At 34.1% G+C, this 72,089-nt stretch overlaps 1 pseudogene; it reads right to left on the reverse strand.

Annotated features, from left to right (window-relative positions):
- Positions 1-39,110: 39,110 nt before the first annotated feature.
- LOC112941132 (protein trichome birefringence-like 19) lies at positions 39,111-45,311 on the reverse strand (annotated as a pseudogene).
- Positions 45,312-72,089: the final 26,778 nt, after the last annotated feature.

The following is a 72,089-nucleotide window of genomic DNA, read 5'->3' on the forward strand; positions in this document are numbered from 1 at the left end:
TTCACCGGCCAAAGTGAAACCGAATACTATCTAGCATTCCTACATTGAACCCGCTGGCTAGTACCTATGCTGGCAACATAGTTCAAAGACTAGGAGATTTTGGAGACTCTTATCCACCTTGGTTGTAGTCTCATCTCATGAGGGTTACATGTTCTTGAACAAGCTCATTGCTAATCTATTAATGTTTTGCTCAATTTCTTATAATTTACATCTTTTAGAGTTGACTCAGGCATTATGGAATCTCACTTCCAGTATGATTTATACTTAACTCAATGGATGACTGGTCATCCCTTTTTTGTACTTGATGAATATGAAATTAAATTTTACATTATTATCATGGTGCGAGTGATACTTGTCTCACAGTTTCTAGCACCCTCTTATGTGAGTTTCTTAGACGTAATTGTTTAAGTTTAAGGGAGACTTGCATCACTTCCTTTAACACTCTATATTAGGTCAATTTCATAACTCATAGCTTTTAGTTATTTCATTACACCTCTTATCTTGTTTAACTTTCATTAATACTCTTGTACCATTCTTTATGGAACTTATAAGATCTTATTCAAAATACTATTATGTTGACAAGTTTGCGTGGATAGGGTATGTTAGGACTTGTCCCAATCATTGGCATACCTTAGGCTATGAGTTTATTGAGTTACATCTTGTCAAGTCAATCTTTAACATGTATTTGGCCTTCTAAGAAATATCATAATTTATATTGGTCATGTAAGATTGGTATGATTTAGTCATTAGCCAACTTTATATCATATTTTTGAAATAATATTGCTAGTTAATTTATTGGTATAAACCCAACTTTCACTAAACAATTGTCATGATGTTATCACTAGCCATTTTAATTAACTTGATGTATATACTATAATAATCTCATCATTTAAAGCAGACAATTTTTAATCATAAAAACAATTTAGTGCTTAATTTGGCAAAGCTATAAAGTTGATTTGGCATTGAAGATTCATTAATGAGGCCTGATTCATATCTTATTTCTTTTTGGAAACATTTCATTCCAAAAACATACAAACATATTACTGTTAACACAAAGAGTAATACGAAAACTTCATTCTTTTCAATAATAAATTGAATTTCATAAATGACTTATAACAATTTCATCTTCTAGAACACAATTAGGCATTAATTATACTGATCTAACCTATAGGTCTCATTCGAAATCATTAAATCATAGAAACCTACATACAATGATAAGTTAGCACCACATACCAAGAACATGCTCGAGATTTTGTATTATACATACTATTAAATTGGAAATAGGTAGAACTAGGGAAATGAACATTCAAAACTTTCATTGGGAACAACCCTAGTTTCAGATTTCTTGAATTCAAAACATTTGAAAAGCCTCTTGGGGAAAGGAATCGTAGAGAGAAAACTCATACCTTACTGTAGATTTTAATCTACAAAGATCACCTTATACTTTGCACGAAAAACATGAAGAATCACCTTGAAATCGCACCTTTGTGATTTCAGTCATTTTTTTTACTGTTTTTCAGTCGTAAGTTTTCTAGTGATTAAATGTGAGTAAAAGTATAGGAACTGAATTTGGCTAATTCAACTTAGACTAATTAACTTAATTGAATAAATCAATTAGATAATTACCAAAATGCCCCTCCTAAATTGACTAAAAATAGAAGAACATTTGACTTAACAAAATCTAAAATTTTCCTAAGGGTTTCGGCTTTGACCTTGAATTTAATTAATTAATTAAGTTGCTAATTTAATTAATTAGGTGACCTACGGTAATAACTAAAGTACCCATAAGTCACTACAACCATAACAAATCTCTATGGACCATCCTAGGTTAGGTAATAGGATATTTCTTTAGTTAGTTACCCGGCTAGTGTCACCCGGTTAGGTCTTAGGATCTTTGGCACACTAGTTAGTTAATTTTGGTTAGTCCTAGGTTAGTAACTAGTTAGGTAAGTTATTTAGATCCTAGGTCTTTTTAGGAAGCTAGGACCCACATGCTTTACCCGTGCATGCGCTGACCCCTAACCACCCTAACCAAATTTGGTTGGGGTTGGTTGCTTGTCTCTTGGCCGGAAAGCACATGTTCTTGCACATGTGTTGTTGCGAATTTCTTGTCCAAGCACCCTCACTATGTCCTTGGGCACTGCTTAATCTACATGATAATTTTAAATTATCATGTGTGATGGTACCTTGGCTTGACACTTGGATCACTCGCACCTAATGTGTAGGCTATGAAATCACAACAAATTAGCTTAGGGTCTTCATTGCAGGTACAATTCCTAAAAAATCTTGGATTGGAGCAAGTGAACATCAAGGTGTATCTTAATACATAGATATTGGCTAACACCCATAAGCCAATATTCTCCAACATGCCCAATATTACTAACTATTGGGCATTTGGATGCCTATATACCCTAATACATATTCGTAAAACCAAATAGACTCTTAACTAGACAAGTACATTTTTTTTGGAATGTTACAACGATCAAGGATTTGAACCGGAACCTCCTCATATGAAAGGTTCTCTTTGACTCCAAGACTTTCAATAGGAAGAATTGACTCTGGGTCATCAATGCACTTCTTTAGCATATATACATGGAAAACAGGATGAATTGAAGATAAGTCTCTAGGTTATCTATACACGTATGAGACCTTTCAAACCCTTTGCTTAATTTCATAAGGACCCACATAACGAGGACTTAACTTCCCTTTCTTGCCAAATCTTACCACCCCTTTCATGGGTGAGATTTTCAAATACACTTTATAACCTTTTTCGAATGCTAATGCACTTCTCTTATTGTAGGCATAAGACTTTTTCTTACTATAGGATGTTTGAAAACGATTGCTTATTAGGTGAAACTTCTCCAAGATCTTATAGATCAATTTGGGACCAAGAAGTGACGATTCGCCAACCTCAAACAATCCAATATGAGACCTACACCTCCTACCTTACAAAGCTTCAAAAGGAGCAATGGATTTTGAGGAATAACGATTGTCATAAGAGAACTCACCCAAAGGCAAGTGCTCATCCCATCTACCCTTGAAGTCAATGATACAAGCTCTAAGCATATCCTCAAGAGATTGGATAGTACGCCATGATTGACCATCCGTTTGGGGAGTAAAAGTGGTGCTCAACTTAACTTGCATACCAAACCCTTTTTGAAATGATCTCTAAAACCTAGTTGTAAATTGTGTTCCCCTATCCGATATGACGCATAACGGAATACCATGAAGACTGACAATCACATCTATATAGATCTTTGCATGATCTTCCGCCGAGTAAGCGAACTTAACGGGAATAAAAAGGACAGAAATTAGTCAATCTATCCACCACAACTCATATAGAAGTATTTTGCCTTCGAGTCTGAGTTAAACCAACTAAAAAATAAATATTAATGTCTTCCCACTTCCAAGCGGGATCTTGGATTTCTTGAAGTAAACCACCCAATTTCGGTGCTTGGCTTTCACTTGTTGGCAATTTCGAACACTTTGCAACAAATACGCTAAATCCTATTTCAAGCCATCCCAAAAAAACACTGATCTAAGGTAATGATACATCTTAGTAGAACCAGAATGAATCAATAACGGGAACCATGAGCTTTCTCTAGGATTTGATTTCTCAAATAATCCACATTGGGTACACATAACCTTCTTTGGCACCTCAAAACACCATCCTCCCCTTGTAAGAATAACTCATTAAGATTACCAAGGACCGATTCCTTCAACTCTATCAATATTGGATCATGTTGTTGCTTAAACTTCACATCTACCACCAAGGATGATTCACAGTTGTTATGAACCACAATACCACCATTTGGAGAATCTTCGAATCGAACAACCAAACGAGCCAACCTATCAACATACTTCACTAGTTATTCCTTGAATTTATCTACATAAGACACACTACCCATATTCATACGACTTAGTGCGTCTGCAACCACATTAGCTTTACTATGGTGATAGAGCACACTCATGTCATAATATTTCAACAACTCTAATAACCTTCATTTTTTGAGAATGAACTCCTTCAGGGTAAATACATATTGAAGACTTTTATGGTCGATATACACATCAATGTGAACCCCATACAAATAATGCCTCCATATTTTTAAAGAAAAACAACCATCGCTAACTCAAGATTATGAGTCGTGTAATTCTCCTTATGAATCTTAAGTTACCTAGAGGCATAGGATATGACTTCCCCATGTTGCATAAGAAAACACCCCAAACCCCACTCATGATGCATCACAATATACCACAAAACCCTTAGTACCCTCCGGTAAGGTCAACACCGGAATGGAGAAAAGCTAATCTTTTTCCATTTGGAAGCTTCTTTCACATGTTTCCGACCACTCGAGCTTCACATTCTTTTGGGTCAAGGTAGTCAATGGAGAATCAATAAACGTAAACCCATCAACAAACCTTCTATAATAACCCTCAAGACCCAAGAAACTCCTAATATAGGTTGGAGCCAATGGTCTAGGAAAATTCTTGACCGCTTTGGTCTTTCTTGGATCTACCTCTACCCCTTCACTATAGATGATATAAACAATAAAAGCAACCAAAGTCAACCAAAACTCACAAAAATTTGATGTTCTTTAAGGACTTGCAAACCCCTCTCAAGTTGTCCACATGCTTGCTCTCATTCGTCGAATATACCAAGATGTCATCAATGAATACAATGACAAATGAATCCAGGTAACTTCAAAACACCCTATTCATAAGGTCCATAAATGGATCCGGGGCATTATTCAACCCAAATGACATCACCCTGAACTCATAGTGACTATATATTGTTAAAAAAATAATTTGGGGAATATCCTCATTTCTCACCGTAAGTTGGTGTTATCCCGACCTCAAATTGATCTTACAAAAGTATCTTTCCCCTTGGAGATGATGAAACAAGTTATCAATCCGAGGGAGAGGATACCTATGCTTCATGGTCACTTTGTTAAATTACCGGTAATCGACACACATTCTAAGGGACCCATCCTTCTGCTTTACAAATAAAAGCGGAGCGCCCACTGGGAAAAAACTAGGTTGTATGAAACCCTTGTCTAGTAAATCCTTGAGTTAAGCATTTAACTCTTTCAATCGGTCGGAGCCATCCAATAAGGAATAATTTAAATGGGATTAGTATCCGGTAGCAATTCAATACAAAAATCATATTCCCGTTTGGGAGGGATTACGGGAAGATCATTTGGAAATACCTCCGAAAATTCACTTATTACGGGGATCGACACAATGGGAGGAATCTCGAAGTCTAGATCTTTAACTCTTACAATATTGTATAAACACCCATTAGAGTTCATTTTGCAATCTTTCAAACAAGAAATGGTTTGACCTCTAGGAATATAATTTCAATCCTTCCACTCTATAACGGGTTCATTTGGAAAGTTAAACTTCACCACCCCTGTTCTACAATCTATAGTAGCAAAGGAAGCATGCAACCGATCCATACCTAATATAACATCAAAATTGACCATATCAAGTTCAGTAGGTCAACATAAATAATTCTATTGGGAAACATTATAGGAAAATCTCTATATACCCTCTTTGCAACAACCGACTCACCCATCGGGTAGACATAATAAAAGGTTCATTCAAGATATAGAGCAAACTATAAAACTCACTAGCTACCAAAGGAGTAACAAAAGATAGGGTAGCACCAGTTTCAAGTAAATTATATACATTAATAGAGAAGACTTGTAAAATGCCGGTCACCACGTCAGGAGAACTCTCTTGTTTGCCCCTAAAACGGAGAGCATAAAAGTAATTCTTCTTTGGATGATCAACATTTGAACCACTTTCTTGTTCACTCCGTTTGTCTTGCCCCTTCAAATTAGGGCAATCTATCACCTTGTGACCCCTTTTACCACAACCAATGCAATATCCCGTTCCCACTAGGCTTCTCACTAGGTGATTTTAGACCCTTTCCTTTTAGGGATTTAGGTTTAGGCACCTTATCATCAAGAGCCTCATGGAACTTAGAAGAAACTTGATTCGAGAACCTCTTCTTGAATTTAGGCTTGTCTTGGATATTAAGTGTTCCCTTTGAAGAACCACCATCAAAAGACCTTGCCCTATTGGTTTATCTAAACCCTTGTCTATTACACTTGTTGAGAATGAACCAAGAGACGAGAAATGTTCATATTATCATGTAGCAGAGCCGAACGACATTTTTCTTTCAATCATCCGACACTCTCGTCACAAAATGGCTCATTTTATTCTTTGGGTCGAAAATGAAAAAAGGAGCATACTTGGACACCTTAGTAAATTTCAAAGAGTAGTCAAGTAAATTCATACCTCCTTGACGAAGGTTGATGAATTCTTCCACCTTAGTTTCTCTCTTTTCCCTAGGAAATAACCTATCAAGAAAAGCCTTCTTTAAAATCTTCCATGTCACCAGACCATCCCTCAATGGCCTATTGTCTCTTCATTGGACGTACCATGTTTGGGTCACATCTTTGAGTTGGTAAGTGTTTAACTTGACCTTCTCACTTGTAGTCAACCCCAAAGCATAGAGGATCTTGTAGGTTTCATCAATGAATTATTGGGGGTCTTCTTCAACTTTGGACCAATAGTAAGTAGGAGGATTTATCCTTGTAAAATCCCTCGAACTAGAGGATATGGTGCTAACTTGTTGGTTTCCTTGGGGTACCACCTCCCGGTTAGCTTGGACCATTACAGAATGAGCTTGAGTAGTAATGGCTTGGGCCATTTGGAGAAAGGACTCCCTTATGTCAACAACCACCATGATTGAAGGATTGTCCGGAACTTGATCATTTATTAGCTACTTCCTCAAGAGGAGGAACTCGATTTTCACAGGGAGGAACTCCAGCATTAGAAATTTCTTCATCAAGTCTTCATGTAGAGCTTCTTCGAGTATATATACCTATAACCACAGTACAAGGTTTAGGTGAAAGAACACATAAAGTACACTCTAGAAGCACGACATTGGATTTTCAAGAAAATAAGAATTTCCTAAGAATCATATAGTTTCTTATTCATAAGTGTGCCACGCTTCACAATTATGAATATTTTTATGCATAGACGTGGTTTAATAAGAAATCATCCTAAATATATTCAAACTCATACTCTAATACCAAGTTTTTCACATACGGCGAGCACTGATGTACCATGGTTTCACAGTACTTTTAATGATTTTTCCTTAAGTTTAGTGTGTGTCCAAAAGACTTATTGTATTGATTTTTATGTTAGTTTCTCCTTATTTGCAGGAAATCTATCCAAAGATGAACGCGAATGTTTTTGAGAAAGAAATGCAGAAGAGACCACTTACGAAACTTATGACGGTCCGTCGAGTTTGTGACGGTCCGTCGAGTTTGTGACGGTCCGTAGGTGGCATCATAGTGAGGAGAGAAGCTGCAGAAGGAAGATGGGAAAGTATGACCTAGTGTGGGATTACGAAGTACATGACGGATCGTCATAGACACCAAAGTCTATCTTACTGGTTCGTCGTAATTATCAGAGAGTAGACCCAGTACCTAAATTCCAAGAAGTTAAAGTATTATCAAACGGACACCCTCGATGGACCATTGTACTTATAATGGTTCGTCATACCTGTTCGTTGAGGGTAATGAAGAAAGAAGTAGAAGAATTTGTGAAGTATGGGATGACGGAGGACATGACGGCCCATCATGACCACTATGGTCCGTCACGAGGTCTGTCGACTCAGACGCGTTTGGACAAGTTTTTAGTAATTAGAATCCTTTATATTAGGTTTTTGTTTTTATTATAAATAGTTTGGAAAACCTCATTTTGGGGGTTAGACTAGTAGACTTTTTGAGTTAGATTTTGCAATAATTTTTATTTCTCTTGTTCAAGTATTGAAAAATTAATTTAAGTAATTGATACACTGTTTCTGGAATTGATTGTTGGTGTTTTTATTGATAAATCAAGTGAATTTATGGATTTTATTCTTTCTCATTAAAGTAAGTACACGAATTCTTGTATTAAATATATGAATAGTGTGATTATTACCATCGGTAACTAAACTCCATAAATAGGGTTGTGGAACCACGGATGAATAATGAGGTAAAATCTAACTAAAATAGCAATTCTAGAATAGTGTCTTGCATGTATTGATAATTCTTTCGTCTAGAAGTCTTTTTAACGGATGGCCAATGTTAGAACTCGCCTTAATGCTACTTATGACCAAGGAGGTAGATAATAGGAAAATAATTATCAACATAGATTTAGTGTACACTATCTAATAGTCTAGTGTCGATTGGTACGAGATAATAACTTAGTCAAATATCGAATACAATGTTTAATATGAGGTAAAGGTAAGGGTTAGTATAGCAACATACGTAGCCGGACCAAGGTGCAGAGTGAAATTTTCTAGATGTCGGACTGATGATTTAGAGATACATAACTTATAATTTTACATGCAAGATACTAAGAAAGATTTGTTATAGTTAGAATTATCAAGTTCGGAACCTGTGGGGAACACTTAAGCCCTAGTTACTTTTATTAATTAATTAAACTCCAACATTCAAAGTTGTTAAGTGTCTCTTTCAATTTCGTTAGTTATTTTCATTCATTTAGAAATAGAAACCCCCTTTTTATTATTTTTACTTTCCAAGGAAGTAATTGACCGAACAATAGTAATAATAGGTTAAAGTAATGTTTAAACTATTTTCCTCGTGGGAACGATCCCAACCTCACTAGTTTGAATCTGTTAGTTGTTTACTTTAATTGGCGCCACTGTCGGGGAAAGTAGCTTTTATATTAACTTAAACTTATTACTAAAGTTTATTCAATAATTTCTTAATTTTACTTTTCTATTGTTTTTTATTCTGGCAGAACTAACTTCCTTGTATGCCAAATACACGGAGAGGAAGAGAACCATTGTTTCCCTACGACCTCGAATTAGAGTGTACACTATGCAATATGAATTGAAACTTGGTTATTAACGATGATGATCCAAACCAGAACATCCCAGCTCCAGTTGATGCTCATGGTCAGTTATTACCAGATGATCCCGGTGAAAATCAACAAAGGGGACAAAATTGACACAAGAACTAGGTCAATTGCATCATCACTATCCCAACTTACATCAATTCATAACCTAGTGTTAGGGGAATTAGGGTTCGTCATGAATTTATCAAGAATTATATCCAATACCAACAATACATTACCTTATTCAATCCATACATGAATTAGAACAGATAAAACAATTCTAATAATCAATTCATTCTTCAATTCCCATCAATTCATGACCAATATCCAAGATTCCGGGAAATTGGGGAAGGGAACATGATCAACATAAAATTGCATCAATTAACATAAATTATTCAACAATATATACTCAATTAGTCATTGGAACTTATAATTTTTCATTACTTTAATGTTTAGAAGAAAATCCATTAGAATTGGAAAACCCCGTGTGATTGGGTAATTTAGAAATCAACTTTGAAAGGAAATCCTTGGGAAAGAAATCCCAAGACATAAGAACCCATACGTTAATAAAGATAAATCAACGAAATTGAAGTAAAATCCTTGAGAAATTGACCTTTTTCAAGCTTTATTCCTTCTTCAATGGAGAAATTTTGGGAGAGAGAAAGTAGAGGAGGTGAGAGATTTTGGGTTTGTTTTGGGAATTGGGTTTGGAGTGAGTTAACATAGCTTAATACTGATCCTATGTCAATGAATAGTCACCCCCAAAATTACCCAAAACACTCCTCACTTAAATAGGTCTTTCTGTAAAGTCCAAATGTCAAAAATACAATTTTACCGAATTTTGGAAGTGGCTTTGCATCTCGAGGCCAATACACATTTTTATTTTTGAAAAATGAATTGAAGCATTACGATCCATGTGGGTTGCACGTCGCGCAGCAGCCCACTAATTCTTGACTGACGCAGGTTGTTGTGGCAGCCTGCCCACCAATATTGGGGTCCTCCTCAAGGACCCTTCAGGTGGTTCTTAGGACGTCGTTATTGGACATTTAGACCTTCTATAGTACAATATACCAATAAAATGTCTTTTTATAAGTTCTTTACTTTATTTCACCCTCCGTAACCTTCACCAAACTTCGCGAAGTCAACTAGTTCAATTTAAGCTAGTTTTCAGACGTCATGAACGTTCCTTGACGTTTTGATCTAAAACTTTACGGATGACTTATAAACATTATTTTAGTTCTTATTAAAGTATCTAAACCTTTAGACACTCATGTTCGGTTCAAGATTAGGTATAGACTTTTTTGAATGTTACATTGATGACTTGTTCAATCAATTGCAAAAGGTTAGTAACTTTTCATAGATCGACCTTAGTTAGGGCTACCATAAACTTATGGATTGAGAGGTTGACATACCTAAAATGGTTTTATGAACTTGGTATGGGAACTATGATTTCCTTGTGAGTTACATTGGGCTAACTAATTGCCGTGTGGCATTTATGGACCTTATGAATATTCTCTTATGAAAATATCTAGACATGTTCGTCATTATATTTATCGATGATATCTTGGTATATTCTAGTTTTGAAGATGATCACAGGAACCATTTGAGGATTTTATTGCAAACACTCAAAGATCAACAATTGTTTGCCAAGTTAAGTAAGTGCGAGTTTTGGTTGAAATTGGTGGCGCTCATATGTCACATTGTGTCAAGAAAGGGTTTACAAGTTTATCCAAAGAAGACGCATATTGCCAAGAATTGGCCTAGACCATTTTGCAAACCGATATTAAAAGCTTTTTGGGTCTAGCCGACTATTATAGCAGATTTGTATAAGTATTCTCCTCTATTCCTTTTCCTTTAACAACCTTAACCAAAAAGAAAGCTAAGTTTGAGTAGATGGAAGATTGTGAGGAAGTCTTCCTAGAATTGAAAAAAATAATGTTTATCTTCACTCATATGTTGACCTTACTACAGGGAAACGAAGGATTTGTAGTGTGCTGTTGCGTTTCTCGAGTAGGTTTCGGTTGTGTCTCATGCAACATTGTAAGGTGATAGCTTATGCCCCAAGGAAACTCAAGGTCCCTAAATAGAATTATCCGACACATGATCTTTAACTAGAGGTCATAGTATTTGCCATGAATATATGGAGACATTATCTTTATGGGGTGCATGAAAATGTGTTCACCAATCACAAAAGTCTCCAATATGTATTTACTCAATAAGACTTGAATCTTCGATAAATAAGGTTGTTAGATCTTTTAAAAGACTACGATATGAGTGCACTTACCACCCTGGAAAGTCAATGTAGTTGGGGATCGTATGCCCATGGATAGTGTGACTCATGTAGAAGACGAGAAGAATGAGTTAGTGTGTGATGTTCATACGTTTGCCTAGTGGGGAGTAAACTAGTAGATTCTCCAAAGGGTGATTTCATGGTCCAACATAGATCCAATTCCTCCTTAGTAGTTGATGTAAAGTTTAAGAAACACCCTCATCCTATCTTTATGGATTTGAAAGAATCCGTGCTTATGAAATCCATCGATACATTCTTCCCAAGTGGAAATGGGGTAATTAGATATAAATGTAGGTTATATGTTCCGAATGTGGATGACTTCAAAAGACAAATTTCGGAAGAGGCTCATGTTTTGCAAATTCTATTCAGCCGGAAGCCACAAAGATGTACCATGATATATGGTTATCTATTTTTTAAAAAAATTGAAAAGATATATAGTGGATTTTTCTGTGAATTGTGCATGTTCTCAACAAGTCAAGGCTGAACTTCAAAAGGTGGGAGGTTTGTCTCATGATATAGGTATTAGCACTTTGAAGTAATACGATGTTAATATGGACTTTGTTGTGGGTTTGCATCGTACCCGAAATCAACATGATTCTATTTGGTCCATTATTGATAACCCAAATCAACCCACTTTATTTCCGTGAATGCTTCATATTAGCCGAAGAACTATGCCAAGTTATATGTTAAAGAGAGTGAGGATGCATGGGGTTCCCTTGTCCATAATATAGGATAGGGGTACTCAGATCACTTCTAACTTTTGAAAGACTTTCCAAAATAGGCTTGGTTCAAAGGTTAAACCTAGCACTACACTTCCTCCTCGAATCGATTGTCAAGCAGAACGTACTATCCTAACCCTAGAGGATATGTTGAAAGAATGTATCTTTGATTTCAAGTGTAATTGGGATGACCATCTACCGTTGATAGAGTTTTCCTATAATAATAGTTACTACTCCAGTATTGTTATGGTTCTGTTTGAAGAAATTTATGGGATAAGGTAAAGGTCTCCGGTTAGGTCATTTGAAGTAGGTGAATTTGATCTTGTTGGTCCTGATATTTTTTATGAGGCATTTAAAAAATATTGACTTATTAGAGATAGGTGAAAGACGGCCTAAAGTTAGAAAAATTCTTATGCTGACGGGGATCTTGAATTTGAGGTAGGTGATTGGGTCTACTTGAAACTCTAACCCATGAAAAGGGTAATGATGTTTGGTAAAAAGGAGAAAATTAGTCCCCGATATGTGGGCTAGTATGATATATTGAAACCTACTGGTAATGTTGCTTATGAATTGAACTTTCCTAATGTGTAGGCTCCGGCTCACCCAGTGTTCCCTTTCTCAATGCTTAAGAAATGTATAAGTGATATGGTATTTGTATTTCCTTTAAAAGGGTTAGGGGTTGATGAGAATCTTTCTTATGAAGAGGTTCAGATTGAGATATTACATAAGCAAGTGAAGAGGTTGAGGAATAAATAGGTAGCTTCTGTTAAGGTTCTATGGAGGAATCATTTAGTTGAGAGTGATACATGGGAGGCCGAGACCAATATGATGTCCTGTTATCCTCATCTTCTTCCTCCTTCATCTATTCAAACTTGAGTTATGTATTTTTGTTGAGTTTGTAGTAAATTGGGAGTTATGTGTATTTCATGGGTTTTCCATGATTTTATTTATATGGTGTGATTCCATGTGAAGAAACATGTATTACATAACTTGACTTTTCTCATGAATTTTATGACCCTCTTGTTGAATTGCTTAATTGATATGATATTTGCATATTTGACTTAAGATGTGAATATGAACAAGCTAAATTGTGTTTTGAAATTACATTCTGAGTCCAATTGCAACCTGGAACTCGTCATTAATTGGAGAAGGTTGTTCCTCCAATGTACATGATATATGATGTATTGCATGTATATTGAGTTGGTAGATTTAGTTCCTACTTCCTCATATTTCTTTGGTATGCCTTGATTAGGAGTTGCAGTTTCTCTTTAGAATAAGTTCTTATGATGAATCGTGCATTAGAATTTCTTGAACATTTTATATACGTATGCTTGTTGGGTTGTTGGTCTAGAGTTTCTATCTTTGTTTAGTTTCTTGGTCAGTATTCGGTGATGAATGTTCCCAAGGGGAAGATGATTGAATACCCCAAAAATTCAACGACCTAAGGTATATCCTCATCTGATGTATACTGACTTAAAAAGGATGAAAAATATGTTTTTATACCTAATATAATGTAACTAACTTACTAAGAATGTGTTAGTACATAAACGTCAAGAAAAGACCATGACATCAAGAACCTAGTAAATTGTACTAGTGTGGTCTCACGTCTTGTAGTAAGGTTTTGAAGTGTCATATGAGCACTAAATATAGTAAAAAAATTTGGTATAGGTAGAACTACATTTTAAGTGTCCAGATATACGGGGATGACCCCCTAAGGACAACCCTAGGGACGGGTCCTAAAGAAGGACCCAAGCTTGGACCCAAAAAGCTGTCAAAAAGACAGCAGGACCTACGAAGGTCATTGACGAGCTATCAATGGATCCACTCCCCATATACTGGATTCTTGGATCATACCTGCAATTAGGGGTGGCAAAATGGGTTAATAATATGGGTATCCATCCATATTACCCATTTAAAATGGGTTGGATACCCAATGCTTCTAAAATGAGTCAAATATGAGTCCAACTCATATTATCCATTTAAAATATGGTTACCTAAATGGGTTAAATGTGTAAATTCTAAAGAAAGTCTATTCATTTTAACAGGAAAATAGGGTTGAAAATCGAATCTCACGTGAACAAAATTGCCTCGGCTTTTCATCATCTTCCATCAACCAAGTTGTTCAGCTTCGGCGATTTCTCATGTAAGTCTCTCTCCTTCGTCTCTACTTCTGTCTTCTGCTCTCTTTTTTCCTTTCCTAATTTTTGTTGTTGTTGTTGTGGTACTTTGCTTGTCTGTTCTGGTTGAAGTCCATAGAAGTCGTTTCCTATATAACGTGAAATAGATATGGATGATCTAGAGAGACATAGTCTGAAAAGCTAAAGTAATTTTTTGGTCATTTCATATTCTTACCTTGTTGATTTTATTATTTGTATGTGTGGCTCATTTTTTATGATTTATAAAATCAGGTTGATTTATCGATAGAAGGAAATGAAAAGTCTTATGAACAAAGTACTGCAACTTCATTGATACGAACAAAACGTAAAACATTTGTTGTTTGGAATTATTTTATAAGAATTAATCCTAATTCTATTGACCGAATGTATGAAGTTGAATGCACGGTCTTTAAAAAAATTGCAATGGGCCCTACATTAGGAACAACAAACCTAAAGCGTAATTTGGAGAAACATAACCCAGATAAGGCTAAAGAGGGTCAAAATGAGCCAATAGACCAAAAAACTTATCGAGAGAAGATGTCCTTGGCTATATGTAAGCATAATTATGCTTTCAGTTTTTTAGAGCATAAAGGCATCAAGGATATTCATTCATATTTAAATCCAATAGCGAGGCATATATCAAGAAACACAACCAAGGCAGGTATCTTTAATTTGTATGCTAGAGAAATAGAACTTCTGAAAGCTGAACTTGCGTTGATTTCTAGTAGAGTGTGTTTGACATCTGACATGTGGACTTCAGTAGTATCTAATGCTTATATGTGTTCAATAGATCATTATGGACATAAATTGGGTTCTTCATAAAAGGGTTCTGATTTTTCATTATGTTCCTCCTCCACATTCGGGTGTAGTTTTAGGTCATTTATTGATTAATTTTTTTAAAGAGTGGGGAATCAAAAATAAAGCTTTGCCCTTAATCTATATAATGCTACTTGGAATGAAGGTGTGGTTGATGTTTTGAAGAATCATTTATCTTTGATGTCACTTGTTTTTTGGGGAAAGTTTCTTCATGATCGTTGTGGAAATCACGTTCTTAACATAATTGTTAAGGCGGTTTAAGCGATGGTTGATGCAGCCATTAGAAAAATTATAGAAAGTTTTAAGTATATGAAGAATTCAGAAGTAAGACTAGAGAAATTTTCGGAGTGTCTTAGCAACCTTGGTCTACCATGTTCGAAAAAACTACGCCAAGAAGTTCCTATTCAATGGAATTCAACCTATCAAATGATTGAAAGTGCTCTTTTGTATCAGTTGACATATATTTATTATGACTTGGTTGATCCTGGTTTTAGATATGGCCTTTTTAAAGATGAGTGGAAAAAGGTTGAGATTGTAGCTACATTTTTAGGCCATTCTATGATATCACCACTTTATTTTGCGGATGCAAGTGCCCCACAACAAATTTGTATCTTCCTAATATAAGGGGAATTCAAATGCTATTTGTAGAACACAAATGAAATAAATATCCAATGATGATTGGGATTGCCACTTCTAAGTTAAAGTAGTTCAAAAAATATTGGGAGTCATATAACATCATTTTATTTATACCAATGGTTCTTGACCCATGATATAAACTGAATTTTGTTAAGTTTTGTTTTTTATAGATTAATTCTTATACTGCTGATCAAAAAGTGAAAGTTATCGAAGATAATTTAATGATATTATTCGAAGAGTACTTGACACCATCTACCACAACCTCGTTGTCAACTTCATTGAGGAGCATGCTTGTAGTAGTAGAAATGAAATTACTGAAGCATTTGAGGAGTTTGATATGTTTCAAAGTCAGTTAGAGTCAAGTTTTAGTAAAACACAGTTAGATTTATATTTGGAAGAAGCTAATGTTGATCATAAAACAAATCCGAATCTCGATGTACTTTGATTTTGGTAGGATAACAAACTAAGGTACACAGAACTTTTATCAATGGCACGAGATTGTTTGAGTGTTCCTATCACTACAATAGCCTTTGAATCTGCATTTAGCGCGGAGGTCGTTCCATTGGAAAGTTTCAAAGTTCTATTCTTCGTGCAAATGTTGAGGCGAAACTATGTACTAGGGATTGTATTCGTGGACAAGAAGATAAATTTATCTTCTCTAGTTTCATTTGTTTAATTTATATAGTGAATTTGCATATAGAACTATAATGACTTGTCTTTTTCAAAAATTTTGAAGATCTTAATGGATTCGAATCAAATTCTGATGAAGATGAGATTGTTGTTGACCTTCAACCTTATGTTGATAAACTTAGAGGTAAGACTTTAAGAGCAACTCACATTTTTTTATTTTGGCACTAATAAACTTGTTTAGTTTCATCTCTGTGTTGACAATTTGTTTGAAGAGGAAACTATTTTGTGATGGATTAATGATGTGACTACAAAGCGAAATGTACAAGAACTTGTGTTAAAATTTCGTCTTAGTAAGCTATTTGTTTTACCACATTGCCTTGTAATGTGTCAATCGTTGCATGTTTTGAAGATACACTTGTCTGGGAATTTACTTAAACTGCCTAATTCTGTGGGATTTTTTAAACTAAAATTCTTTCATCTTAAGCTTGTCTAGTTATCGGATAAGCATTTGATTAGTTGCATATTGTTGAAATATGATTTTCTACCTTTGAGGTATGACATAATTTGACCTCTAGGCATAGTGTTTCCCCTTTCCACTCTACAAATGATTCATTTGGGAATTGAAATCTAACTACCTTAGTTCTACATTCAATGGAAGCATAATATAAATGCAAATATTCCATGTCTAAAATTACATCAAAATCAAGCATGTGTAGTTCTACCAAATCAACCTAAGTGACTCTATGAGATTATGATATAGGACAAATCATATAGACTCTCTTTTCTAGAACCGTGTCACCAACCGTGGAAGATACCAAAAAAGGTTAATCTAAGACGTGGGAAGTACATAATAAATTCATATCCACCAAATGATTTCAAAAGAAAGAGTTCCATCAGGGTATAACAATGCATAAACATCAACCGAAAATACTTTCAACATACCGTTAACAACATTCTGTGAGCCCTCTTGATCACTTACGGATTGGAGAGCATGGAAGGGATTCTTCTTAGGAGCATCATAATTAAAACCACTTGCTTGTTCTTGCTTCTTCTTGCTTGTTCTCCATCTCTTGAGCTCTTAACAATGGAAAATATATCTTTATATATCACTCTTCTAACAACTAAAGCAATAACCCGTGCCAACTAGATACTTTCCTTTATACTTTTTACCACAATCTTCACAACTAGGTATTTCAACATAAGAGCCACCAAATTTTTGTCATTATGGATTCGAATTAGACACTCTACCTTTGTTTACCCTTAGCGCATTTGAAGAAACTTGGTTTTAAAACCTCTTCTTAAACTTTGGCTTATCTTGGATCTGAAGTTTACCTCTCGAAGAACCTCCATTATTGGACCTTTCTCTCTTCACATCACTAGTCTTCTTTCTAAGCCTAGTCTAAACAATTCTTTGAGCATGCAATATTATACTTTAGAGGTACATATTATCATGAAGCATTATCGCATGACATTCTTCCTCCATGCCATCAGATACACCCATCACAAAGAAACTCATTTCATCTCTAGGATTAGACACCAAAGATGGAGCATACTTGGACAACTAAATGAACATCAATTAGTATTGTTGAACACTCATACCTCCTTGACAAAGTTTGATGAACTATTAAAATTTAGCCTGCTTTTTCTCCCTAGGGAAGAACCTATCAAGGAATGTCTTCCTAGACACCTCCCAATTTATGGGACACGCTTTTATAGACCTATTGTCTCTCCATTAAGTGTACCATGATTGAGCGACGTACTTGAGTTGATCCACTGCTTGTTTGGCCTTCTAAATAGAGGTTACACCCATGGCATGCACAATCTTATATACATCGTCTTGGAAATCTTGGGGATCCTCATTTACCTTAGACCCACAGAACATTGGAAATTTTATCCTTGTGAAGTTCCTCGGTCTCGAGGCCATGATAGTTGCACTCAAATTAACATGGGGATCAACCTCCCGATTATCATGTGCCGTCATAGATTGAGCTTGTGTAGTTATAGTTTGAGCATGAGTATCCATTATTTAAGTGAAACTTAGGAAAGCCTCCGTTATCTCTCCATCCACCAGAATCAGAGGATTGACTCGAACTTCTTCACCCTGAGAGTCATTTGGAGGGACTTGATTGTCTTGGGGAGGAAATCCCTCGTTAGAAATCTCCTCCACCATTCTTCTCATGGCAACCCCTTCTAGTAGTAATTATCGATAACCACAAGAAATGCATTAGAAGATAAGAACTTTATAGAGTTAAGACTCTTAGGAACGACTCTAAGAATAATAGGAGAAGGAAAAGTTCCTAATCATCACATAGACCCTCATTCATAAGTATGGTGCACTTTACACCCTTGAATAAGACTCTACTACACGTGGTTAATGATAAATGATTTCTAATATTATCCCAAAACCATATGCTCTGGTACCAAGTATGTCACAACTCGAAAGCATCCCCAAGTCTTAACACAACGCACTCGACCTCAAAGGGGTCTTATAAAAGCCCTTAGTACATCATCTTATATAAGAAATTGAATGATGCAAAATTTGAAAAAAATTCAACAATGGATGTCAAACTCTTTCATGTAAGAAAAATAAAATGTCTAGAGGTTGTCTCATCAACCATTTAAGTTGAACATAGAAGTCTAAAATAGGGACCATATCCCTTTACGATGAAATGAATTATAATATTAAGTACATAATTAGTGTATTACAAAATTAAAAGAAACATTAGTGGCATTATGTTGTCCTCGAAACTTCAGCACATACCGAAATCTTGAAAAATGCAATCCAAGCCTTCTGTCATCACAATTATAACCTACTAGCCCGAACCTACACTTGGTAGAAAAATGATAAAAATATGGGTTAGTAAATTTAACTTGTACTAAGTATAGAAAATATGAAATTAAAACCATTGAAATATGCACAAAAGGTACCTTTAGTTGAAACTGTACTATTTCAAGTTATAACCTTTAATGAAAATTCAAGTAAGGCATAATCAATCCGTTCCATAAGATAAAGAGATATTTTATAATCATAAGTAACATTATACATAGCCATAGTTCATATCTTACCATGTTTGAGTTCAATCATCATCATCATACCATAAAGACACCCCATGACCCCCTTTTCAAGTTCATTTGTCCAATATACAATGAATTTTGCATATTAATAAAAGTCATCAATAAGACATAAGTATTGTCACATACATAATTAAAATCGTAATAGGTGAAACCAACGTTAACATCATACATAAGTCATCGTACACAAGAGACTCACATAAGAACTAGTCAAAGAACCCACTTGTGTAATGCATAGGCAAAGTCCGATAATCTTACCTACACTAAGTAGTAACCCTCAAAAAGCCCTAGTGCAACATTCCAGAAAATTTCATGTCTAGTGAAGAGCCCAATACGTCTTTAAGAATGCGTATTAGGGATATTTATAGGCATTCCAACGCCCAATAATGAGAAATATTGGGCATAGTATAGAAAATTGGCTACGGGGTATCAGTCAATTTCTATATAATATCCAAACAAGCAAAATATTGGGCATAGTAGAAAATATTGTCTTAAATGGTGTTAGCCAATTTTTCTAAGTATAAATGACCTTGTTTAAGAAATGTATCTGCAATGAAGACCCTAAGCTAATAAAAATGACATCTCAACAAAACATATGATGTGCTAGGCATCAAAGTGTCAAGCCTAGCACCATTCCACGTGACAATTTAAAATGATAATGTAAATTAAGCAGTGCCCAAGGACATTTAGAGGGTCCTTGGGATAATAAGTAAATATTCCAACTAGAACATCAAGAATAATTAGTAAGGAAAGTATTACCAACCCATGTGCAAGCACATGGGCAAAGCATGTGGGAATCGGCTATAGGAGGGGACTAGCCTAACCGAATTCTGTTAGGGTAGTTAAGGGGCAGCATGTGCGGAAGGGTCCCTCCATGTGGGGCCTAACTACCTAACAAACTCTAGGATCTAAGTAATTGTCCTAAATACCTAAATAACCTAGGACCAACTGAAATGTACCCACTAGTACACACGATAACCTAGGACTCAACCGGGTTGACACTAACCTAATACTAGTTTAAGAGACAACCTAGTACCTAACCTAGGATGGTCCAACGAGTAAGTTATGGTCCTTACAACTTATGGGTACTTTAGTAATTCCCCTATATTACCTAATTAATTAATTTAGCAACTTAATTAATTAATTTAAAAGGGATAAAACCGAAACTATCAAGGAAATTTCTAGATTTCGGTTAAGAAAAGAAAGGGACAACCTAGTACCTAACCTAGGATGGTCCTAAAGAGTTGATTATGGTTCCAAGGACTTAAGGGTACTTTAGTAAATATCCTAGATCCCTAAATAAATTAAATTAAGGATTTAATTAATTAATATAAAGTTAAAATGTTTACCAAAACTATAGTCCACACCAAATTCCAGATTTTGGATCAAGTTAACATTCCCCTATGTTTAGTCAACTTAGGAGGGGCGTTTTGGTAATTAATTAATTAGGTTATTAAATTAACTTATTAAACCAAAGATGAATGAGTCAATATCATTTTATATGACTAAGACTCACGTTCAATAACTAAGAGTATCACAAAATGCAAAAAAGCAAACAACAAAGCAAAAATGGAAAAAATGCATAAGACGTTCTTACGCGATTTCAAGGGTACTTCAAGGTTTCGTTAAAGGCGGTTTTCGTAGATTAAGTGCTAAATAAGGTATGGGTTTCTCTCCTGGAATTCCTTATCCAAGATTAATTTCTTACGGATGATTCATGAGATCTTGAAAATTAGGGTTGTTCCCACCGTTCTCATTTGAACTTCCTTTCCCTAGTATCCTTGTACGATTTCAATGTTAAATAGGCTAGAGATCATGCTGTTGGTATGTTATGCTTGCTGATATTAATGTGTAGGGTTCTTGAATTATGAATGGCTAATGAACCTATGAAATTGTAACCGTATGAATGTTAAGGTTTAAAACGTGAATTAAGAATCGAGGATATCCTAATTACGTCCATAAATGTTTAAGTGTTGATGTGTTTATCCGAATGTTGTTTTTCTGTTATTGTGACGTTATGAAGATGTCATATTCATAAAATGTTAATATGATGTTGTCCAAAATGCTTAAAAATGTTATTCTTAAAGTCATGAACTAAGATTGGTTAAAAAAACCTCCATAATTTCATATCTTGAGTGTACTGCTTATCCTATGCCAATAAATTGGCTAACAGTAAATTCTCCCAAAAGGATGCATTGAAATGGATACAAATTTATGTTGAATGATTAACGTATTGGCTAATGGTTCATACATATTAAATATGAACACACGTAAAATTGGATTATGCCAACAAAAAAATGGTTATGTAGTTTAATATGCAAGTGTTTAGGCCAAGACTAATCATATGTCAATCTTGTGTAAGAGTAAAGAAATGACAGCATAAGAACTTCTAAACTAATTAAATGAACCCATATCCAAGAGCATGCCATTCATTGGGACAACTCCCAACATGTTCTACAAGAATGATATATGAACTTATGAAACTCGTTGAATGAAGTGCTCATCGTCCATTATTGATTGATATGAAGCTAATACACTATAGTAAGGAAGTAACGTGAGAAATAACATAACTAATGAGGTCTAAGTTAAAGAAATGACCAGAATAAGGTGTTAAAGGAAGTGATACAAGTCTCACTTACACCAAAGTTACTATGTTAAAAATACTCACGAAAGAAGGTGTTGGAATGTGTGAGACGAGTCTCACTAACACCAAAGGATAATATGTAAGGACAATTCACGTTTCATCAATGTAAAGAAAGGAGTACAAGTCATCAATAGAGTAAGTAATTCTCAATCTAGAAGAAAGCTTCCATAATATTTGATTGAACTCTAAAAGATAAAGAAGATAATAAAAGTGAGCAAATCACCAATAGACTAGTTATGAGAAAGTGCTTGACCATGTAAGTCTCATGAGACGAGGCTACCACCAAGGTGAATAAGTAGTCTCCTTAAGTCCCTAGTCTTCAAACTATATCTAGCCAACATAGGAACTAGCCTGTGGTTTCCACCGAAGAGAGCAAGGTATGTTTTGATTTCACCTTGGCCAGTGAGATCACCTCTTTTTGGTGTGGGGTAGACACTGGATTTGATGCATAGATCACATGATCTATGTCGGTTAAGGATCAAAAAATGTTCTTGGTGTACTATAGCCTTGAGTCACTCATTTTCGGTGTGGAGTGAACACCTAAGATGGATTCTCCTCAGTTGGGAATCACTTTTTGGTTTGGGGAAGACACGGGAATTCATGTGTAGATCACATGATCTAGATTCATTTTAATAGGTGAATGACCTCTTTTCGGTGTGGGGAAGAAACTAGATTTAAAGTTAGCTCGCATGATCTTAGTTCTAAAGATGTCTCTACGAAAGCAAGAAAGAATGATGATGGAACGCATGATCAAAGTGAGCTATGAAGAAGAGCTTAAGACTGTCAATTGTCAATATCAATACCTATGAAGTTTTAGCAAATAATAGGCAAGGACAAATAAGATTGGCTTATAATGACATCTTAGATGATGCCAATAAATGGAAGTAGAAACATGATGAAAACTAAAAACCTCATAACTCCCCTAACATGAAAGTAATGAAACAGATGGAATAGTCAACGGAGATTGGCTTATGAAATGTCAATGGATACATAGAATAACGAATGACTCATTGTAAGGTAGTGAAATCATTCCTTAGTCCTCGAATTACTTAGTTGATTCATTGTGTGTATGGGAATACAATGAATCATTGCACTTGTAAGTAAAATATGGGATCAAAGGAATCATTGAGCTACACAACAACAAGAAGGAAAAGACTGAAAAAAATTCTAAGTGTTGAAAAAGGGGCTCTCGGGTTTAGTATAGCAAAATTTTAAAATTTTTGCTCGAGTTGTTCTAAAATTATGTTGATGATTCTTATGCCTTGTAATCACATAGAAAATGAGTTGTGTTCTTTGAATGCATTAAAATACGTCATATTCATACAACAATTCACAAATAACGAATTAAGAAATTCTAGTAAAGTCACTTTCTAGAAATGACATGTTGTTTAGGAAGAGATTTCCTTGATCATACATAGACTTATGTGTATATGTGCATACACACATGCTTAGTAGAAGTGTGTAATAATCCTATACAATTTACTATTTTTTTAGGTGCATGTCAGAGAGCAGATTGAAGATTTATTGCAGCGGTTTGGACATCAGAGTTCTCCAGAGCATTTGGTAGGTCCTCTTGATTTCGAGGATGCTACAATTTTAGTCTAACCTAGTCGTAGACATAGCTAGTTAATGCTATTCCTAGCGTTTCTTTCATACTTTCATTTCGAAGCTTTGCAATAAGGTTGTGTTTGGAAAACTTATTTATGATATATTCATTTTCTATTTTTATTGATTCTTTATGATAGATGGTTGTTCTTTTTTTTAGCTTAGTATATGATGTAACTATGTAATAACTATATGAAGTCTATGTATACTACATAAATTTAAAAAGTTTTGAATTTTTCCGCAAAAATTAACCATATCAATGTGATAAATGCTAGAAGAGGATTGTTGCGACCTTAGAGAGGTCAACGACGCCGGTTGCGATTTGGATTCCAGAATTCAGGTCGTAACAAAGTTTGTATCAGAGCATGAGGTTAAATAACCTAGGAACTAAATCTCATAACGACCACGTTACATAATTTCTAGCTAATGGTTGTGAAGCTCGCCACAATCATGAATTAGAGACTATGAAATGAAAGGATATCTTCCCTTCTTCTACTCTTTATCGTGCTATATGGAATTGCGACATCTTCTTTCATTAAAGAATCTAACTCTATTATTGTATCTACGTGTATAAAATGAATATGAGGAGAAATGAAGATAGGAGAGTTGGTAAGGCAGCTGCTGAAGGAAACCAAGTTCCTCCTCAAGCCCCAGCTGCTGCAGATCAAGTGCCTGTCAACCCAGCTGGATTGGCAGATAGTGAACTGAGGGAGGAGTTGCTGAAAATTGCACAGGATATCACCACTATGGCCCAGACCATCACAGCTCATACCGTAAGAGAGGGTGCTCCAACATCACTTTGTATGATGAAGAAGATGAATAATTTTAGGGGTCTTAAATCAATTAATAGTTGGTATAATTTAGTGTAAACCAACATCACTTTGTATTAAATAATAATTTCAAACCCCAAAGTACCCCTTAATTATCTCCTAAAAGTGGTTTCCAGTCATCACCCATGAACCCCTCACTGACAAGTCGTGGTTGGACCCACGGCCTATGCTGGTGAAACATGGGTGGAGATCTGAGACTTGGTTCTGTAGGCTCTATCCATGGCCCCTCATCCACGAGGAGTAGGGGACCTAATAGGCGTGAGTGACCCCTCGTGGGTCAATGCCAAGGTATATTTTTGGTGCATTCCTCAAAGACCCGTTGCTTTTCCTTAGGGTTTGAGCATTGACGTTCTAACATGAAAAATTTTATTTTAAGGAATGGGTAGGTACAATTCTAGTCTCTAATCGTAATGGCATGTCTAGTTAAGCTTACTAGTTTCTAGAGGGTTCACACTAGAGGCGATTACCCATGATTATAAGAAGGAAAGAGGCAATTTTCCATGTCCTTTCCATTATAAGTAAGATTAGTGATGGTTACCCATGTTTTCACTATGTATAAATTGAGATTACTTGAAGAAGTACTCCTTATATGTTGAAATGATCTATTATATAATTTTTTATGTTCTAAGACTCATGTTGTCTGATTCTTATGTTATGATTATGCAAGTTATTATATTTTTTACATTTTTTTACTAACATACACTATTACACTTATTTTTTATCCAAATGAGGTTCTCGTGTTTCTGACTTTCATCCTCTTGGTTAAGATCTATAGTAGCATAAGATTTGAGGATTGGTGAGTCCTCATTCATTCGGGTATTTAGCCACTACTTTTCGAATGATCATCTCGGTTGTGTTTTGAACAATTTTGTATGGTGTGTCCCAATAATTGGTTGTATTATATGGTTTTTCAGACAATTGTATCAAAATTTAACTTCGTTTTATAAAATTTTGTTATCTTGAAATTATGTTTTAAAACCTTATATATTTCAATTATGTTGACAATGAAACCTAATTGTCTTATATGAGGCCTCTAGAGGTCTTGTATGCAAATTTATTTTAAAATTCCAAACTCTCCAACTGATGCCACTAACACTAAATGTACCTACAAGAGATGATAGATTGATAAAAATAACGTATGAAAATTTTTTTTCCATTTGTGGACTAATGATAACTCTTTCATTATGAAAGCTTTGAAAAGGGTGAAAACTCAACTAATACTCTCTTGACCACTTCAGAAACATAGAAAATGAAAAAGAAGAAAGAAAGAAAGAACAAGAATAACAAGAATAAGAAAACAAAAAGAGGTAGAATAACAATAAGAATAAGAAGAAGGCAAAGGAGAATGAGAATCATAATATGAGAACATGAAAAAGCAAAAGAAGAAGAAGAAGAAGAAGAAGAAGAAGAAGAAGAAGAAGAAGTAGAAGACAAAGAAACCTAGGAGTAGGAGGAAGAAGAAGAATGTTGAAGAAGAAGAACGAGAAAAAGAAAGCAGCAAATCAAAGAAAAATAATCATACTTGCATTTCGATTGCAATAAGAAGGCCGAATAAACTTGTTTCATGTAAATTTTGTAAATGAGACTAAAAATACGGTAAGTACAGTTTAAGAGCTAACATTTTGCATAATTTGTCCTTTTTTTATTTATGTGTGGCCCAAATAAAAATAGCCCATAAATACTTTTTATTAAAATAAATCTCATCTGTAAGATCAGTCACTTGATGGACGAACCATATTAAAACTAAAAAACTATAAAATGGTCCTTTCTCCGTCAATTAGGGTTGTTAAATACTTTCATTCACTTTTTGATCACTGACGACAACTATGGCAAGGAGGTAATTAGTTTTTTTAAAATCCTCTTTCGCTTAGTTCTTCTCATCAGGTATACCATCTATTAAGATCTTTATGATGGATTAGTATGTTTAGGATCCTATTTTGTATGTTTAATATATGTGATAGTATGAACATTTGTGGTTGATATTTATGTTTACAAAAAAATATCTAGGGTATTAAAGGATGACTAGAGAAGATCCTTACGATATCTTTATGCCAAAAAATGTGTTATGAATTTTTACATTGTTTGGGATATTTATTGACAAAAAAAAATAATCAACTAAATCCCTACAGAAACTCTTAAAAGAAAATTTATTATTTTAATGAATTTATGATAGTTGCACCATCAATCAATTATTATATAATGTTAATTTGGAAAAGATGTAGCCAATAATATCATACTCTAGCACAATTAATTAATGACATATGATCTAACTTACTTACCCTCTTAGCACATTACTCAATGTGTTATTTTTTTTTTAAAAAGTAAGTTGATAAATAAAATATTATTTATATAGTTGTAGTTAATAATTTTTTCTTAATTAATTTAGTTCCAATTTAAGTTTTTAGCAAATCAAAGCTTTTCCAACACAATTGGTATTAAATTGAAGTTATTAATTTATTTCCTTCAAACATTTATTAGAGTGGCTTAACTAAGTGTTGATGCATCTACACATGTTTAGAATTAATTATGGTAAAATAGTATCATGTATTTTAGATATAATTTATTTATTAGTAAAATTAATTTTTGTAATTATGCGATATTATTCAAAAAAAAAATTTACTTATTACTATTAAATATTTTTTGACAAAAATGAAGCATTTTTTTATGAATAATGATTTTGTTTTTCATATTCACAAACGCAAGAATTACAAACAAAATGATAATGAATATGATTCACTTTCTTCCTTTGTCATGTCTCTGAAGGCTAAACTATGGCTGGAAGAGCTTGATCAGAACCACGAGATAATGTCATTAAGGTATAAAAGAAATTTGCTATTGAGGAAAGGTTATATGTTAGAAGCGATTGAAAAAGTCACATTAGAAGCCAAGGAAATGGAAATTGGGGTCCTAAAACAGAATCTTGACCAACTAGACAACACTGTAATGTTTTACAAAGGTGTATTTGAGGCAACAGAAAGGAAAGTTACACAACTAAAGCAGAAGCTTCAGGAACAAGACAGCAGACAGTGGAAACTGAAAAATGGGTTTACTGTATAATGTGAAGAGTGAGTTGGCAAAGATTAAGATTAAAGAGTTGAAAAATAAAGTCTCTAAATTGGAAAATAAATTGAAGAATCAAGACAATGCAATTTCTCACGAACTTATTAATGAGAACATACAAGTTGGGGAATCTTGTGGTGCAAACATAGATTGATATGGCTATTGAATTATCTTATTGCTTCTACATGTATTTTGGTGATAATATTTTTTCTGAAGAGAGTTCATTATTGAACTTTCTAAATAGATATTAATTGCGCTTTTATTGAATTAAAGTCATTTGAAAAAAGAAAAAAAATGTGTAAACATGAAAGTACAAGGTAAATAATTGAAATCCATCAACTATAGGTCTTATAATTTTATTTTCACATATTTGAATGAGAAATTTTTGATGTTTGTCCATTACAATATTTTAAACTGTTGTAAAAGATTTAAAATTTTCAAAAATAAATTTTTTTAAGACTTCTATGTCACTTCTAGTCAAGCAGTATTTTAAAGAAATTATTTTGGAGAATCAATTTTTTTAGTATTTTCTTATACAAATTTTATGTGGCCTAGATAAGTAATATAAATATTTCTTGCGTATTTCAGTTATGCAAATTTTTATTTTCTATATATTTTAAAAGCATCAAAGGGAAGTATAGTGCATGAAAGCTCTCATTATATTCGAAATTTGAGAATAAGTCGAACAGAAGTCTATTTTATGTAGCCTTATAGTCCCTAAATTATTTTGTACTAAAATAATTCTTATAGATTATATATTTGTCTACATATATTTGAACCACGGAAAATATTAAGTTTCTTAGGTTAAGGATGATCGATCTATATGGTTATACTCAAACATCTACATATTAAAACTTACAATAGGCTAAGTTAGCATTTCACCTTATATTTGATAGAAATCTAATCTTTTATTTTTTTCTAAATTCTCAAGAAACATTAAATATTCTTACTAAGTAAAATGCATGTCAAGCATCACTGTAACGATCTAAAATCAACCCATGATTGCACTTACCATAAACTCTTACTAAAAAAGTCAAAATTCAAATACAAGCACTAAATTAAATAAGCTAACAATAAAAAGGCTGGAAGAAAATTAGACAAAGAGTGGGGCCTTAGAATAGATATAAACATAATGATACGAGGTATACATAAATAGCTCGAAAGTTACTGATAACATCAAAATATATACTTCTTGAAAGGAAATATAAACGGTTATATGTAATATTTACCCAAGTATGAGTTCGAGTCGATCCCACAGAGAATATGGAAGAATATTGTCAATATAGAATATTTAACTAGATAGTCTTTATTCGAATAAAACAATAAACGAATAAAAATAGTTTTGACCTAAGTATTTATGTATATCCAAATTATTAGAAATAACTATAAATGTATTCCCCATGATTTCATAAAACAGCAAGAATATTGTACTAGTGATCTATTCCAATTTTTAGCATGCAAGGTAGGTAAATTGGATATCCCTAAGTGATTGTTGCTCCTAGTAGGAAATTTCACCTCGCAACTTGGTAAGTCTTTGGTTGTTTACTTTACTAACCCTTACCTTTACCCCTAATTATCCCTCGCGTTAATTGAGTTGGGCATTAACCCTAACTTGAATTGTTTAAGGTCAGGCTATTAGATAGAAACAAATCCTTAACTAAATAATGGTTGTTTAATCATTGTATCATTCATTACCTCATTAATTTTACAAGTAGGAAAGAGACGAGTTGTAACGTTGGACACTGTCTAAAACCATTGTAAGCAAAAGGATTCAATTTAGCTTTAGACATAAACTTATTCTAGTAATTCATCATGGTTCCCACAACCCTAGTTATGAAATTTAGCTACTCATTATCTTGAAAAAATAATCAAAATTTATGAAAATAAATATGATTGTGTCAATCATCAAAATTTATGAACAATAGCTAAATTATCTTTTACTAATGACGAATACAAATAAATAATAAAGGATAAGTATGAATAAAACACAATTCTTCGGCTTCCACGGTAGCTCTTCCAAAGTTCCTATGGTATAAGAAAATACATGTTGTGTAATGTTTTTTGGTCCTTCCCTCCCCAAAGAAAAATTTTTCACATCCTATTTATCGATATAGAAACCCTAAATAATATAATTGAGTTCAAGACATATTAGGAAATCAAAACCCAAAGGAATTGGGTTTCTGCAAATTATTTGTTGTTTCTGAAAGTCCTCCGTCGCATCAACAACACAATTTTCTCTCTTAGTAGCTGCCACATGGCAACAACTTGATTGAAAATTGTTTATCTTTCCATATGTAGAAATATATTGTTTTATTAACTTTATTGATTAAATTGTCTCCTTGATATCGTTCTATGATTTCTTTTCTGATTCATTTCTGCTCCAAACATTTTATCTTCACGTCATTTTAATCCTACAAATAACAAACACAACATAAGAATAACTTATACAATTTATTCTCAAAAGGATGATTAAAAGATCAAATATGAAGCAAATAATGATAAAATATGTATGATTTTAGCTTCACATCAATATCCCAACACTTACACTATTTCTTGTCCTCTGTTAACCATTAAATCTCATCTTAATGTGACATCTTGTATTCAAAAACCTAAACTTGGTGGGTGGTTCGAATTGAAGTAGAGTATAGTGCAATTACTACATACTAATGGGCAGAGTGCAATTACTACATACTAATGGGCAGTTCGCTAGTCTACCACATGAGGATCCAATACTTCAAATTCATAATTTCCTCGAGATAAGTGATACGTACACTCCAATTGGAGTGAATGTGGATTATGTGAGTCTCACTTTATTCCCTAACTCTCTTCTTGGGGAATCAAAAAGATGGTTAAACTCAGAGCCAACAAACTCAATTACTACTTGGAATGATCTTGTAGAGAAGTTCCTCATTAAGTTTTTTCCATCTTGGAAAACAGCTAAGTTGAGGAGCAACATTTTGAGCTTTAGGCAGAAAGTAGGAGTGAACTTGTACCAATCTTAGGACAGGTTGAAATCAATATTGATGAGATTCTTGGTCATGATCAATCTAATGAGGTGTTGGTCCAGAACTTTATTGAAGGTTTGGAGGCTAACGCCAAGATTTTACTTGATTCAGCCGCAGGTGGTCAGGCTTTTACAAAGACATATGCTAAACTTTCACCTTGTTGAACATGATCTCTCAGTTAAATTTTGGATGGACTGTAAAAGGAATGAAAGTTGGGGGTACAGAGGAAACTGTAGTTATGTTAGAGTTAGATGTTGGGACTACCTTGAGTGCACAGATTGCTTCCATGCAAAATAACATGAATACACATTCAGCAATCGATCATTGGTCAACAGCCCGCACCAGTAAATGCAGTTCAACAATCACTAACTTGGTGTGAGAATTGTTGAGGTAGTGATCATGGTGCAAGTATATGTGGTCCGAACGCGGACTTTGTTAATTTTATAAGTAACGCTCAATGAGGAGGAGGAGAAAAGAATTATGGGAACTCGTATAACCCAAGTTGGTGCAACCACCCAAACTTTTCTTGCGGTGAAAGTGAAAATTAAGGTCAAGGCCAGCATCAATGTAGACCCCAAAGAAATGCACAAGGGTACTAACCTCAGGCCCAACAGGAGCAACCTAAACAATAATCTAGCAACAGAGCATGGAGGAGATGGTGAAAAACATCATGGCTAATCAAACCTAGTTAGTTGTTGATGTGAGGAATAATCTGTTGGCTACATAGAATCTAGATAATCAATTTGATGAATTTCCTATTGCCCAAACCTCATTAATACAAGGAGTTTTACCGGGTAACACTGACTAAATTCCCAAGCAAGTAAATGTAACAAGTACTCGTATTGGTTTACAATTGGAGGAGCTAGCTCCTAAGAAAAGAAATAATGGTGATGGGAGTAAAGAGAGTAAACATAAGGAGAGTGAAATTTTCGCACAAGAAGAAAGAGTTCAACCAATTGTGAAGCCACCTCCTCCATTCCCTCAAAAAATTCAAGAAACATAAGGAGGATGAATGTTTTCGTAAGTTCCTCTACCTTTTGAAACAAGTTCACATTAACTTGCCACTCACACATGTTATGCGGGGTATATCCAGATACGCTAAATATGTGTAAGAGATTGAGGAAAATAAAATTAGGCTTACAGAGAATGAAACTGTGGCACTAAGTAAAGAGTGCAACTCCAGAATCAATAACAAGTTTCCCACTCAACTAAAATATCCAATTATCTTTACAGTTCATACCCCTATTGGGAAGAGCATTCATGCAAGATAATTGTGTGATCTAGGATATATTATAAATCTGATGCAAACCTCTATGTACAAAATATTGAGATTGGGTAGCCCTAAACATACTACCATTATCTTGCAGTTGGCTGATAAATATGTAGCTACGCATAAAGGTTTTTTGGAAGATGTGTTAGTGCAAGTGGAATTATTGATTTTCCTATTCGATTTTGTTGTGTTGAATTTTGAGCCTGACCTGAGGTCCCGTTCATTTCAAGAAGACCATTCATAGCGATTGGGAGGGCTATGATAGATGTAGCAGCTGGGCAGCTTACTATGCAGAGCAATATAAGCTGGAGGTATTTGATGTGTACAAAGCTAAGAAACTTCCAGATGTGTATGATGAGTTGTCTGTCATAACTATGATAGATATTGAGACAGAGGCATGATACATTGCATCCAAGGACCCTTTCGAGCGAGTGTTGGTAGTGCATCATATCTATGGGGATGCTGAGGCATATGTAATTGTGCAATTTCTAGATATCACACTAATAGGTACATATGAAGATTTATAGGAGACTTTAAACAGGGTGTTGGGTCCTCCACCCAAGCCCTTTATTGAAGAAGCACCTAAGATAGAACTGTGAAATTTTCTAGCTCCCCTCAGCTATACATTTTTGGTGAAGATAAATATTTACCGGTTATATTGTCTGGAGCATTATATGATGAACAAGTGGAAGAAGAATTAATTATCTTGAAAAGGAGGAAAGGAGCTTTGGGGTGGCAAATGTCCTACATCAATGGTATTAGTCCCGCGTTGTGCATGCATAATATATGTACGGAAGAAGGTTACAAGTCAAATGCACAGCATAAGCGAAGACTAAACCTATTGATGAAGGATGTAGTGAGAGAAGAAGTCATTAAGTGGCTCAATGTAGGAATCGTGTATCCAATATCAGATAGAAAATGGGTAAGCCCAATATAATGTGTGCCCAACAAGGGAAAAATGACTCTGGTGACTAATATGAAGGATGAGTTGATCTCCATATGAACAATGACTGGGTGGAGGATATGCATGTACTATAGAAAGTTGAATGATACCACCAGAAAAGATCATTATCCAGTGCCTTTTATTGATAAAATGTTTGATAGATTGGATGTCCAGGAGTACTAATATTTCCTCGATGGTCATTTAGGGTACAATCAGATTGTTATTGCACCAGAGGATTAAGAGAATACCATATTCACTTGTCTCTATGGCACGTATGCGTTCAAGTACATGTCGTTCGGCTTGGGCAATGCCCCAGCCACATTTAAGAGGTTTATGATGGCAATCTTCTATGATATTGTGGAGGATTTTGTTAAATTATTCATCAGCAACTTCTCGGTGTTTTGTAAGTCGTTTGAAATTTTTTTAAACTAATCTTTACAGAGTTCTTGCTAGGTGTTGAACTGGAAAAATGTCACATTATAAGATCCAAAAATGAAATAAGGTGTATAGAGACTAATATTTTTTTCTTAAAGTTTTAATTTACTAAATATTCTTAAAATATATTATATAGGCAGTAGCTAGAATACTAGAGGAATGGGAAGTCGAACGTTAAGGGACAACTAAGACGTTCAACGATTAAGTCACCTAGATGCCTGTGGTTCTATGTGTTTATGGATGTTTCATGATTTTATAAGGTTCTAAAATGTCTTATTATATGGTTTATTGGCAGTGTACAAAGTTTGAAGGGATTTGGAAGTTGAACGTCAAGGGACGACCAAGACGTTTGATGACTAGTCGCTTATGTGCCTCATGTGTCTATGCATGCTTAAATTTGTATGAAATGAGTATAGTAAGTGTTTAAATTGTTTAAAATTATTTTTTAATGTTTTAATATGAAGTTCCAAGAATTTTAGAGGTCAAACATCCAAGGTGTTCGAAAGATAGCCCCTAAGACGTTCATCGTATGTTATGATGAGGCTTGGACTATTTGGACGTCTTATAGGTGTTTGTTTTGGATGAAACTTATGTTTAATATGTACAACTTGTTAAGGTTCGTTATTTTGGAAATGTCCGAGTACAAATTTTAAAAGGCCCCACAAGAGGTCCAAAAAGAAGGACCCAAAGCTACCTAAGACACTGATGGGCAGTGTCCATTGACGGACCCAACGATGTATCATAGGTCCGCCAACAGCCCGTCGAGCAGGTATAATCAAGGAATACATGCCTTGGGAATATCTTAACCAACTTTTTCTTAAGTTTAAGGTGATGTAGGCCAGCCATGACCTGTCATAGCCTCGACGCCCGTCATTGCCCAAGTTGAAGGTGGCCTGCAACTGGTAGCCTGTGTTTGTTTCATTTAAGGGGTGAATATGAAATTCACCCCATGTCCTATTATTACTATAATAGGTTGATTTAGATATTTTTGGTTGTATATAAGTAATCAAAAACATGATCACCCCTTCTAGAATCCTCTCACACGTGAGAAACCTTTCCCTCCAAAAATATTTCCCTTCAAACCTCCATTGTTGGTGAAGATCAAGAACTTCTTGGATCTGGGTTTTATATGTATGAATCATAAAGTTTTATAGGTTTTCAACTAGATAAAGACATGGTGATATTCATCTCTAGTTATCTTTTCATCTAGAGAGTCATTCTCAAAGATTTAAAAGAGAAAAATATGATTAAACACTTTCAATCTGCCATGGGTTCTTTCTTAAACTGATTTCAAAGGCATAATATGGATATATTGATTATTTTATACTGATTTAGAAGTGGTTTTCAATCCAATTGCATGATGAACTCATGCTTTTTTACCAAAATGATTTAGCCTTGCATGGGCTTTATGATCGTGAGTTGCTATCGATTGAATTATGATTCTATTACATTGAAGTAATTGTATATGATGTTGTTTACATTAATTTATGTTGAATTGGTGTTTAAGTATCCAAGAGTATCAATGTATGAAGATCTGAGCCTGAATAGCCTATGTTTCTACATGTTGCTTTGAAGTCGATTGTGAGATCGATTGTGTTGAGTTTTGATTATGTATGAACTGTTGTAGCTACTGTTTTAGGGTTATATAATGGATGAATTTTTTAGGTATAAATCCTTAATTATCAAATTAAGAATGTCTTTTGCATGAATTGATCTAGATTATATTAAGCTATGAAGTCAAAAAGCTAAGGGTGTCATGGATCTCGAATTGTGATTAGATGAAACATGATATCGTCTTGATTTATTATATAATTAGATACTGCCTAATGAGTGTATGGTTTATAAAATATGAATGATGATAAAAGTTTTAGAGAGTTATACTATTGGTAAAGTCATCTAAACTCTAGCAAATCGATAAACCTAAATGCCTATGTTGTAACCTTAATCTGGAAGGTATGTAATTATGATTTCAATATGGTTAAATGAAGTTTTAGCTACTGCCTTAGACTTATAATATGTATGAAATATGATCTAAAATAAATGCAAGGGAAATTAGCTAATGATCTATGTTATTCTACTTCATGTTGATGTGTTGTATTATGTTATAGTATAATGTTGTAGCGACTTGTACATGGATTCTTACATGTTCAAAGTAAATTTATGTACTGCCATATATGTGTTTTATTGATGAATAAGGTGTATTGATCAATGATGATTAAAGGGTGAGAAATTGGTAAGAATGCTTATTCCCTCTACTCTTCTACTTCTTCTTTTTTATAGTAATGTTGATGAAGTCTTGTATGGCACTGTGTGGTATGGTCAACTTATGGTGGCGGTGTTTACTTTATTGTAAATCTATATATGTTTACCATGGCCATGAAGGCAAATTGATGAATATATGAGCATGTGCATATGATGATACTATGTGAAGCTTATGCCTACTTTCCTATTATAGTTATGATTTTGGTTGTATGGCTATTGTGTAAGCATATGTATATCCATGTTAGGGTGAAGTATAGGTGCTGACATTGATGATTAAAAATGGTTAAATAATACCTTATCTATATACACCTATGTAAATTCATGAATAACACAAGTTAAGAGTCTTAAGTTATGAAGTTAGCTTGTCTCCTATGTTATTGTGTGTTGTGTGGTTTATGCTTGAAGTTATATTATGACCTAAGAGGGTGTCTGTTTAAATATGTTGTTGATAGACAATTTATGATCATGTTTACCAATGTACACACACACACACACTCACATGCATATTATAAGTAGTATACGTCATGTTGTCTAAATGAAAGGTTGTTCTCATATTCACTAATGTCTCTACTATGCATGTAAAGTATATGTATGTGAAGTATGTTATATATTCCTTACTAGGATGACTTGATAGGTGTAATAGTATGGATAAGAATATGGGACTTTGCCTATGCATTGCACATGCACACCTTGATAGGATAGTTCTAGTTTTGGTTTCTATATGAATGAATATGTATGTATGAACTTGTGAGACTTAATGTGTTATGTGAAAGGTTTTCTCACATATATGGATATACACACACGTGTATGAAGATATAGTCAAGATAGGGGCCTTGAATGGTGTATTCATGTGTACCCTAAACTTGATAATGATTTACATATGCTATGTTCATGTGAATGGATTCTTTACATGATTTAGGTTGATGAACTTCCATCTATGACCTATGAGTTGAGCATATGAGGGGATAACACTTCTGAACCTATGATTTATAAAGTAAAAATATAATAAAGGTTTTAAATGAAGGGAACTTAGCTTAGCACCAAGTGCACTTGACTATGAGTGTGTGTCCCTTCCCATAGTAGGAAGGTAGGTCACTATAAATCTCATGAGGTGGATAACCACAATGTCTCAACGGGAATGAATAGGGTTTCCATAAGTGAATAACTACAATGCCTAATCTTGGCATAAAGAGGGTTTTCACATGTACCTCGAAGTTCCATAACTATGGTTCCACCATAGGATACTAGCTAGTGGATCCACCCAGAAAGCTATGTCATATTTGGTTGTACTTTAGCCGGTAGACCACCTCCTTTCGGTGTGGGGTTCTATGACACCGGATTCTTATGTTTAGCATCATATGGTCTATGTCAGTTAAGGCTATAGTTTCCCTAAAGTAAAATGGACAATGGAAGTTAAATGACTAGGACCCTAAATATAATGGCCTATGGGAGGTTACTTAGGATAGGTGGAAGAAATGAACCCATCTAGACATTGTACAAGTAGCTCCTTAGAAACTTCTAGGTAGGTATTCTAATGCATGTCACTATGCATGTGTTCCCTATGCATGAAATTGCAATATATGTCTAGTTGTTATGAAGATGTGCATGCTATGACTCTTTATGCGTGATGTTGATCTTGTTGACTATATGATGAAGGTCTTGACTTAACAATGTCCATGTGGTATTATACTTCTATGATGGTATGTTTTGTCTTGTGTAGATGATATGTATGATTTTCCTTGTGGTCCTAAGGTGATACATTTCACCAAGTATCCATAAAGTATTACTTGGGAGACTAATAGATTAAAAGGAAGAGTTCACTGTAAAGAGGAATAAGCTCACTATGAAGTGACCTCAAATTGGACTTAAATTCTAGATGTGATTTTCTATGATGTTTCGCCTTTGAATGTGTTTCTATGAAGTATGAATATTATATATATATATATATATATATATATATATATATATATATATATATATATATATATATATATATGATATTTATAAAGGTTTTATGATGATTTACTCAAAATGGCATGAAGTATAATTTCAAAGAAAATGTCCCTTTTTAATGGATGGTTGACATACTTAGTACATTCTTGTCCTAATCTCATTCTTCTCTACTTTTTACACAAAGTGTAAGTTATGGATGCTTAAAGTAAGTCTTGAATGATGAAGAGCTCAATAGGTTATTCCCAAGCTCAAGGAAAGGAATCCTTAAGTCCAAGGATGTCCTAATGTGTACTTATTGTAAAATCTATTAAATATTGTATAGTTGTGTATTATGTCTTAAGGGTCGTATCCCTAGTGTATTTTAATGTTGTTGAGTCTAAGATAGCAAAGAGACTTAGAGTCTATATATGTATTATGGCTTATATTTTATATGTATATGAAGTAAAGTTTCTAGCATATGAGGTGCTATGAAAAGTATTAAATTTTCCACTAAATTTACTATGTCGATGCGATGAATGATAACTATGGGCTTGTATAAGACCTTCCAGAGGTCAAGTACGCCATGTTACTTCTAGGGGATGCTCCCCGATCGTGACACACATGCTGGTCAGAGAGGGAATATTGTTGGGTACAAGATCTCCAACATGGGTTAGAAGTGGACCAAGCTAAGGTGTAAATGATTGAGAAGTTGACACCTCCCATCATAGTAAAGGGAGTTAGAATCTTCTTGATAGATTCTGGAATTTAGAGGAATTTAATTAAGGACTTCTCTAAGTCTACAAGACCAATGTGCAGCCTGTTAGAGAAAGAGATAAGTTTGTTTTTGATGAAAAGTGTTTGCTGGAATTCGAGTTGCTGAAGAAAAAGTTGATAGAAGCTCTAATTCTAATTGCTCCAAATTGGGAGCTTTCTTTTGAGCTTATGAGTAACGCCACTGACGTACTAGGTTTCCACAAACCTTGCCATCCCCAGCTTTGTCCCCTGCAACAAGTTCATTGGCATATTCCCCTTCCCCTTCTATTCCCAAAAGCTGATTCAATAGGCTTCCGCAGCGCAGCGGAGTGGAGCAGCCGCGACACTTCCTTACTGGATCTCGCTGGTGGCCACCTAAACGGTAGGTAGGCGGCGGATGTGTGACGTTTGGAGTTGTCGTTCATGCACCTGTCCCCAATGGAAGAATGAGAAAATTTGATAGTTAAAAATAACTTTTGATCATCTTAGGAAAAAAGAAAGAGAATTTGTCCAATTGATGATTCGAGAGCTCAAAAAAAGGAATGGGGCAGTTGATGAGTCTAGATATTAGACTAAATTAGGGCTATATTTTAACATAAAATAGTTTCCTCATATACTCAAGGTTTAATTTGTGGGTTAATACTTCTTTTGCCTTGTCTGTCATACTTTCATTTGTCCACTCTTTTAAGAAAGTTCACTACTATCTCTTTTGCTCACTTGTTTAAGTTAATATAATACTTATGAGAATTCATGTGCAAGTTACTTGGTACATCGTATTAAGTTAATATAATGCTTATGAGAATTCATGTGCAAGCTACTGGGTACGTTGTACCTTAGAGCTTCAATGTGGGAAAGCGCACAAATGTCCTCTTGAAATCATGTAGACGCCACAAGGTACGTTGTTAAAGCTTCCTCGGGAAAGTGCACAAATAGCCTCTTTAAAAGTCTGAGTTTATAAAATATTTAAAATATAGATATGATAAGAGTTTCAAATTTGATTCATTTCGGTCTCAAGCTAGAATTGACCAATCCTAGCATCAGATCTCACAATCAAGATTACTTACTTTTCTAGTATCTATGGGTAACTTAAACCCTGTAGAAAAAATTACATCAAACATCAAATCATTCTTAAATTAAAATATATCTTGCTCCATCTTTAACATATGAAGCAAGAAATCATTCCAAGAATCACTAGGACCTGGCAAACACCAATGCACACAATCATTATACAAAACAACATTCTCATTTGGACAATGCTCATATCTACTTGGATGTCCATCTGGTCTGAACAACATGTCATGTGTTTTATCCATCAATCTTAATCTTTTATTCCCTTGTTTCTTTGCTTCACTAAATTCTTTTACTTGAGAATTGTAAAACTGCAAATCTTAACCATCTAATGTTTTTTCATTGCTAGTAAATGGAATTTTCCTCAAGCAATTCCCACCTCTATTCCATTCTCCACCTTCAAAATGTGAAGTGCAAATGTCCTAACAATAGTTGTGCCCTTAAAATTTTCTAAACTTTTTATGGATTTTAAAGCTGTCCAAAATACCCTTTGGTAACCATAATAATTTGGGAGTTGAGAAATATTTCGAAGTCCACAATGCGAACAACCAACTGGTTGATTTTCCTCATAGTACACTCAATCTACTAAACTAATGGTCAGAGTTAAAGATGACATAATTGAAATTATTGATTTCACTTGTCCATTTTTTTATCAATTTCATCTAAGATAAATATTTAACACTTCATTATGTTTTGGACCATCAGAATTTGTTTCCTCCATTTTGACAAAGAATTGTGTCCAATATGTTGCAAGGCTAAAATTATATGTTGTGTTCCACTTTTTGAAATTGAAATGAAGAGTGGGAGAGATATCCATTTGATGTTCTACCTGTAAAAGGGAAAATACATTCAAGTAATTAAACAAAAGAAATTAATTGCTATATATTACTCTACACATATTTGACAGGATTGCTAAGAAAAGAAAAAAATACTAAATGTTTCATATGAAAAAATTACGATGTTTTCATTATTTGAATGATAATTTGTTTCTCACCATATATTTTCTAGTGAGTGGCGCAAAAATCATGTATTATAACAAAAAATATTCCATTGATTCACACCCAAAAAAGCTCTTTATTTCAAGTAATGAAGTTTGAGACATATAATCAAAGGTAATATATGTTTGTGGTCTTTTAACATTTTTGGCATTTTACGAGTATAAGAGTATATTATGATCAAGGGTATGAGTGTGCAAAATCGAACCAAATCATAAATCAAGTCAAATAAAAAAATAAAGACTAATAAATGGTTAAGTTGAACTTGTTTGGGTATCGAAAAACAAATCGATTATATTTGAATTGATTTGTGTTAATTAAAAAAGTCAACCCGAGACCAACCAACTTAACATTATAGATATCATTTTAAAACTTCAATATATACATAAAAATATTTTCTTTAATATAGTTAGTAACTCTTATAAATCTCAAATAAAAATCAAAATCAATATTAATGCTAATAAAAAAATCTACACTAGAATGACAAAAATATTGAATATTTGTTATTTAGTTTTACGTCGGTTTGGATATTTCAAATATGTAACATAATTGAATTTTTCTTTGATGCTTAATCATATATTTAATACTTATTATTTTAGTAAATATTGTACTTGTAAAATTATGATTATTTTCATTATGACGTACTAATTTGCAATGTTTATTTAATGTGATTTCATTATTATTTTTTGTTGAATATTTTAGTGTTCATCACTCATTTCATATTTTGTATTATTTTCTTATGAAATACCTCACATATTTGGTTGGACTAAATAAATATTCGGAGTACAAATTTATTATATGTTTGTATGAGTATTTTACTAGAAAAATAGGAAAACCCGCAAAAATGTGAAATTTATTAGTTTAGTTTGATTTGTAAATTTTAAAATTTAACACAAATAAATTGATTTGATATTTAAAACAGCCGAATCAGCCCAAAAAAACAAAAATTGAAAAAAATCCAAATCTTATTCGTTTAATTTGTTTTTTAAATTTATGAAATTGGACACCAATAATTCTATATGATGTTTCACAACTTCAAACCAATCCAAAATTATATACTTTCCTATGATAAATTAGAAATTAATAATAACAACAATAACAATGACATCACCTGAGAACCCACGTAGTGAATCTTGGATTCTTCAAGAAAAAATTGTTGTTATTTAGGATATAATTTAATATGAAAAAAAACTTTAGATCTACCAATGCCACGGTACATTAATAGGAAACTTTATAAAAAGATAGTAGTTTGTGTCACTATGCCAATGGATGTGCTTGATTGAGAGACTTCAAAAAACATTTATTTTTTTTAAAAAAAATATCCACAATTGAATACTAAAAAGAAGTTTCACGAATGGATAATTTATTTTGATTGTATCATTTCAATCTTTAAACGTACCTAGTGAGGGGCTCAAGAACCTAACCTCCAATTTATGTGGTACATAAGTCGACTAGCCTATTAAGGCTTGTCCACTTATTTCCAATATTAGAGAAAAAAAATCTAAAAATAATTGTTTACCTAGAAGAAAAGACTCCTCTCATATAAAAATATTGAGAAAGCATAAATAAGTAAACCTTTCCGTCATCACATAAACCTACCCCTACTTCCCATAATATTTATTTCTCAATTATATGCCAATATATTTTCTTGTTATATGAAATACAAACAAATAAGTAAAAATCCACTATTTTTAAAAATATTTGTATTCACATAAAATATTTGCTTCCTACTAATACGCACTATATCATTGTAAATTTCAATTTCACAACTGTCGAGGCAAAAAATATTAAAATATGTATGATAATCATCATCATTCATGTACATTGTCTTTTTTACATTCATACGTATTATATATTTTTGGCGAAATGTATAAATAGGTTCCTATATTTATTGGTTTCTCCCCTCATATATCTTACTTATGCTATTTTCCTATTAAATCATTAAAAATTATTCATAATTTGTTTCTTTTAAACAAACACCGTTGGCTAATGGGAAATCAAATTTTGTTAGAGGTATTGATAGGGGATATATATGTTGACCAAAACTCCTTAGCCCAATTGATAGTGAAAATATTCGATAATAATCATATTTTACTTCAAGTCATTTGAACACATTAGAAAATAAATGAGATTCACACAACTTTTTTGTAGGAAATATAAAAGGGAAAATAATATCTTTAGAAAATGCTCAAGTTTATTATAGGCTACATAAGGCCACTTGAGATGATTACAATCATCAACTACATCACTATTTATACTACTCAAAATAGAAAACAAAAAGTATTTCACAAATAACTAAATACATGTATCACAATTTACTAGATACACGTACTTCGAAATTCTAAAAAGAATTCTTGAAAACCTAAGAGACAATTTTGAAAAACTAAACATTGATGCATTAATTCCAACACTCCCTCTTAATGCATTTGCTTGATAACTCCAATGCGTTCTCGAAGATAGCAAATTTTTTCTCTAGGAAGTGCTTTCGTGAAGATGTCAGCAAGTTGTTCTCCTGTCTGACAATAATGCAAATGAATTTCGCCTTTCTCTTGTGCTTCTCGTATAAAATGATACTTGATGGAAATATGCTTTGATCTTTCATGGCTGACTGGATTCTTAGGAATTGCAATTGCTGATTTGTTATCACAATACAGAACAATCCCTTTTTTTTTTGTTTTTCACTAATGTCTTCAAATATTCTCCTAAGCCAAATAGTTTGAGAAGTAGCCTTGGATGCTGAAATATATTCTGCTTCGGCAGTGGATTGAGGAACGAAACTTTGTTTTTTTGATAACCAAGAACAAATGCTTGATCCAAAAAAGAAAGCATAACCAGAAGTACTATTCATGTCATCTATTCTTCCAGCCCAATCACTATCAAAATAACCAATTAAGTTCAAATTTCCACCAAAATTTTATATTATCCCATAATCCATTGTTCCTTCCGAGTAGCGTAGAACACGCTTTGCAGCTCCAAAATGCACTTGGCTTGGTTCTTGCATGAATCTTGATAATAAAGTAGAAGCAAACATAATATATGGCCTTGTTGAAGCAAAATATAGCAAAATTCCAATCAAACTCCTAAAAAGTGAGCTATTAACTTTCATTTCTCCATCATCTTTTCTAATCTTCTCATTTGATGCTAATGGTATGGCCACAGACCTGCAATCCATCATTTTTGAATTTTTGAAGAATACTTTTAGTATACTTCTTGTGAGAAATGAAAATTCCTTCTTTAACTTGAGAAACTTCGATGCTCAAGAAAAAATTTAGCAATCCAAGATCACTGATTTCATAAGCTTGCATCATATCTTGTTTGAAATTTTGCTTCATCTTTACATCATTTCCTGTAAAGAGAAAATCATCCACATAGAGACAAACAATGATAATGCTGCCATGTTCTTTCTTCACATACAAAGTGGCTTCACTTTTACTTCTCTGAAAATTATTTTTCAGAAAGCATGTATCAATTTCATTGTACCAGGCTCTTGAACTTGCTTCAGCCAGTAAAGAGCTTTTTTTAGTGTATACACCTTTTCTTCTCCCCCTTGAACAAAAACTCCTTGAGGTTTCTCAACATAAATCTCTTCATCAAGTTTTCCCTTCAGAAATGTTGATTTAACATCAAGTTGAAATATCTTCCATTTCTTTTGTGCAGCAACAACAATTACAGTTCTAATTGTCTCAAGAGGAGCATTTAGAGAGAAAGTTTCATAAAAATCAATACCTGATTTTTACGTGAAGCCTCTAGTAACCAACATTGCTTTGTGCTTTTGAATATCTCCTTCGTGATTGAGCTTAATTTTGTAAATCCATTTTAGACTTACAACTTCTCTTTCTCTAGTAATAGCTACAAGCTCTCAAGTATTATTTTTTTCGATCATTCGAATTTCTTATTCCATGGATTTCTTCCTAGAACATGAATTATTTTACTTTGAACATTCAATTCTACTGCCAATCAAAACCCTAGGTCAGAAACACAACATGCAAATATAACACTTTTTTAACAAGACACACCCATCCCTTTCAATCTCATTTTTCTGAGGGACTTAGGACTTCAGGTATAAGTTTATAGCATGCAAAGGGGTCTCAAATTCAAGACCCACAAGGTAAGATATCAAGTTAACATGAAAATTAAAGATATTAGAAGAACATACCTCAAAACTATATTAGAGGAAAAGGGAGTATGAAAACCTGTAGTTGAACAGCAGGAAAACCGACCAACAAGCAGACTAAAGAAGATGGAAGATATTGGGAGATAATGGAGTTTGTGGAAGTAGAATAAGTGTGGGAATATAATGATGGAATGGGAGTTAATGGGTGAGGAAGTGGGGGAAATGAGAGGAAATAGGGAGGGAAACCATTATGGGGGGTATGTGAAGAGTTGTGTAACTTAAAATTTAAAAAACTTGTAATATATAGCCGAACAGGTCGAGTCAGTTTGGTGGGTGAGGGATTGACGATTCCTCGTCGACAGGCTTACAGTCTGTTGACTGTCTATAGACTCCTCATTTGACAGTTCCCTAACTTAGAAAAATTTAAAGAGCATACCTGAGCACGACGGATCCTACCAACGGTCCGTCGATGGGTGCACAAGACCAATTTTCTGCAGATTTCTAGTGATTTGGTCCTTGCACATTTAACACCCATTAAGCTAATCTTTTTGTATTTTCTGGACAATTTTTGGACACGGACCCTACTCTACGCTCTAGCCAACACTTCTAAAGAAAAATCAAAGAACATTCAGACATGACATAAGTAATAAAACCAAAAATAATGTAACTATGCCTAGAATCACGAAAAAACTATAGTTGGCTAGAGGATACATATTGGGTTGCCTTCCAATCAGCGCTTGATTTAACGTCGCGGCACAAAGGAGGATTCTTGATTACTCAGACTTCATCAAGATGGTATGCGTTGATCACTTCGTTCGTTGTTTTATCATGCCCTAGATAGATTTTGATTCGCTACCCATTCACCTTGAACCTTACAACCTCCTTGTTCTCCAACTCAACCGCACCATGAGGGAATATTTAGGTGATGAAATAGGGCCAGTCCATTTTGACTTGAGTTTGCCCGGAAACAAGTGCAACCTAGAATTGAACAAAAGCACCAAATCCCAAACCAAAAAATTGCGCTTCTCAATCTTTTGGTCATGATACTTCTTCATATTTTCTTTGTAGAAGGCTGAACTTTCATATGCCTTCAAGCGAAATTCATCAAGCTTATTCAACCCGTGTAACCTCTGTTCCGCAGCCTCATTCCAATCCATTTTCAACTTCTTCATTGCCCACTGTCCTTATGCTCTAATTCACCCGTAAATGACAAGTCTTCCCATATACAAGTTGGTATGGGGACATACCTATGGGAGTATTGTGGTCTGGTAGGACCAAAGAGAATCATGAAGCCTCCTTAACCAATTGGTTCTACTAGCATTCACCATTTTCACCAAAATCTACTTAATCTACCTGTTTGACACCTCAACTTGCCCACTAATTTGAGGATGGTAAGGAGTGGCCACGTTATGGCAAACCCCATATTTTTACAATAATACCTTAAACAGTTTGTTGCAAAAGTGGGATCCCCCATCATTGATGATAGTCATTGGGGTGCCAAATCTATAAAATATGTTCTTTTTCAACAACGCAGTGACACTCTTCCCTTAATTATTTGCATGGGAGATATCTTCTACCCATTTTTACACATAATTGGCTGCCACAAGAATGTACTTCATACCATGACAATTCACAAAAGGGACCATAAAGTCAATGCCTCACACATCAAACAATTCATTACAAGAATGGGGTTTAAAGGGAGCTCTTGCTTTCTCGAAATGCCAACATCTCTTTGACTTCTATCACATGCCTTGGCGAACTCATTAGAATCTTGGTGGATGGTTGGAAAATATAGTCACATTGAAAGATCTTGTGAGCAGTCCGGATACCACTATGATGCCCACCTACAGGCAAAGAATGGCATGCCTCCAAAACATTCAACATCTCAACTTCCGGCACACAACGCCAAATAAGGCCATCGACGCAAATCCTATATAAGTATGGCTCATCCAAAAAGAAATTTTTCTCGTCATGCATGAACTTTTTCCTTTGATGAAAGGACAAGTTTGGTGGGATGATATCACTAGCCAGACAATTCGCAAAATTTGCAAACCATGGAATCAAGTCTTGGGAGGCAGCCAGTACATGCTCATCAGGGAAAGTATCATCAATTTTAGTCTTTTCACCTAACTCCCTCATTGCTTCATCTTTTAATCGTGACAAGTGATCAGCAACTTGATTTTCGATCCATTTTCTATCTTTCACCTCAAAGTCAAATTCTTGGAATAGTAATACCCAACGAATCAACCTCAGTTTTGCATCCTTATTTTCCATCAAATATCTCAAAGCGGGCTGATCAGTATGCACCGTAACCCTTGTGCCAAGCAAATAGGAGCAAAATTTCTTGAAAGCAAAGACTACTGGAAGGAGCTCTTGTTCAGTCACGGTATAGTTCTTTTAGGTTTCATTAAGGGATTTACTAGCATAGTAAATGGGATGATTGATTTTGTCCCTCTTTGTCCAAATGCCACACAAGAGCAACCCTACTCGCATCACACATCACCTCAAATGGCTTGCTACGATCTGGAAAAATAATGATAGGTGCAGACACCAACTTTTCCTTCAATTCACCAAATGTCTTAAGACATTATTCATCAAAATAAAACATACACTATTTCTCAAGCAACTTGCACAAAGGATGTTAAATCTTTGATAAAACTCTGGTTAAAGTCTGCATTCCCAAGAAAACTTCTCACACCTTTTACAGAGATGGGTGGAGCAAGTCTCCCTATCATAGGCATTCTAGACACATAAAGCATTACTTAGCATATCCATTTTTAGGGTTGTCACAAATAATATATAAATATAATCGTGAGAGGTATTTATACTTTATGAGAAATATAAATTTAGGAATAAATAATTTACTTTTTATAGAAATATTGAGTGAAGTCAAGATCCCTAACACCTTTTAATATATTGTGAAAAGTAAAGTATTTTCTCTAATTTTTGTATTATTAATTAATTGATTCACCCTTAAACTATTTCTTTTATTTTCTTAAATATTATTTAAAACAAGAAACATCTGTAGAATAGACAAACCAATCTCTGTGGGTTCGACATTTTTCTATATAATTATTTGACACACTGCAGATTAAAAATATATACAGTCACTGACTCATTAGTGAAATTCCGAAAACAACCTTCAGAACTCGGTATGGTAATTATGAATTTGTAATTATTTGTTTGGACTAACCAATGCTCCTATAGCATTCATGGATTTAATGAATAGAGTGTTAAAATAGTACTTAGACTTATTCATTATCATCTTTATTGATTATATCTTCATTTACTCTTGGAATGAGAATGAAAACTGTTACTAATTTGAGAGTGTTTCTGCAGACTCTCACATATCGCCTCTTATTCACTAAGTTTAGCAAATGTGAGTTGTGACTGTAATCTGTTACTTTCCTTAGTCACATTGTATCTAACAAGGGATTTGAGTGGATTTTCAGAAGATAGAATAAGTGAAACAATGGCCAAGACCTACCTCTGCTATAGATATCAGAAGTTTCTTAGGTCTAGCAGGTTATTATAGAAGTTTGTGGAAGGATTTTCATCCATAGCATCAGCATTGACTAGGTTGACTCAGAAGATGATCCGGTTTCAATAGTTAGATGATTGTGTGAAAAGTTTTGCATAATTGAAAATTAGATTGACTACAACTTTTCTCTTGACTCTACCAGAAGGTTTAGATGGTTATGTGATCTATTGCAAGATGCATCCAGAGTTTGCCTAAGTTGTGTTTTGATTCACCAAAATAAGGTTATAACTTATTCTTCTAGACAACTTAAGATGCATGAGACGAGCTATCCAACTCATGACCTTGAGCATGTAGCAGTGGTTTTTTCACTCAAGATATTGAGACACTACTTGTATGATATTCATGTAGATGTGTTCACTGACCATAAGAGACTTCAATATGTATTCACCCAGAATGAGTTGAATCTTTGCCAGAGGTGATGGCTTGAGTTCCTTAAGGATTATGATATGAGTGTGCATTACCATCCTAGTAAAGGAAAGTTGTACCAGATGCTTTTAGCAGATTAGCTATGGGTAGTGTAGCCCATGTTGAGGAAGAAAGAAATTAACTAGCAAAGGATATTCATAGGCTTTCTTACTTGGGAGTTTGCCTTATGAGCATGTCAAATAATGGTGTAATAGTTAAGAAAGGGCTGAATCTTCTTTGGTACTGCAGGGTAAGGAAAAGCAAGACAGTCATCCAATCATGCTTGAATTTTAGGGTGCACTTAAGAATCAGAGGGTTGAGGTTATCTCCCAAGGGGTATATGGTGTACTTCGCTACCAGGGTAGATTATGAGTTATTGATATGGGTGAGTAGAGACATCATATTCTTGTAGAAGCCCATAACTCCAGATATTCTATTCATCCAGGTGCCACTAAGATGTACCACGATTTGCGGGAAGACTATTTGTGGAATGGCATGAAGAGGGATATAGAAGATTATGTGAGTAAGTTCCCCAATTGCCAGCAAGTCGAGGTAGAACATCAGAATTCAGAGGGTATGGCTATCGACATTCCTACTTGAAAGTGGGAAGTGATCAATATGGATTTCATCACAGGGTTACCTCATACTTACAAACAACATGACTCCATTTGGGTAATACTTGACAGGATGACTAAGTCTTCTCGCTTTTTGGCGGTCAAGACTACAGATTCGAGTAAGGACTATGCCAAGATTTATATTAATGAAATTCTGAGTTTTAATGGAATTACTTTATCTATCTTCTCAAATAGAGGTCCTCAATTTACATCTCATTTTTGTAAGTCATTTCAGAGGGGTCTTGGTACTCAGGTTAACCTTACCGTAACATTTCATCCGCAAATGTATGGAGAAATAGAGCGTACCATTCAAACCCTAGAGGATTTGACGAGAGATTGTAAGATAGATTTCAAGGATGGTTGGGATTATCACGTTCCTCTTATTGAATTCGCCTAAAACAATAGCTACAATTCCAACATTCAGATGGACCCTTATGAGGCACAGTATAGGCGTAGAAGTAGATCTTCTGTTGGTTTGTTTGAAGTAGGTGAAGCAGCTTTGATAGAACCAAATTCAGTCCATTATGCTATGGATAAAATTCAACTTATTAGAGATACATTTAAGACAACCAAAGTCGTCAAAACTCTTATGCAAATGTAAGGAGAACGGAACTAGAGTTCCAAGTTAAGGATTAAGTTTTCTTGTCACCTATGAAAAGGGTGATGAGATTTGGAAAGAAAAGAAAGCTCAGTCCTAGATATTTAGGACTTTAAAAGATCTTGAAAAGTGTTAGAAAGGTGGCATATGAGTTAGATTTGCCAACAAAACTAGCAGCGGCGCATCCAGTCTTCCACATCTCACTCTTGAAGAGGTGTGTGGGTGATCAAGACTATGTAATGCCATCAGAGTGTGGTTGTGAAAGATAGTCTTTCTTAGTAGGATCTACCAGTTAAGAGTCTTGACCGTCAGGTTAGAAGGTTGAGAAATGAACAAGTTGCTTCAATCAATGTTTTGTGGAGGAGTCAGTCCATAGAGTGAGTTACTTGGGAAGCGAAAGCAGCCATGAAAAGAAAGTACGGACTAACTTTCAGTTCTCAGTCACAAACAAAGGTCATCCAGTACGGATTTTTCAGTGATTCCGACAGCTTTTAAGTAAGGGGTCTTTTGGTATTTTCCTTGTTTATTTAGCCCCTAAGATGCATTGTATTTTAGTTCCTAAATAATGTGTTTTAGTCATTTTAAGCCAAGAAACATAATTAGAACTTACCTAAGTCAAAATCATTAATTAAAAATAATAAATTGTGAAAAAAGAGAGGAGAAAAAGTCAAGAACCCTAGTTCAATAATGTAGAAAGTTTCAATCAATTCCTGCCTCGAAATTGAATGATTTCTTTGTGGAATTCATCACAAGGTATGTGGAAATTCACTAGTGGGTTCCTTTCTCCCATTAGGGTCCTAACATTTAGTCAGCTTATTGATTCCTTTATGATGAATAGATTTAGGGTTTCTAGAATTACAATTGATCATCATGAATTAGTTAGTTATATGTTCCAAATGAGATTATCATGTTACTAGTAAGTTTATTGCATGAATTTCAAAACCCTAGCTATGTGTTTCTTAATTTTTTGAACTACAAATGTTAGGTTAGATATATAAGTCATTCAGTTATACATGCCTCAGTTATTAATGCATCATTATCAGATTAATTATTGCATTGCCAGTTTGCATGTTCAGTTTTAAGCTATCTAGTATATAGAAACTCAATCATAATGTGTTAAGAATTTAATTCATTGGGAGTAGAATAATTTCGAGTTGGACTAGGGTTTAGCGTACCCAAATATTCCAAGAACTACTAGTCAAGTAGGTTGTAAGTTCAATTTTGTGCGCATCAGTTTAGTGATCTCGCCTTATAACTCTAGCAGGGTATATTGGGTCCTTTAGATGGGGAGTATACATCGGACACTACATTAAGTTCATGTGGATTTATTTATCAATGATTATTAACTCCCAAAGTTCAGTCAGCCTCTATTGCATTGACCATATTTAGAGTTCAGATAGTATTGAGTCTTAGCATGTTATAAATTTTATCATTGCATCTAGTTAGCTCAACGTTTAGTACATTATGTTCAAAATATTATAATTGCTTTTGTACTTTTTAAGTTATGTATTATTTCAGCTTTATTATATATTATATGTTTAATACCTTTCAAGTACAGACACATATATGAGCTATATCTTTTCATAATGTTAGTTTAGATTCTCAACATCCATATCACGCGTAGATGGATTCCTAATCTCCAGTTTGATTTAATTAGTGGTGAGTACTCATTCTCCAAGGACAACACTCATGAGTTTCTTTTTAATATTTTTATTCCTTTAGTTTCAGTTTCTCTAGACTTATCTGGGTCCTGTCCCAGCATTTCTAGTCAGTGAAAGTCTTATTTCAGACATAGTTAGTTTCATCTTAGTATTGAGTTAAGATCTTCTCTATATTAAACTTATCACTTTTCATATATGTCAGTTATAGTATATAGATAGTCCTCATCTTTTCATTTTATTATCATTTAGCTTCCACACAAGTTTATTATCTTTAGTATGCTCATGATATGTCACTCGAATTTTCTTGGGATTACTTGTGTTCCTAGGTCCGTGTCCACGTCTCGAGGATAGATCAGTGTGATACACTCTCTCTCCTCTTCCGCCTCCATCCTAGATGTGTCTCTATTTTTCCTCAATAATCCTTTTCTTTTGTTCCTTCTTGTGATCGTAAATACTATGTGGCCTTGTATTTTTTACCAATGATAGTTATCAGTATTAGTGATAATGTTCTTTCTGTTCTTTCTTCTGTTCATGTGTACTCTTTATGCTTTCATACGCATGTTCTCTGTGGACATTGCCTAGGATTCTCTTGTCTTTTTGATATTTTGCTTTGCATATATTAATTGTCTCTCCTTTTTAATGATGTCAAAAGGGGGAAGTTTTGTTTATGGTTGACTAAGGGATTTAGGGGGAACTGATAAAAAGCGAAATTACTAATTAAGGGGTGACTTTATTGATTATTTTGAATGAATGTGTGAGAAGTAATGCAGGTTGTTTGTTATCATTAAAACAGAAGCAATTGATAAGTTTTTATGCTCCTAGATATTGTGATCATCTCCTCACAAGTTCATGGACCTGGTCCTCTGCAGAGTATGAAACTCATCCAGTTGTCAAAAGTACTAAACAATTGGAAAAGTTTTCGGCATTGGGAAGTTAGTGAAGCGGAAGAGTACTTCACCTATCATTAGTCATGAGGTTGTTTGATGGGTAATAACTATTCATGGTATAAATAAAAAAACAACTCATTTACTCATTCACTCAAAGAGAGAATTTCCAAGCTTCAAGAACAGCAAGGGAACTGACGGAAGTGTGTTTATTGTTTTTTGTACTTGATGCATTTGTTTGCTTGTAATTGTTCTCACATTGTAGGATTTGTTTAAACTGAAAGAAATAATTCAAACATTGGTGAATCATTGTAAGGGCTAGGTTAATAGTAACTTAGGCCTTTACTTTAAGTTAAATAATCAGGTGGAATTAGTATAGAAAGTAGTGTTGTATCTACTCAGGCTCAACAAGTATTTCTTAGTGTAGAGAGTAGTAGGTTAATATATTGTTGTAACCGACTTTTACTCTTGGTTATTCAAGATTAGTAGAAGTGATTTTGAAAAGTCCTCTTGAGAACAGCTCGTGGTTTTCCTCCCTTGAGCAAGGACGTTTCCACGTAAAGTTGATTGTCAATCTTTACTTTCTGCGTTTGTTCTTTACTTGTTGTTATTTCTGTATTAAAGATATGGTCCCATCAACGTATGTGGATGCATATATCCAATAGATACATCTCTTCACCTCTTCTAGTTCCAATACTAATGAATTTGATTTGCTATACATATTTATCCTATTTTTTTATTTTTTATTTTTAATTGGAAACTTTACAGTTTTTCGATATATACGTTTATTATTATTATTATTTCTTTTTATATAATGACCATTTTTATTTCTTATAATTTATTTTAGTTTTTAATTGGAACTATATTGTTTCCTATCTACATGTGTTCTTGTTATTTCTTATTATATATAGATCATTTTCATTTCTAGTTATATACTTATTACAGTTTTCATTAATTTATGCAAATATAAATATTTTTTTAATGTTAGAAATTGATTGTATTTTTTTACGGTACATATGCTAATCAAATATTAGCATTATATTTTATTCAATATATTTCACATTTTATTAGCATATATTAATATTTTGTAAATAATATACATTAATACTTTACAACAAGTATAATATTCAATAGTTAATAATTCATAGAGTGTAATCTCTACGTAACTAAATAATACCTACATAACTAATATCTACATAGTAACACTCGCATAATTAAACCCAACATAAGTAAACCCTGAACAACTAATATCTACATAACTAATACATGCATAGCTAAACCCTTCATAGCTAATAATGCAAAACTCTAACCCAATAACTAAACGGCCCCTTGATGTTGTGTGACCTAAAACAAATTTTTTGGTCCTTTTCAGCTAATCTGCTTAGTGCGCATAGTAAATGTTGTGCTTTTGAAAAACCCACTCTATTATGTTGGAATTAATGCATTCACACCTTGATGTTTAATATTTCAATATTGTCTCTTAGTTTCTCAAGAAGTCTTTAGGATTTTGTAATATATATATCTAGTAATTTGTGATACATGTATCTAGTTATTTGTGCTCCTTTGATTTACATTATTACTAGTATAAATAGAGATGTTGTTGATGATTGTAATAATCTCATGTGGAATTAAGTAGCCTATATAAACTTGAGCCTTCTCTAAAGATTTTATTCTCCTTCTATATTTTCTACAAATTGATATCAACAGCACGCTTTCGTTCTTAATCTGGGTTAGATGACGGAAAAAAAATATGACATCCAAAACAAATGAAGGAGCTGACTTTTCAGTTGCTCTTACAATATTTTTTTATGGATCTGATTTTGAAACTGGAAGATAAGAATGAGAATCCCCAACTTAAAAACCCAATTGCTCTCACCTATTTCTAAATTCTCTCTCTACACAAAACCTCCATTGAAGGACCTTGAAGCTCAAAGAATAGGACCAATCCTCATGAATTTCAACTCAATTTCATGGCTAGATCTACAATAAGTTATGGTTTCTTTCATTCTTGGGATTCCTTCACCCAAGAGATCCGTCCAAATATGTATTCAAAAATTCTCCAAAAAATCTAGGGTTTTTCTCTACACATCGGTCTTTTTTTGAAAATCGAAATTATGAATGAATTATTATAAAATATGATCACTTAAGGTTGTTTAGGTGTATAATGATGGATAATTGTTGTTGTTCACTTGAAATTCCCTTGGACCCATGTTCTTCCCCAATTTCATAAATTTTGGATTTGATATGGTGAATTGGTTAAAGATGATGAATATATCAGTTGTTTATATTGATGTTTGTTATGTTGTTGCTTCATGAATTACCTTATATTATGTGTTTGTTATACATTGTTGTATAATTGAAGCATGAAGTCCCATGAAGGACAAAAAGGTATGAATGTTGGTTCTTCCTTGAACTCAAGTATGAAAATGAATTAATTAGATAGTAATGATGATATATCTGATGTGTTGTTTTGGTATTGATGACAAGGTCACCTCATCCTTAACCCTATACACTTCAATTAGCTATGAAGTGTGTATATATGTTATGGTATGACTATTATATGATTTAAAGGTAGTTCTCATGATTATAATAAATTGTTTAAGTGAAAGGTTTACTCACTTACTATTGTTTATAAGTGAAAGGATTGTTCTAACTTATGAACAGCTATGATCTATTAAGATAAGATGTTTACATAAGAGTCTAGTAAAGGCTAATGTAAACTTATTTGATGACTAAATATGATTACTAAAGGAAATATATGCTTAGTATCGAAAGGATTGTAAATGAGATGGGGGTCTCACGTGTCACAGCCTGAGCTACCCTGAAGACACAGACACGGGACCTAGGACCACAAGTGATCCTAAGCTAACCCTGCTGGCATGATCATGAGAATACTAAAGATAATAAACTTAATGCAGAAGCTAAATCATAATTTAAACTTAAAATATGGGGAATACCCGTATTCTATAACTAAGATATTTGAAAATTGATGAGTTTCATACAAACGAAATATCAACTCAATACTAAGTTGAAACTAAGTCTGAAAATAGCTTTTTATTGACTAGAAATGCTTGCACAGGACCGAGCTATGTCTAGAAAAACTAAAACTAAAGGAATAAAATACTAAAATGAACTCATAACTAAGGAAATATCAACTCAATACTAAGTTGAAACTAAGTCTGAAAATAGCCTCTTATTGACTAGAAATGCAGGGACAGGCCTGAGCTATTTCTAGCAAACATTGAAACTAAAGGAATAAAATACTAAAATGAACTTATGACTATTGTCTTCGGAGAATGAGGATTCACCACTGATTCAGCTAAACCGGAGATCCGGGATCAATCTAAGTGTGATCTAGATGTTGGGAACCAGAACCTACATCACGAGAAGATATAGCGCACTTATGTTAGTTTTCAAAAGCAACTGAGCATGTAGGATAGAATTAAGCTAAAATAAAATATAACTGAACAAACACAAAGCAAATATAATATTCTGAACATGATATACTAAATTCTGAGCTAATTGGATAAAATGATCAAATTTTTAATATGTTGAGACTGAATACTAACTGAATTGTAAATATGGTCAATGTAATAGAGTCTTTCGAAATTGTGGGAGCTACTAATAACCGATAATAAAACCACATGAGCCTAATGTAAAGCCCAATGTATGCTTCTTATTGAGAGGACCCAATATACCTTGCCAGAGGTATGAAGGCATCCTTCTGTGATCACTAAATTGATGCCCGCAGAGGGGACTTACAACCTACTTGCCTATTAGTTCTGGGACTATTGGGTATGCTGAACCCTAGTCTAACTTAGTACTATGCTACTCCCAAGGAATTAAGTTATTAACATATCATGACTGAATTTGTATAAATATTGGATAGCACAAAACTTAACATGCTTAGAATGCAACAAATCATTTGATAATGATGCATTCATAACTAATACATGTATATTTGAAGTAACTGAAATGTCTAACCTAGCATGTGTAATTCAAGAACTGAAGAAATACATAGCTAGGGTTTTAAAATTTACGCAATAATCTGAGTAATAACATGGTAATCTAATTTGAAACATATTACAAACTAATTCATGATGTTATGTTGAAGTTCTAGAAACCCTGGGTCTAATCATGATATCGGAATCAAAAATTTGACTGAAAACTAGGGACCTAATGGGATAAAGAAACCCTCTAGTGAAATCCCACATAATTGGTGATGAAATTCATAGAGAAATATTTAGATTTCGGGGCTAGAACTGATAGAACCTTGTTCCATTCTTGAAAGAGGGTTCTTGACCTTTTTCTCCTTTCTTGCTTCTAATTTTATAAGTTTTGATTTCTTATTTTATCTTTGGTAAGGTCTTGTTATGTTTCTAGGCTTAAAATAACTAAAATATGATGATTTAAGGCTAAAACAACGTATCTTAGGGTTTAAATGAACTAGGAAAAGACCAAAAGACCCCTAGAAATTCTGTTGTCGAACCAAACAATGACCTGGATTGACGGGGCGTCGTTCATTCGACGGTCCGTCGTTTGGGTCTGCTCAACAGGTCTTTACTAAAAAGGCATAACATTTTACTTGGAGGTTGGATTTTAGCAAACTCGGTGGATATGGAAGATAATTCAATTATCTATCATTTCATAGGTCATGAGACATCTAATTCATTTTTTTCTTAGAGTTATGACCATTTGAAATTGACCCAACAATGTTCCCCTCTAACTGAATGCTAACTTTCATCTACGGTCATAACTACAGACTGTAGATAAAAGGACGGTTCGTGTTGGTCATCTGTAGTTCATGTCATAGGTTGGGTAACTTGAGTCTCAATCCACTAACACAGACCACGGACCGTAGTATGACTTCCAAACCATAGATCTATTAGTGGATCGACACTTTGTTGATTTTCTAGGCTGATTTTTTGGGAGAGTTTCAGTGGAAAATAACGGATGCGTAGTACGGGCCGTAGAGCAGACTACGGTCCTTTGATAGTGACCGTCGACTGCACTGTAGATTTCTGAAAATCTGATTTTTGGTCTTTTTTTGATACGGGGCGTTACATCAGGTTTAGTATGTCCGGCTCCCCACTTGGGTTTCCTCACATTTAACGCGTCAGTATTCCTAATGTATGTATTTTCTTATGAGATATAAGCCCCCACTTTTAGCAAGTTAGGGTTTCTAGAAATGATCTCCTTGACCCTTAACTATGTGCCCACATAGGACTCTATCTTAGTGGATCAACCTATATAGCTATGTACGAAAAATTACACCTTAGGCAAGTCTTAACCCTCTATTTTCGGTGTGGGAGTAGAACACTGGATTTCATTTAGCTCACATGGTCTAATGTCAGTTATTGCAACCTATTACCTAATGTAAAAGTAAATGAATAACGGAAATGTATGAACTCTCACTAGGGATTTCGTGAGGGGTTTCTACATAGTGTGAGAGAGGGTATGGGACTTCTCTTACACATTGCACTTGTGTGATCCTAAAAGATGGTTGTAGTTGTGTTCTTTTGTGATTATGTTGGTTACGACTTATGTATATTAAGCTACATATGATCTTTATAATATTGCAAGTCATGATGAAATATGAGATTATGAGGTATGTATGGAGTAAGTTGCTTAATGTGATACTTAGTTTTGGATAGGATTATCGGATTCAATTCTTGCATTGAACAAGTATTTCTTGGGTTGTCTACATGTTGGGATGATATTATGTTGGGTTGGATTATGATGCTTAAATTATGTGCATATTGGGTTTACTTAATAAAGAGCATGTTTTGACTAAAATGTCCTTATATGCATACTTCAATGGTTTTTATGCATAGTGGCCATACTTAGTTCGTGTGATGTACTAACACATATGTTCTCCCCTTTTTCCCTAACACTGTAGGTTCGGTCCTTCGAGGAGATGTCAAAGATATTTCTCAAGACACTTGGATCCGTTTCCCCAAGTTGGTGAGTCCTCCAGTTCGAGGACAAGACCCTATGTTCTAGATTTTTAGTTCTTTTTGTTATGTTGAAAGACATTGTTTTGCTTTCTTATTTCTATACTTCTTATTGATGTAAGGGCTATTTCCCAATTTATATACTTCTATGTCTAGGCGGTATGTTGTGACGAAGTTAGTTCCTATTTTCATATAAGCAGTGAAGTTGAACTCCCAAACGGGTGTTGCTCTTGTTCCTTTTTTTTGGGGGGTGGGGGACGAGGGAGTGTGTCGTTAAAAACCTTTGGTTTAGAGGATTCTGTAACATCTTTGTTTGTCTCCTTCCTCAAGTTCAAAGGTCATGCAATTTTTCTTCTATTTTCTGCCCAACACTTGTCATCAGAATCGTATTTTCTGATTTGTATCTGGCCATGTGTATTAGGCAGAACATGATGAACCAAATAAAAATCAAGGTAAATATATGACAAAATTTGGGATAAAGGATGGAAAAGATGATGTAATAATAAGAAAGAACTTAAATAAAAATCGACTGAAGTATCAGACATATATGTGAGATAGAACGTAAAATTCTAAAGTGGAGACTGATGTTCGAAATTTGTTTGATTGAGAGATAAAAAATTTAAAAATAAATTTGGATAATCATTTGTAACTTAAAAGATAATTGAACGAAATTAGGGAGAAAAAGGAGTGACATAGGGAGTGGTGAAATGTGGGGGAGAAAAGAGGAAGTTATGTATCTGCCAGATTTCAATTACAAGTTAAATAAGAGATTTACGTAATTTTTTGAAAAAGAGTAGGGAAAATTAAACAATAAGAAACTTAAAATTGTGTATGTAAGTTATTTTTCCATTGATTAATGTTGTGATAGTCATTTTCGTGTTCACTTATATATAAGGGTAATATATATATATGTAGACGTGATTAACATTTCTATTATTTCTTAATAAGTTTATATTAACAAAAAATTGGGATTCTTTAGAAGAGATTTGAGTTGATCAAATTTGTTTTTTTTGTAAAAGAAAATAGTTTCGTGGAGGACGAGATCAACCATTATAATGCAGTGTGTGTGTGTGTGTATATATATATATATATATATATATATATATATATATAAGACATTGTTATATATGTTTTTTGAATTTTTCGTCACATATACATTTATAAAAGAAGCCAAATCTTAAATTCTAATTCTTGTCTAATTAGGTTAGGCCTCATTAGTTTTTCATTAAGATTAAGATCTCTAAATCTGGATATACTAAGTGAACACACGCACGTACGCGTGCACATGCACACACACAATTTGGGGTCCAAATTAGAGATTTTCCTTGGAAGTATTGGGAAGGATTTGGAATGAAATAATATCGATTCAGACCGAAAAAGGGTCAGCGCGCACACACACGCCTTCATAGACACACATCACGCATGTACATACACACACATACACGACTAGACACGCACCCCCACACACACACCACACACACGCAGGCACACATGCGTGCGCACGCACACACATGCACATATTATATGTCCTATATATATATATATATATATATATATATATATATATATATATATATATATATATATATATATATATATATATATATATAGTAACATATAAATTTAGATAAGAAGTCTAGTCATAAATTCTAATCCTTGTCTAACTAGATTAAGGTCTCATTAGTTTTTCATTAAGATTAAGTAGTCAAATTTTGAGTACAAATTCAAATATAAAAATGTTGCATTAAGATCTAAATACTAAATATTCAAGACTATTTATTTTTTCAACATCTAAAAGTATAAAAATTATCTTTGTTTAATATATAATAAATCTAAAATCCAAACATAATATCAAATTGATTGAATATTATATTTATAAAATATTTTAAACTAAAGGCTTAAGCCTTGGGGGGTTCTTAGAATTGAAAGTTGAAGCCCAAGAACATGCTAAAGTGAAAATATTAGGCTCCACTTAGAATGTAATACTTACTTCGAGAGGGAAGAAAAATGAGTTACGTATGCAAATAGCCTATTCTTAAAAAAATATAATTCCTCTTGATTAAAAAACTATTGGTGTCCTTTATTCATTAAAACTATTATTTTAATAATTATTTTCAGTCATTTTAATCTTATTCTATTCTAGAATAAATATTACATTCTGTTATATAGAGTAGTTTAAACTATATGAATATTGATTCATATGAGAGTGATAGGATAAGAATATTACTTCTTGATATTATAAATAGTATTTTGCTTTCCTTTTGTGGGCTCATCTTATTAGAAATATAATAGGAAGTAGAAGTGAATAAGAAGATGGCCTTGAGGTAGGAATAATCGCTTTGCTTAAAGATAAATTGTCCGAATATATATTGGAAAAAATACAAGTAATTCCCTATAGTATACAAAAAAAACTGTCAAACATCTGTAGATTTTTCGTAGGCTACTTCTAAATAGTCCTTATTGATAGGCCCAAATTGAACTTTCCCGAAGAAGTATAGGCGGTCGTTATAAAATAAAACCCAAACAGAGGTTAGGATCGAGTCAATGAGTAAAAATTTCTAGACATATATAATTAACTTGTTGATTGTACTTTTAGTTAGATTATATCCATAAAAGGGGGTTTGGCAACACAAAATATTGATTGATTGATTATAGGAACAAGTAACCAAGTAACGGAATTTAATGTATTGTTAAACCAATAAAAGATGAAACTAGGGAGTACGTGTTCCCCAGTAGTTTCTCATGTAGTAAATATTATAATAGTAACTCTAATCTAGTGCTTGACATGCAAGATTTGTAAGTTAGGTATATCCTAAGTGTTTGGTCGTCCAAGTAGAAAATTTAACCACGCAACTTTGTTGGTCCACGGGTGTATGCTTTACCAACGCTTTCCATTTACCCTAAATTAACCCTTGCATCTTTAGGTTAGGTCATTAGATAGTGGATTATCAATGCTTCATTGTTTAATATCTTTTACATTCATTACTTCCTTGGTCGGGCTATTAGGAATAACATGAGTTCTAACGTTGTCGACCATTAAAAGAAATAAAACAGAGAGATCAACAATACATGCATAAACAATATGCAAGGATTACTTAATTATTAGGTCTATATTGTTAATTACCCATGGTTCCACACAACTCTAGTTGTGGAATTAGCTATTCATGCTTGATTGATCACAATTTATAATATATTTGGTAAAATAAATCATGAACTTACTATCAGATTAGATGAAATATGGAATCTTGAATTGATGAACAAAAATCAATATTTAAAACCACACTTCAAGAAATCAAATGCACAAAGTGTTTGCAAATTCATTCTCAAAGCCAAAACACATTATATCAAATTGTCTAACTCCCCAAAACGAATATTCCACCTAATATTTATATCTATCAAATAATAAATAAATTAGAAAAATAAAATCTAGGAAAAATAATCTTTGAAATTGTTTCTATAATTCGTTAATATGACATGTAGGAAATCCTACAGTTCAGAGGAACCTTCTGTCAATCACAACTGGTTATTCACTTGTGAATAATTTCTATAGGTACAACCTGTCCGGGCTTAGCGTCATTCAGTACTCACACTCATCATCTATGAAGATTCCTACGACTAGTTTGTACGGCTCGTAGAAGTTCTTAAGGCTTGTCATTTGCTTCTATGATTTCATACCCATCTCCAAAACTCAATTCTTCGAACCACGACTCATTCCTACGGCTCGTAGCAAACCTTTGACTCATAGGTTGCATCATCCACCTCTCAAACACTGCTGATTTAAATATTTTCACTCTGACTATTTCAAAATCTATAATCCTTCAAATACAATCACATTACTAACAAATGCTTAAGACACATAAACTCAATGTTTAAAGCATTAAAAGTACTGTATATCCACGGTGCATCAACACCCTCAACTTAAAGCAATTGTTTGTCCTCAAGCAACACTGTTAACTCTAAACAACATGATGCAAAAGTAAATCCAAAAGCTCAAGCAATCACATGACATTATTCTCAACATTCAACCCTGCAATATCAATTTTTCTTAGCATAGTGCAATAATTTATTCAACAACAAGACAACACATGTGGATCAATTTATGACATATATATACAAACAAAAACTTTCACATATAGAGATAGTATTCACAAAGATATCGGCTTTTCGATAATTTCACGTGTTCTCTCACTACAAAGAAATCACTTTGTTCACACAAAGGGACTCATTTACGCTACTACTCATAATTGAATTCAAAATAGTATATGCACAATATCATTGGCTTGTGTTATTTTCTACAATTCGAGTTTCCAGTTGTTAGATCAGGATCAATATAGGACTTTCTTAACTTGTAATGTAGTCTTAAGGTAAGGTATAGTATATTTGGGGTTTAAGTGCCTATATTCCTTCCTTGAGATTACATTGACAATATTAGTAGTCCCAACCAATCTAGGTATCACATTTTTCCTTTTTCTTCTCCTCGTTGTTCATTGAATTTCGGGTGTGGTTTTTCACATTTCTTTTTCGTCTCAACTTTAATTTAGTTTTTTCACTATTTTATATTTTTATTCCATCACACCATATTAATATTTTATTCTCTTTTCTCACTACACAACTCTTTTTATACGCCCTTTATTTTGTTGTTTTCCTCTCTAGTGGCCACCCTCAACTTAGGCTTTTAGCCGAGTTAGGTACACAATGTCCATGTAGGACCAGGGCCAAAATAAAGAGTAACAATTTCTATAGTAGCCACCTTCAACTTATTCTTTTAACCTGAGTTCAGGTGCACGATGTCAAAGTATAACACCCAGAAATTTTTTTGAACTAAGACTTGAGTTCTTAAAAGTAGGAGTTATATTTCACAAAGGAATTAAAATATCATAAGTCTTCAGGTCATTTCTCAAGGTTTAGCACCAAGAGTTCCAAAAAGAATTAAACTAGGAATAACAAAAATCTAAAATTTTGAGATTTAAGCTAAATATGAGTGTTTAGTCAACTTCAAATGAATATAACTCCCATTAAAGGATGTGTTAGGTTAACTACAAGATATCATTGGAAATATCTTTGAATTACCTTTCCAAATCCACCGGTTTTGCTAAATTTTGAGTTTGGATGAGTGAAATATGACCTTTGGAAGTTAGGTTGTCAAGTTAAGGAAAGTTAGCCGAAAATAGTGAGGTGTATTTTGGTCCTTTCCTTACCCAATTAGATTTAACTCATTTTTGGTCATATTTAGGGGTATAATCTTTTTATGTTCAGTTTTATAATCCTAATAAATACCTAGGGTTTTAGTTGAAAGTACAAGAAGAGGTCAAAAACAAAAAGTGGAAAAAAATGGAGAAAAGAAGCAAGGATGAAGGCGTTCATCGACGTTCTTGAGTTTAGTTGCAGATTTTCAACATGGGTCTAAACCCTAAGAGGTATGTAAGCTTTTATAGTGTTTGTTTATTTCACCCACACTCCAATCATGTAAATTTTCAGCAAAATCTCATTCCTTAAAGTTTAAAGATTTGAGTTCTTGATAGGTGTTCATAAGGTTCATTCTAAATCTTGTTGTGTTGTGTTTTTGATGAATTCATAGGATGAAATTGAGTAATTTTAGTTTTATTTCCATTGTAATAGAGTGTAATTAATTTAAGTAATATAATCCAAGTGATTGGGGAAGAAACTATTTGGTTTTAGGTGATTTAGGGTGAGAAAACGAGCAAAAGTGCTCGGCTGGACTTATTGGGTTGGAGCCTGGTACGGCGTACCTACCAGAGGGGCTGGCACTCCAAGCCACCCATAGCCCCAGAGTCGTCTGCCCAGTCCATTTTTCCTCTAGTAGTTCCGTTTGAGTTCATTTAAGGTGCACCTTCAATCCTTTTCAATTCGAACTATCAGTCCTAATATGATCATAACCTTGATATTATAATTTAAATTCAAGGTAGAGTTGAGAATTAAGTTTTTGAGGATTCTTTCAAACGTTCTAAGAAAGTATTTTTTAGTTCAATTTATGAATCTTCTACAATTTCTATTAACTTTTTTCAAGACTCAAGTAAGTTAGTATGAGGATGAAGAGAATTTATTCACGAGTCTACCTTGTAATCATGAGATCCTCCATGTCATGAACCAAAACTCTTGTATTCATAATTCACATTTAAGAGAGAGTTAAGTGTAGAGTTCAAGAAAGTCTTAAGTTATATTGTGAATACTATGAGATCTATCATTGATTTGGACTATGTTTTAAGGAAATAAATGAGAGAAGGAGAGAGTCATATACATGAGTTTCATATAGTTACTTAGACCTTCAAGTCGAATTGTTCATGTCTATAACTCCGCATGAACCCTATAAGTCGAACAATTTTTAGTTGACGAGTATCGTTGAGTTCTCAATTTCAGTAGTTCATGCTCATAAATTCGCATGAACCCTCCAAGTTTAAAATTATGAAATTATCCACATGACATAATGAACCTTGAATTCATACTTAAATTCAAGGAAAGTTAAAAAGAAAGTCAAAGTAAAGTTTGTAAAGTTTTTTAATGTCTTTCACAAACGTTGTCTCTTTGTTTTTGAGCTTTAAAGTTCAAGTAAAGAAAGAGTAAAGAGTTGAACTAAATTCTCAAGGGAACTAAGTATTCCCTGAGAGTTAAGTTTCAAGTTAAGCAAAGAGTAAAATTTGAGTTCATTTCTCAAAAGGTATAAGGGCACTAAGTATTCCCTAAAGGTTTGTAAACATTTTCACATTTAAATGAAGAGGAAACTAAGAGTTTCAAAAAAATTTGAACAAAAAAGGGAACATTGATTTCCAACAAAAAAGAGATTTTTAAAGCTAAGGGTTCATTAAATTATCTCAACCCAAAGAAAGGAAGTTTATTAAATGTATGAGCTAAAGTATATTTTAGTAGCAATATTGAGCACCGATGTGGGGATAAAAGTTCGTATTAAGTCAAGTCTCCATGTAAATCATGAATATGTCATGGGAATTAACATATCATACTTTTTAGATGATCGTGTAAGTTTATCTAGTGGATCCACTAAGCCAAGTAAGGTCCTATTCCGATGCCAAGGTATAGGATGGTCCTTGGGCAACGTGAGATAAAATGTTGTATCATCACTTAGGCTCAAAGTGATGGTTGTCGGTTAGAGAAACTCCCACAATATTAGTTACATGGTTCCTCAAGGGGTTCTACTTAGTATCAATGGGGGTAACGTATTTCATTCATGCATTTCACAAGTAGACTTTCAGATATGTATTTTATGATATTATCATCTTGAGTTAACATCATGTTTTAAACTGTTTTTCTTTATATTGCACTTGTTTTAAACTTATTTATATCAAAATGATTTTATTTATTATCAAGAGTTTAAGTATTTTGAGTTAAGTACCTTAGGTTGAGTATCTTGAGTTCATTTGTGCTTCATTGAGTCAATTATCATATCTTTGAAGTTGATTATCTAATCATTGAGTTGAGTATCTTATTCTTGATTTGAGCTGAGTTGAAAATAGGTAAGTATGTTTCCATTTTATTCAAGTATTAAGCTTAAGTTGTACTTTAGAATTCCGCTTAAATGATCGTATATTCCACGTACTGATCAATTAGCCTGCATGTTTTGATGATGCAAACACAAGTATACATGATTATCAATAGGATACTCGCTGATACATCTGAGAGTTCGAGTTAGCTATGGTGAGCCTCCTTGCTTCCGGAGGATTTCATTTACTTTTCAGTTTAGTCATGAGGTCGTGGGTCTTGTCCCGGCTTCTAACTTTATAAGTAAGAGGCTTCATAGATAGTCAATTTATTTAAGGAGTTTATATTTTGCATTTATTTTTAAATGTTTTTAAAGATTAAAGTTTCCTATTTTATGGCTAGTTGAATATATTATTTTATTAAAAGTTGTTCATTTGAGTTAAAGCTTTTAAAGTTGAGTTCATGGATTTTATTTCACTTTTCAAGATTTGCATGCTTAAGTGAGTTTTTCGCTTGTAGTCAGACAAGATGAGGGTTCGCTTGGGACCAACAATGGTATTCAATTACCGGCCCCATCCAGGGTTTAGGCTCGGGTCGTGACACAAAGGAGGGACCAGTGCAAAAATAAAGGATAAAAATTTTCATAACGTAGGTGAGTTAGCTAGTAAATGAAAAGAATGGTCAAATTAAGGCTCAAGTGGACTTAATTTTAATGATCGTTTATGATTCTTTCCTAATTTATAACTAAATCATCTTAGCAAGACTAACAAGGAAAGTTCTGATTTTAATTAAATAATATTTTAACATATACACGACACATTGCTTCACTTATCAAATTACCAATGTATCTGGTTTAAGGTTTAGTATAAGTAAGTTATTCAATTGATTTCTATCATGTCATACAATAATCCTACACAGACATAACACATAAGTCAATTTTTGAAGAGGGAACTCAGTTTTATGCTCTGTTGACATCATGTTGTTAAATCTATTTTTCGTTTATAAATTACATCCTAAACATGCTAGTTCAACATAAATTAAATAATTCTTAACGAAAAAGAAAACAACATAGAAAACCCCAGGGCATAAGCAAAGCGTTTGGGTTATTCGGACTTCACTCATACATTCATAACAAATTTTACCCTACAGCACACTAATTATTTACGGTGCAATAACATCAATGCACATAAAGAACGAATGGTGAAGACAAATATTGTGGCCCCAAAGCACCAAAAAAATATACAAATGTGTGGGTGTCCGTTGATGTGGACCCTGGTTCTCCACCAAGCACCTCTACATCAACCTATGAAGAGCCAAGAATAGTTTCTTCCGAAATATTTGGAGAAGGACCATCAGTAGTTCCCCTCCCCCCAAACAAGCTGCAGAGCACCATAAGTAGAGCCCTCAAATCTGAAGCTCTAGTTGCCAACTCCCTCTCTCAGTTGTCATAGTCTTTCATCACCTAACGATTTCTCTTGTGTAGCTTAATATCACATTCCTCTTTGTTTTGTTTGTTTTGCTACTTAGTCCTATCAATGGTAGCATCAAAAGTGTGTATGAACTTTCCAGCGCACGAGGAGGGTCACTAGAATGGTCTTCCTCACGGAATAAAGAAAAAAGAACATTACCTCTAACATCAGTATGGAAGGATGTACTATATACGAGTCAAAAACAACTAATTTATCTATATTATTGTGTAGTGTGACAAACTCGGTCATGAATCCTATGATATCTACAGACTATGCAGGTTGGGGCAGGTGTAGCATTTGTAGCTCAAAGTCATAATTTGTCGGATGACTTTATCAAATCTTATCTTCAACAACACTGTGAGTCTACGCCTCTAAATCATCCACTACCTTTCTTATCTGTAGTCGAATTTGTTGTAATAGAGTCGCAATCTGAGTCTCACACTTTTTTAGTCTTGCTTAAGGCAACATGTAGTACCTAATTGATGTACAATGAGTTCATAGTATTTCTAATGTATTTCATGTACGGGTTGTGTGTGTACAGAGACTTTTTTTATTAGTTTTAATAAATTTTGTTTGTTTGTTTTTATGCAGTAAAAAGATGTTCAGGCATAAAAGGACGGAGACGACTGTAAAAGTGCATAAAAAGGACCTACGGAGGTAATCTTCAGTCCGTCGTTCAATCAACGCCCCATAGATGATGATCGTAGATGAGAAACCCAGGCATTGGAGGAAATCAAGGAATTCTGACCATGTTTTGAATCATGACTAGTATTGACGGCTGTTAATCGATCGACAGATCGTAATGGTGCACTGTAGTTTAGACTGTGAGGGTTTCAATACCTTATACTTGAAGATACTAAGTATGGAGTCACAGAGGAGTATCGACGGACCATAGATGGAACGACGGACCGCGTTGTTGGTCCGTAGTTTGATTTAGAGAAGATGCAATCTGGAGACTGTAGTATTTTTCTAAGTCCTGGCAGACAAAAAAATTCCACGACCCGTCAATCAAACGACGGCCTGTCAGTGGTCTCATAGATTGAAATTGCGTACATCAAAAAATTTCCTTATTTGAATTCCTTTTTTATTAGGATTTTGTTTTCTATAAATAAGGCATTAAACCTCATTTTTGGGAGGAGCTACAACTACCATTGTAATGGTTTATGTTTTGGAGATTAGTTTTTGCATCTTTGGGCAAATAATTTATTCCACATTTGGTTTTTGAAGCTTTGGGTTATAAATTCAAGTTCGATTTCTAGGTTTATTATTCTTTGTATGTAAGTTCATGATTTCTTCATCTATTGATATGAATTGTGTTCTTGCCAATATGGGTAACTAAATGCACAACTAGGGTTGTGGGAACCATGAGGATCAACAAAGGGCAACTAGTAATTAAGCAATTCTTTAATAGTGTTTATGTATGCATTGATAATCCTTTCATTTAGAAGTTTTTTTAACGAGTACACACATTAGACCTTTTCTTGTTTCTACTTTCCGAACCAAGGAGGTTGTTAATAAGAAAAGAATTATCAATATTTATTAAGTGTGATACTATCTAATAGGCTAGTGTGGATTGGTACGAAGCTATAACTAAGACATACATGGATTATGATGTCTAATATGAGGTATTGATAAGGGTTAGTAAATTATACACACGTAGTCAGACCAAGGTGCGGGGTGAAATTCTTTGAATGTCGGACCAAGGATTTAGAGATACATAACTTATCACTTTGCATATAATACACTAGGAATGGATTGCTATTACTAGGAATATTGCGTTATGAACTTGTGGGGAACACACACCTTAGTTCCTTTCTCATCTATGTAACAACCAAAGTTTACTTGCTAGTTATACAATTAAAGAAATATGTTTCACAACACCCCCCCCCCCTTTACTTAAATGTTTCAGAAATACCTTCATTAAAAAGATATAATCGTGGATTAAAGTTAAGTCTAAATCATATTCCTCATGGGATCGACCCCAACCTACTAGTTTGGTTCTTTACTTTATAATGATCTCTTATGATTCATTAGGGAGGTTTAATTTGAGCGTATAAAAATCTGGTGCCACTGTCAGAGAATTTTGACTTTTAGATTACGTTTAACTACATTATTAATGTTTAATTTGATTTTTGTCTCTCTCAGGGTCTTACTCTAGTGTATACCAAGTACATGAAGTAGAGGCGAACCACTAACTACTTACGATCCAGAATTAGGCAGAACCTTGCGAAATGAATAATAAAGCACCCCCAATCAATCCTATAGGAGGAGGCGATGGAGTAAGGTTGCTACCCCCAAAAGTTGTAGAAGGGAGCAATATGGCTCCACCTGAAAATAGAGTTGGACCTCCATTAAGGCCTCAAGTACCTCAAGGAGTACGGCCAAGCGATAATGGAAGGGTCGACATGAATATTGTCGAGTCTTATGGACATCTTATTTTACCACTGCTTCCTCAAGGGCATAATTTTTGGTGAAAAGTAGCTTGATACAGATGCTTACAGTGAGAGTTACTTATGGGGTGTCCAACTGATGATCCACGCGCTCACATTTCTAACCTGAATATTGTCTGTAATAGTTGCATAGATAGACAAGATTGGTATATGAATGATATTGGGTTGAGAGTGTTCCCCTATTATTGACTGGAGATGTTGCACTTGGTTTAATTAGCCACCTTACAACTCTATCTATATATGGGAGCAGTTGACAGATGCATTCTCGGCAAAATTATTCCTAGTGTCGAAGAAGTTGAACTAAAAGGACAAGCTCAACAATTTTTTACTCAACCTGGAGAGTCTATGAGTGGCTCTTGGGATAGATTCACTGCCTTCATGAGAAGTATTCCAAACCACTGTATTGATGATGATTCACTGAAAGAGTACTTCCATCAGGGAAAGGACGATAATCGTAAGGCAGTGCTTGATACCATTGTAGGAGGGTCGTATGGTGAATAATCATGGGCACAAACTACTAAGAAAATGGAGAAGTTATCTCGCAACAACAAATATTGGAGCACAAGAAATTCAGACATTGGGCAAATACCTTCGTTTTCAAGCTAGAAACAATCCAGTCACAATTGAGATTCGTGAAGATATGGAGCATATGAGGACCGAGATGGGGTTGGTATTAAATTATGTGAGCGGGGGCACAGGGAAGGTGAATATGGTAAACTATTTGACTAGAAATCCACCACCGAAAGAAGGGTATTATTATGAAAAGGATGCATATGCATTAAATGATCAGACGGGGGGTTTCCAACCAAATTCCCAAGGTTCGATATGGATAATTGGTGCTACGGTCAAGGAAACATAGTTCAAAACTATGTTAACTACAAACGAAAGGGTCAATATGTGTGAGATGGGAACTACAATCACGACAACAATTTCAACAAAAAAATAACTATGGTAACAAGAACGATCGGGTTGGGCCATATAGTCCTCAAAATTGTGAATCCGCCCCTAGTGAAGTTGGAGGTAGTATGGAGAGTATTGAGGATATGGTGCAGAAGATGTAGGGGAAGCATGATTCAACTAATGAGAATATCAAGGAGATAAGAAGTGACCTATCTAGCATTGGACAAAAGGTGGATCCTCATGTGGTCTTGATAAAGCATCTTGAGCTACAAATGACTCAGTTTTCTACTATAGTGAACCTGCGCCAACTTGGCACTCTTTCAAGCAACAATATCCAGAACTAAAAGAATGATGGGCATTGCATTACATTACTACTCGATGGGGCAAACATACCATTTATCCACTTATGCCATCAGTAGTAGAAAGTGATATGAGAAAGAAAGATGATGTAGCATAAGCAGTAGAGAGTTGGGTGATGCAACAACAAAATAAGCAAAGTCATCTCATGAGTTTCCCCATACCTTGACCACCACCACCATTTCCACAGAGATTGATGAAGAAAATGAAAGATGGTAAATATCACCGGCTCATCACTATGTTGAAACAAATTTCGATCAATGTTCCATTCATGAATTCTTTAAACAAATACTGGGATATTCTAAGTTTATGAAGGATATGGTGACAAAGAAGAGGTCGATTAGTTCTGAAGATGATAATAGAATGCTTCATTGAAGTGTTATTATTACAACTTCTCTTGTGCAGAAGAAAGAGGATTCGGGTGCCTTCATTATTCCATGAACTCAGGGTTTCTAACTTTGTGATGGCACTGTGTGATCCTGGTGCGAGCATAAATTTCATGCCACTATCCATTTATAAGAATTTAGGCTTTGGGTACCCAAAGCCTACCACAATGCAGTTAGTGATGGTCGATCGAACTGTGAAGAGGCACATAGGTGTACTCGATGATGTTCTTGTGAAAGTGGATTCTTTCATATTTTTGGACGACTTTCTGATTCTTGAATGTGAGTTTTATTTTGAGGTTCCCATTATCCTAGGAATACCATTCCTTTCCACTAGTCATGCATTAGTCGATATGGAAAAAGGGTAGATGAAGTTTAGGTTGAACAATGAAGAAGAAACTTTCAATATATATAGGTACATAAAGCAGAGTGGTGAGCTCCAAATGCTATCTGCTATAAGCTACATATTTGAAAGTGTAACAGAAGTGCAAATTGAAGAGCGACTAGGTGTTGAGGAACTAACAGCTCTCATCATGAAATTTTGACAATGATGGTATTTAAGAGTATCATGATTTGGTGGTCGCACTTAAAAGAAATTAATATCGGTCAAAGCTGAAGAAGTTGGAGTTGGACATGAAGCATCGCGAGTCCCCACCTGCGAGGCCATTTATTATGGAGAAATCAAAATCAGATCTTAAGGCTCTACCCCCTCATTTGAGGTATGTGTTTCTGGGTAGAGATTACAATTAGCCTATGATTATTGCAGAAAATTTAAATGGGCACCAAGTAGACTGCTTAGTGGCGGTGTTGAAAAGGTTCAAGTGATTTAATGGATGGACTATTGCAGATATTATTGGGATCCCTCCCGATACTTGTTCCCACAAAATACATGCTAGATCACAAACATAGTATTAAGCACCAAAAATGGTTGAATCCACCTATGCGTGAAGTAGTTCAAAAGGACATCATCAAGTGGTTGGATCATGGTGCCATTTATCCTATTGCGGACAGCAATTAGGTGTGCCCTGTTCAGTGTGTGCCTAAAAAAGGTAGGATTACAGTGGTAACTAATCAAAGGAAATAGCTTATTGTGATGCGACCCATGACCGTATGGAGAGTTTGCATGGACTCCCAGAAGTTGAATGCCTGGACAGAAAAGGAACATTTTCCCATGCCCTTCATAGACCTAATGTTAGACAGACTTGCACGCAAGGGTTTTTATTGTTTTCTTGATGGCCATTCAGGCTACAATCAGATCTCTATCCCA

Source organism: Solanum lycopersicum, chromosome 3 (assembly GCF_036512215.1).
Source record: "Solanum lycopersicum chromosome 3, SLM_r2.1".
NCBI lineage: Eukaryota > Viridiplantae > Streptophyta > Magnoliopsida > Solanales > Solanaceae > Solanum > Solanum lycopersicum.